We start from the raw sequence: 72,089 nt of genomic DNA, 5'->3' as shown, positions 1-72,089 counted from the left end.
CATTAACAATAACTTCCCACTCCTCCACTCCTCCCTCTAAACCTTATAACTAACCTCACTTACCTATTATAAATTAAACCAATTACCCTTAATTTCATTCACATTATTACTCACACTTTCTTTTTCTCCTACAAACTCTTCCTCCATCTCCCATTTGCTTAAAAATTCAAGTCAAGAAAACGCAAGATTTTGATATTAAAGACAGTGAATTCGTAGACAGAGATTATTAGAAGCGTACGTTGTCTAGGATCGCGTGACAAGGTAATTCTCAATGTCCATCTAATTAGGACTATCCCGTTAGTATTATGTGCTAAGTGATAATTAATGTGTTTAAATGGGTGCATGATTTGATATGACATTATTTTATATGATGTTATGTTTTATATATTCTCAAATTATATTTACTATTATTTTTTTTTGGTCAAACTTGAATTTATAATTTTTATTTCGATAAAATTTATATTATTATTTTGATAACGAAATTAGATACGATTTAAATTGGAAGAGAAATATTTGTGATATTAATTCTTATTGCCACCAATTGATGTTAAAATGGTGATTTGAAAAATGAGATTTCAGTTGATATTCTTGAGATATATTTTCGTTGGGAAAATTTATGATCCTAAAATAAAATAAATAATGTATGTTTGATTATATGTTTGTGTGCTCGCGACTAATAATAAAAATCTATTAAATCACGTAAAGTGTAACTCGAGGGAAATGAAGCTCTTATATTTGTTGTGATTCAAGTATAAGGGTGATGAACAGGTTGCCCTGTTTGGTTAGTATAGCTACCGACAGATATTATTATTATTATTTCTGATACTTGATACGATGTTTGGTCTTCCTTCTATTTGTTGTGATCCAAGTAGAAGGGGTGTGCACGCTAGGGTTCCCTGAGACTACTCTGCTGGCCTTGAATTATTTGGGGTGACGACCTCTTGATGAAGTAGGTATAGGGGTAAAGCCTCGGCCTACTGGCGTTCTCGTTCCCTCAAATTAAAAATTGATTATGTGTTTGTCATTATTAATTATGAATTTAATAAATTGGTTTACGTGATATTATATATATTGTTTTCTCAAATTGTTTTTCTTTTAACTCAGCTATATATATTATTTTGTAAAATTATTTTCAATTTGATTATATATTTTTTTTTAAAATCTTTTTCAAACTTAATCGTTTTACGGGATGGAGTTGGAATTACTCAATTTCCTGATTTTGGGAGTTTTTCCCTTGTTTTTCTTGCATTCTTATGTTGCAGGTTATTGATTGCGTGGGAATCGTGGAGTGAGGATCACCTAGAAACATAGCTTTTGTTAGAGTCGTATTTCAGTTTAAATTTTACCTTAAGTTGTTTAAATTTTATATGGACATAGATTGCGTTTCAGTTTTCACTTATGTGGTAAACCCTCTTTTGGATTTAAAGTTATTAAGTTATTTCTTAGTCGTTAAGCCTTACATCTATTTTAATAGAAATAGATGTGGCGGTAACACTCTCATGAGTAAGTTTTGGTTCATGTTTTTATTAAAGGTGTTTTCAAAAGTTCGACCTATTCTGAGGGTGTTACAACTACAAACATGTCCGAAGCGTTCAATGGCGTAATGAAGGGGGCCAGGTCACTCCCAATCACTTCATTGGTGAGGATGACATTCTTCCGGGTTAACGAATACTTTGCTACAAGGAGGGATTTAGGGAGAAACAAATTAGACAATGGACATGTGTATGCCAAGAAACCAACTGATACGATTGAATGCAATGCTAAAAAAGCACGCTTTCATGATGTTAGGATATATGACACAGTGCGTGGGATATTTGAGGTCACCACCTAGGTTGCACTAAAACGGACACGGACACGGACACGAACACAACACGGGTACGGGAAAACGCCAACTTAAAAATGGCGGACACGGGGACACGAAAATGGTAATATAATAAATATATCAAATTAAAGATAATTTTACAATCTTTCATTTGATATATGTAAATAAACACTTTAAAAACAAAAAACTCACATAAAATGCAAATAAGTACCAAATAAAACTCACATGATTGAACTCTTCAAATTCAAACAACCACAATTAAAGATTTAAAAATCAAAATTAACAAATAACACATTAACAATTTAACATTAACAAATAACAATTAACAAATATTCAAAGAGGATATACAAAAAATCAAGAACAACATTTCAACTTTTCAAAATTCAAATTACAAACACTAATATTAAGAATATAAGATTAACAAATAACACATTAACAATTTAAAATTAATAAATAACAATTAACAAATGAAGTTGCTGCCGATTAGGCTTATCTTGACTTTGGGCCCATTAGGCAAATGTCAGCAATGAACCATTTTTTGCGAGTTTCCAGTACGGATAGAAGTCCATTTTCCCAACGTCCACCCTCCAAACAAAAGTATAATTCTTTTCGAATTTTAGGGTTCTCGAGGGTTGCTGCCGATCATAATTGAGAAATCTCTCCCAATCTCCATTTCGTTTCTCCTCCGAAAACTCTCCTACAATGGTTTCCTCCAAGAAGACGGTAAACTTTCTTATTATCTTATCTTCATCATCTCTATTTTGTTTGTTGATTATCTGTTTGATTTTATGATCATCTCTATTTTAGGGTTAGAGTGAAAGAGAGTTGAGAGGAGTGAGAGCAAGAGAGGGAATTGATAGCAAGAGAGGGAACTGACTCCTTGGCTTCAGTTCTGCTTCTGTTTGAGTGTTTTCAATTTTTTTATTTAATTTTTTTTTAAAAAAACGTGTCCTTGACACTTTGCCGTGTCCCTCCTGTGACCTTGCCGTGTCCGCGTGTCCGAAAAAATATTTAAATATTGGACACTTCATTTGGCGTGTCGGACACGGATTTTCGCGTGTCCGTGTCCAACACGTGTCCGACACGCGACACGCAGGTTCAGTGGCGTGTTCGTGTATTTCAGGACTCACCACTGGTTGTGGCAACAGGATAGCAGGAAAAGGTGGAAAATGGTTGACCTCACAGCAACATCATGCTCCTGTCAGAAACCAACCATCTTCAAGTTACCTTGCTCACATGTTCTTGCAGTATGTCGAGCTCGTAACATATCGTATGATGCTTTTGTGGACACTTCGTTTCCCACTACAAAATACGTATCGACATATAAGAAGACTTTCATGCCTGTTCCAGACATGTTCACCTGTGATCCTTGGAACGGTCCTACAGTTGTTCCAGATCCCTCAACGAAGCGTGGAAAGGGTCGTCAGCGATCAACTCGTATACGGAACGAAATGGATGCACCATTGACGTGTCCTCGTAACACGTGTAGCTTTTGTGAATTTAGTGGTCATAATAAGAAAACATGCCCTCGAAAGTCAACAAAGTATGTTTATTTTTTAATATTTTGTAATATCATGTTGATTCACCTAATATTTATATGATTTTTATAACACTTATGTATGTAACAGCGATCATGGCGATGCTGGGCCCAGTTGATCCATCTGTGCTTACGCTTCAGACAACACACAGGAGCATAGCTGCGTGGGAGGGCTCCACTGCCCAATTGGTTACTCATCCACCGGTGCGCAAAACAAAAGGGGCCGAGGGTTGTAGTGTAACAAACTTTGTGTATTCTTATATGATTTGAACTTCTTGTATGACTTTCCATGATTGTAATATATCTTCGCATTATTTTTTCATAATTAATTTTTTCAAATCAAGCTGGTTCGTAATTGATTATTATTGAATAGATGGTATTGAACTAGTTTAATGCAGGTTGCGTTCAATATTTAAGGGAAATGAAACAAAAAAAAAAACAAGACCAAACCGCCACATGAGATGGCGGTTTGCCTTGACCAAACCGCCACTTCATGTGGCAGTTTACTGCTTAAGGAAAACCGCCATCTCAAGTGGCGGTTTGGTCTAAAAAAAAAAAAAATTCCACGTGGACGGTAATGTGGGAAATACTTTCCCACATAATGCAAAGTGGGAATTAATTTTTTTTAAGCAATATTATGGGAAAAGATTCGAATTGAAAACTAACAAGTGTTAGTTTTTAAAGTTTTATCAAATATATTTAATAGGATTAAATTTGATTACATATCACTTACTTTTTATATATTAATCTGAAGCAGAATAAGATTAATTATTTAAAGAAAAAATTACCTTGAATAATCAAACCTTTTCATGATTTTCCTACAATAATTTTATCTACTGATTAACCATGAATAATACCAACTTTGTGGGGTATTTGCCTAAAGTAAACTTGGATAACCCAATGACCTGCTATAGTAGGTAATTTTACCAAAAAAAGTAAACAGAAAATTATTTTAAAATTAAAGAAAATTTTTGAAAATTTACATAAAATTCTAGATAATAAAATCATAAATTTTTTAAAACATTTTTTCAACATTTTATTTTAATTTATCTTTTTAAAAAAAATTAAAACGTGATATAAAAAGTCATCCGATTACCGAGTTTACTCTAGGAAAATACCGCTCAAAGTTGAGATTATTCATGGTTAATCAATAGGTTGAATTATTGTAGGAAAATCATGAATAAGTTGGATTATTCTAAGTAATTTTTCCTTATTTAAAAGTGTTCTACTGACAAGTGTATACTAAAACACTTGTTTTTTTTATGTGGTCTTTTGTGATTTAAATATAAGCTTTCTTTCAAAAAAAAGAAAATTCCAAAATAAGTTTCAAAAAATTTTAATTTTCAAATAAGTGTCTATATGCCAAAGCTGAGATCAAATATTTGTTAACTGTTACTAACAACGAACAAAGAAACTGGTCAAAAAAGTTAAAACCCTTTGTTCATTGTTACTAACAGCGAACAAAAAGAAACAATGTCATAATGTTTAACGAATATGTTAGTTTAGCGAATATGTGATTTTTCTTGTTCTTTCAAAATGCAATGAAATTGTTTTCCTTTTGTTCGCTGTTAGTAATAGCGAACAAAATCGTGGTAAATTGTTTTCTCTTGTTCGTTGTTAATAATAGAGAACAAGTCCAGACTCTAGACTAGACATCCAGATGCTTATTTTGAGCATTACAATTTTCCTAATCTTATTTTGGAAATTTAAAAAAAAAACTCATTTTAGTCTATTTTTCCCTTTTTGTACCATACACTATCTCATACAATTGTAAAAATATAAACTTTTTATTTTGAAGATGTCTCATCATAATCGTGTCACGGTCTCTTATAATTTTGTTAGAGTAGCCGCAAACTAAGTATTTCATGCGAAAACATACCGGCCCAACAAAATATCCCAAAGACTAGGCCCAGAAAGTTGTCCTTGGACAGAATATAAAACCCAGTACTTCAGTATTTTAGCCCAACGGACAGTAGCAGAAGCGTTGCGGGTTTTGGATCACCTGTCCAAACAATGAGCTAATTGAGACACGAAAATTTGAAATAAATAAGTCAAATTTATTTTAAAAATTCTTAAATAAAGCTTGGAAAAATTACAAGAGTAGAATTTCTCTACGGCTACGATAACCCCTCCCTCCATATATAGTTATTTTTATAATTTTCTTTTATTCGTTTTGTTTTATTTTAATAATTATTTTCATTAAATTAACTTTATCTTTACAAAATTTTGTAATTAGTCTAAGTTGAACAAAATCTTAATTGATAATAACTTAAACATATGCTTAATTTGAGAATTAATTAAACTATAGGAATACTTATAGTTATTTGATTTTCATAATATTGCAGTTATTTTTATTTTTAAATATTACATGGCTGGTTACAAGTATATTATAAAATGTAAATTTTTTTAAGATAGAATCGAATTAGCAAATAAGTATGTTGTGACAAGTCTCAAATCTCATTTAGTTGGTGATGCTGCAACGAAGAACAAGAGTGTGGTGCAACTGGGATGCGTTGGGCAACACTGTAAGAAAAGGCGTTTTGGGCGACATTTGAGTATGTCGCCCAAAGTAAGGACAACAAATATAAAAAGTGACACGACAAGTGTCGCTCTATCGACGCCGCCCATGCTTGGGTTCCATACTTGAACTTTGGCTACACTTTCATCAACGCCGCCTATAGTTAGTATCTTTGGGCGACACTTTCATTACGCAGTCCATAATTCGTTGCTTTGGGCGACATAATAATATTTGTGGCACATAATTTGTTGTTTTGGGCGACACAATTATATGCGCAGCCCATAGTTGGTTGTTTTGGGCAACACCATTATCTTTGTAGCCCACAATTAAATATAGCACATAAATCACTTTATAATATGACCTATATTTGTGTGATTTAGGTACTTATTGTCATGAATCCCATAATTTTTGATTGGACAATAATAATAATAATAATAATAATAATAATAATAATAATAATAATAATAGTATATTGCTAATTATACAAAAGAACAATATGTATATACATTTAATTTGAGTTCTTTTCATAAAATTTCGACACACAAAAATATTACAAAAATTATAATAGTTATGTACTTGCTCAAGATAATCATCACATATAAAAAAGTGATTATCAAAATAAAAAATGTTATAATTTTCAGCATGACACCATTAACCTGAAAACATTCAAAATTATAAATTAGTATATCAATATCAATAAAATCTAGTGGTATAACTAAGTTATACAAAAATATAAATTAGCATATCAATAAAATTAATTTTAGAACAAAAATCATATAAAAAGTTCTTAGTTTCAATTTATTGACATATTACCATTTCATCCAAAATTTTTGGCTTAATTGTTGGGTGTTTCTCCCTCCACCGACGTGATGTTAAACCTCAACTTGAGCCACCTTTATAATGACCTAAAAAGCAATTTAGCATTTCATCAGTAGCAATTTAGTCCACATAACTGCAGCAAAAACGCACCAAAACAGCATTAAAAACAGCACCAAAGAGCAACAACACAGCAGCAAAGTAGCACAAAAAACAGCAGCAAAACAACACAAAAAACAGCAGCAAATTACACCAAAACAACACACAAAAAAGCACCAAAACAGCTCCAAAACAACGCACCAAAAGAGCAGCAACACAGCAAAAAAAACGGCAGAAAATTACACCAAAAACAGCTTTAAAACAACACAAAACAGCTCCAAAAACAGCATGACAATAAGAACAATTGCAGTCATGTTCTTGATGTTCAATATCCCAGCAAAACCAATAAATAGACAACATATATAACAGAATATATCCTACAATAGAAGCACAAGACCTGTTGTTGATTCTGCTCTTTTAGCTTGTTGCAATCTTCGATTTTGTCGATAGGACAAATGAGCTTCTTGAGTATTGGTTTCACTTGTGTCACATTGTGTCTACCGAGTATTGCTTCCACTTGTGTCACATTGTGTCAAGGACAACTGGGTTTCTTGAACTGCAGCTATACTTGATTCACTATCTGAAAACTCTTGCTCATCATAACTGCTTGATTCATCATAAATTCCCTCATCTACATCAGCATCAACATATATCATTGGGTTCTAGAGTATCAATATCAACAAAATTTTGCGCGCACATCATTGCTAACCAGATAATTATCATCATCGTCATCATCAATTTGATCATTCTCATTAAGAGCATTGATTTCTTGAACTTCTACTTGTTCCCATAAAGATTCATCATCATTATTGTCTAACTAAGTATGAAATACCTTAGATATTTCACAGAGTATGCAACCATCCTTCATAAAAATTCGAAAGACTACAAAGAAAGTTTATGTGCTTTGAACAATGACTTTATGATTTGGCTTTAATTACGCATATTTTCTTTTGTTTATATTGTGAATGTACAACTTTCAAACTTTTGAAAGAGTTTCTGATCTTATACTAATCTAGTCTCCTACTTGATTATTTAAATATCATAGCTTATTAAATCATAAGTATTATAGAAGTATTATTAAATTAAATGCTTAAGTAATTAAAACTTGTTTTGTTGTTCTAATGGACAATAATGTTATATTATTAGATTAATTCAGAAAATTTAGTCATTTAAAGATAAAAAAAAACAAAGAAACCAAAGAGTCCTAAGTTGCCTTAGGGTTATTCTAAATATAAGGGGCTATATATATGGGTCAAATCAGGTTTAGAACAACATGGGAGTGAGGCTAATTGAAAGAGAAACCTACAGTTAGATACCACAAGAATTTTCTTCTTTATTATGTTAGTTTATGGGTGATATCCATTGTTAAATGGAATTACTATCTTCAGAGTTTGTTCTCAAATATGGTTGGTCATGAGTGAATATCCAAAATCTCGTACGTGCGAGCCATCGAAGTACTCAACTCCTTGGGTGTGATATAGCTGGAGGCTCCAAATGAGCAACTTCCAAATCCTAAAGATTTGCGACATCATGAAAAGTTGAGAAAAGCATGCAAAAAGGTGGTAAAAGACTACATTATTAAATATGGAAAAGTTAAATATAAAAATTGATATAACCAAAAAAGAGGATAATTAAAGAAAGATAAGAATCTACTTACAACAACAGCCACTTTGTTGTTCAATATTTGGTAAATATCATATATTTGTCTCATTAGCCACGTCCTTTAACAATATATACCAGTCTTTTTCGCTGACTTATGTGGACTTATTTTAACTTGGAGCCTTTTTAATCTCCACTTAAATTAATACTTTAATATTATAGGATATCTTGTGAAAATCATTTAAAATGGTAAAAATTAAAATCCGAAAATATATTCAGCCTTTTGGTATTAAAAAACCAATTCAAATAAAATGGTAAAAATAAAAAATTTGAGAATATATATAAAAGCATTTTGATAGGGGTATAAATTTTATATTTGCAGTTTTCGTAAAAAAAATTTAAAAGTTTCAAACTCGTAAACCTCTTTACATACATTTTATACTCCTAGAGCGATTTATGTAATTTGAAAATTGGTTAAGTATTAAATAAAAATCTTTGTACATACAAAATTGTGTTTCCAATGTTTATAGAAGTTTCGAGTTAATCGAATATCATATGGTTTTATTACTTCTATAAGTTGAGGAAGAATTGCTATTGTCAGTACAAGTGTCAAATTATCTATTTGTGATGGTAGTGACTCATTAACTCAAAAGAAGTCACATCATATTGAGAGCAACATTAAGAGTGCAATAAAAGACAATTAAATATAATTATTAACTGCTAATTATGGGTGAGTTAATGTGTCACTTAATGGTGTATTTAAGGGGCAATTAAATTAGGAATAATGGTGAGCCTTAATATGGTTTTATTGTCATGCATTATTATAGGGTTTATTACGATGTTAAATGTTGGGTGTTAATGCGTTATTGATGGTGAGTTAAGTGATCGAGGATTCTAGAATGATGTATAAGCCTCTATATAAGGGTATATCATTCTTAGAATCAAATCACCATAACACACATAAAATCACCACAACACACATAAACATATTGTGAGATGGTTATACATTGTAAGAAACTTGAGAATGTTCTTCTATGTATTAGTATTGTGAGATCTTCATTGTGAGGGGGAGGTATACATGATATCTCATTAAACTTGTTGTGTTGTTGTCTCTTTTGATATATTCTGTTTTTCATCATTTTCTACATTTGTTCTTTTGCCAATGTTGGGGTCCAAACACCCCCTCTTTCAGCTATTAATTGCAAAATAGTGTTCATCATTATCAATCCCATATTCTGCTCGAAAATAAGGTTTAGATAAGGAAAGACGACAAACAATCTATATGCCCATACTTTCTATAATGAGAGGACTAGAAAATTGTAGTCAAATTTATCCTTAAAAATTAAAAGTCGTGTATAATATGAAATATAAGTGACATCATTACTTCTCACTCACAAAATAGTACTGTTATAACATAATGGCAAATTAATCTATGACATGATCTTATTAATGGAGATATTCTTATCGGAAGCAAAAAGTAATGAACCCTTTACATATGCATTTAGTAAAATTAATGCGCTCAATGTTTGGTCCGTGAATTAAATCGGATCAAATTATAACTAAACTGACTAAAAAACTGTATAAATTGTAATCCGAAAATATAAATTTACATTTTTATAAATTGTAATTTATAAAATGTTAAATTCTTCTTAAATCCTTTTCTTAAAAAAAAAAAACTCGACTTATTACTATGCTTGATATTGTGTACTTTAAATTGGTAGAATGGAACTCTAACAAAATGAATTGACGATTGCATATATAAAATCATGTATAATAGTTGTATAATAGTTAGAGTACAATATTTTCATTATAAGATAGGTCGAGAAACAAAAAATCGACTAAATTTGAGTAATTCAACAACCCTAATTTGAATGCTTATTGTAGTCTAAGCTAATTTCGACTCTAATTGAACTTGTTTGGAATGGCTTGTATAGTAGAATCACACAATATTACAACTCAGGTCACAATTCTAATAACATGAATCCTTTTATTATTGTTAGAGATTTATCTTTAAAATATTTTCACAATTCAAACTTGTTCTCGTGTGGATTATCCACCTTTGATAAGGTAGTGAAATATTTTAACCATTTAAATCCTTTTATTATTAAATGTTTATTTTAAAATTAATGCATCTAAAACCTAATCCAAAAGAAAAATTCTTTATTAAGACCGTCTCATCGTGAGACGGCTTAGTTTTAAATTTCTTAAAATTTAATACAAAAAAACTATTTTTATATAGTTAACTCCTATGTATGTTTAACTTTGGACTATTTGTGTGAGTCCGTCTCACGGTGAGACAGTCTCATACAAGACTTGCTGCAAAAGATCCCTTAGTTCGAACCGAAGAAACAAAGTCACTCGATCAAAAAACAGAGCCAAAGGGCTGATTTTTGAATAGGAAAAAGAGGGGTCTCAAATAACTTGGCTTATTTAAATTTTTTTTTTTTGAAAATTCTGCAACTTTCTCTTTTGGTATGGTATAGTGCCTAAAATGGTTAAAATATATTTTTCTTATACCATTTTGGAATATGTTTTTGCGGCATCTATTTTAAACAATTTAAGTTCCACTGGTTATTAGAGTATGATAGTGATCTTGACGGTTAAAAAAGTATTATTTGTAATTTTTTTTTTTTTTTTTGATGTTCTATAATATTTCACTCTTTCCATCTTTAATAAAAAAATAACTTAATAATATATATATATTTTTTTTTATCTTACTTTGTTCTAACTCATTATATTATTAGTTTAGCCTATCATTCAAAAGGTTTAAAATTGATAAAATGACATTAAAAATGACTTTTCTTAACCATCCAAAAATATAAGTAATTCAAAACAAAGAAACCAGTTAAATACAAATTTATTAAAATAGTCTTTAATAGAAGTATATATTTTATGATAAAAATTTAAAGTAATGTTTAATCAAGTGCATGGAGTATAAAATGTAGTAGCAAGTAGCATGATTGTGATATGTAGACAATAAGATATAAAACGTTTTTGCGTGTATAATTTGTTTAGTTACGATATTACATGGGCCCCATATTAAAGAAAGATCACCAATTATTTTGTTGTGTTGTGGTTATGATTTTCTTAATCATAACAAAATATATACAATCTGTGTATCATATTATTTGCATCAAATAAATTATTGTATGATTTAATATATTTGTCGGATTATTTATATTTAGAGTTATATATGACTAAAAATTATAAAAATTTGATATTACGAAAAATATACAAAGAGACAAACAAAAATATTCCCACATGACTATACTTATTTTCGTATAATAGCCGAAATATATAAATTACAATAAAATGATAAATAGTGTAAAAGTTAATTTGATACAGATAATATGAAAAAAGGAAGTAGAATTATAGATCAAGTAATAAGTTAGCTAGGTGAGTGTCAAATTGCAATGGGAAGTAAGTTTTGGAGGTTTGTGCGTGTTGCTAGCTGTTGTTATGCAACTTGTGTGCCCATACCTGGTTTTGGTAATATTCATATACCATTTGCATTACCAGCCTCTGTTTCTTGGAAGGAGTATTACTATTTATAACTATCTGAGTAAGTGCATTATTTGGATGGGTTTGCTATTTATATATTGCAACTCCCATCAAACCTTTTATTCTAATCATTTAACTTGGTCAACTTTTTTGACTTTGTTGAAAATTATGTTAAATTAAAGCCTCAAAGAGGTTTAACAATGAAAAATATAATGCAAAAATAAACACAAGTGTTTATGAGGTATCTTGAATACCTCTCCCTCAAATGTAGTTTATTATATTAAATTCAATTTTTACAAGTATAATAAACCTCTCTTTATCTTAAGAACAATCCTCTCAAGATCACAAAATGCTTAAACAATGATGAACACTCTCAAGTTTCAATCAAAGTAAAACTCTTTCTCAATATGTCTTTGTGGTGCCCTTTGCTATATGAATGATACTCCCTTTTATAGAACAGTGTGAGTATCATTCTTAGAATCACACTTCAATGCACTATAAAGCACAATTACACCCTAAAATTAACATATATTAATTTTAGCAATGAAACACCCTCTTAATGCATATTAAACATCAACATATAACAATAAACATAGAAATAATGCCCACCATTATTCCTAGATTAATTGCCCCACAATACACCTTTTCAAAGCCTTAAACCGGATATTAAAAAGTCCAAAAAAGCATCATAGGCAAAGTGCTCGTTCAAGGCATTAAAGTGCACGAACAAGCACTTTCATCAGAAAGCTTCTGTTGGCTGATTTCACATGTACTCGAACGAGCACATAATATGCTTGAACGAGTACCCTCTTCTGGTGCATTCTGACTTGCTTTTTCATGTTGCCTCGAGCGAGCAACCTTCATACCATGCCTTGCCTCGCTCAAGGCATGGTTCCCACCTTTTGTGAAGCCTTATTTGCTTCACGTTAAGCACCTCATCGACCGTTCCAAACCTTAATCCAACACAACTCGACACATCTTCACCATCCTCCTCCAATGTACATGATAAAACATGCTCGATAATATGATTAAAGTTAACGTCATTCATATGAATATTGACACTTGTTTTTAACATTATGAAATTAAGACAACTTAGAGGATATAGTACTAGGAGTCTCCATCCTTTTCTAGAGTACTAGTGTTACATTGGGCTGGATATGTTGTTAAGAAAATACAAGGAAGTCATTAAAAAAATGTGCCCTTCATCTTTAATTTATTGAATGGGATAAATTACCCTAACACCCTTTCACATGCAAACTTGATCCTTTCACATACGAACTCCCATCAAGTTTGCATGTGAAAGTGATCAATTAGGATATATCTCAGTTCATCTGAACCGTTGGCTTTGGTACCATATTATATTGGGCTAGACTTATTATAAATCCATTGGTATTTTCCAACAAAAATAGCTTTTAGGTAAATGTTTGTAGGTTTATGATAATTTTTTTGTAGTGGTATAATAGGAAAAATAGAAGGTGCACAAAAAGAAATATCATTTCAAAACCATATGACAATGAACTAAAGGAATCCAATAACATATATATATATATATATATATATATATATATATGTATGTATATATATATATATATATATATATATATATATATATATATATATATATATATATATGTATATATATGTATATATATATATATATATATGTATATATATATGTATATATATGTATATATATATATATATATATATGTATATATATATATATATATATATATATATATATATATATACATATATATATATGTATATATGTATATATATATGTATGTGTATATATATATATATATGTATGTGTATATATATATATATATATATATATATATATATATATATATATATATATATATATATATGTATATATATATATATATATATGTATATATATATATATATATATGTATATATATATATATATATATGTATATATATATATATATATATGTATATATATATATATATATATATATATATATATATATATATATATATATATATATATATATATATATATATATATATATAAAATAAAATTTCAAATAAAATTTCAGTATAGTTGACTATTGTTTGCTTCTTTGAAGTTTTAATAATCGCATAGGTCCAAGTTCAACTTTATTCGAAGACAATTTAACCAAATGATCTATTTATCAAGTGGATGTGAGATGAGTGAGTAAACTTTGAGAGCTTATAATATTTTGTTAATTCTTAATGCTTTCAAAATTGTAATCATGATGAGAAACATAGTTTGATCACTAGTGTTTCAATTCAAAAGTTTGAGAAAGATTGTGATCTATACTTTATGTTTAAATGTTAGAAATTTGGTTTGAGTTGCTATGATCATGTCACATATCATAGCAACTCAAGCCAAATTTCTAACATTTAAACATAAAGTATAGATTATACATGTGAATATATGCTGTTTGTGGAAACTTTTGAAGTTATTATTTAGCCCATATTCATGGGTAAATTCTATTTTGGGATTGGGCCTTTATCTTATTGAATATTAAAGATTATACAAAGGAAACATTTCATGAGAAATTTGTTTGCAACCAAATAAATTTCTAGAGGGAAAAAAATTTAATTGTGCAAAATTGATTTGTATGTTATCCCAAATAACATGAATATAGTGTATATTCAATCTAATAGATACACCAAGAATACTAGTGTTTAGTTGTGAAGATTAATTTGCTTATTTTATCTAATTAGTATTTTAAACATTATTATTGATCCATGCTTGCATTATTTAAGGTTTTCTGATATGATAAAGAGAGAGCTATGCATAGTGATACAAGTGAGTAAGTGATCATAAATATGGAATATTTTGTACTTAAAAAAAAATGATAAATGTGTTCATATAAGTCATTCTACTATGGAATAACAATAGTGAATCAAGTGGAATCATGCAAAAATAGTGAATATCCTTTTACAAATAAAAATCAAGAAAAATGGTTCTTGACATGTTTAGGGTGATGGGCAAGGGTGTTCATTAGCGGGTATCCGGTTAGTCGGGTAGCTTTTTTAACAGCCTGTGTCCCAGCCCAACTAATGTGGGTACTTGGATTTTGAGCACCCGGATAAGTCGAGTCAGGAGATCGGGTACCCGGTTTAATTTTTTTTGGCTGATTTTTTTGTTAATTTTGTGGCTGTTTTCATGACTAAAATTGGCAGATTTTTGACAGCCAAATTTGTTTATAGGATCTATCAAACCTAGCTTCTTCCCAAACGCATCAAATCAAACCTAGCTTCTTCCCAAACCCATCAAATCAAACCCGTGTCCAAGCTAGAAGTATGAGTATAAGGGTAATAAATGAAATCAAACCCAGCATCTTAATTCCCAAAGTCAGCTGCAATATACTAAAGGCTTCATTGAATGCCCTTTGTTTCAGAAACTTATTTATTAGCTTTTTCTTCAACACTAATTAGTGGAGTAATTACTTACATTGACATATCTTGCTTACTGTTACTAGTTATTACTATTCCTGATTAATAGTAAATTAATTGATGTTTCTCAATTTGACTGTTGTGTTCACTATTCCAACTGACTGTTCATTACTGTTGCAGGTTTGTGTATAGTTTCTTCTCTAGTGAGTAATGTGGAGTACTCAAGGAGGGTCTTATCCAGTATGTTCAAAGGGTAAAGTGATGGAGATAGATGAGTTGAAATGGTAATGAGAATGGGAAGGGAGAATGAACGCAGAAAGGGAAGAGGGACGTTAATAATGTTAAGACTTAAAGAGAGGTTAGATTAAAGTGGTAGCATTACACAGACTAAAAGGGCATTTGTTTTTTAAAGCGGGTCATCGGGTACCCACTTCAATTAAAATTTCGGCGCATGACCCAACTCGGTTAAGGCGGGTTGGATACTCGATCCATAATTTACAATTTTTTTAGAAATTGATCTGCCATTTATATTGCAAGTCGGGTTAAGCGGGTCAAATTTTTTTGAACACCCCTAGTGGGGAGTAATGCAAAGTCTTCCATCCCTATGGCATACGATTGCTCGATTTTTTTGGGCGGTTGACTTCATTATGAATTCTTTATGGATCGCATGGATGTGTTTACGTTATTTATTCACCCATGTAAATTAATGTAACGATATAACCACCTTTATACGGAAAACTATGGCCTTAGTTTTGCTAAAGCAATTAAGAAAATGAAGGTAAGTGTATTGACCAGATCATAGAAGTATCATTGTGTAGCACATACATGTCAAATCCCACAAATTAAAGAATTAGTTCATTTGTTAATTTGATCGAGAAAATTTGGAGATTAAGACTTGTTTAACTCTCAAACATTTGTGACATGTCGAATTACTATACAAATTTCATGACTTATTTCGCACGATGTTATGCATTTAATCCTCTTCTCACTTGGTTAAAACATATTAAAAAATGTGAAAACTTTAAATTATTATTTGTGATGGATCGTTAGATTAAAGTGAAAATTTAAATTATATTGAATCTTTTGAAAATATTTTAAAATGTCAATAATGATTTGAAGTTAGCTTGCTCAAACAAGCTAAATGAGTGCTTGTCTGAGCAAAATAATACAGTAAGAGACAAATTCTTTAGGAGGCAAAATGCTTGCTTTAGTATGAGGACGCTTGTTCGAGCAGTCCAAGCTTGTTCAAGCACGTGTAATTTGATTTAGATTATGTTTTTCCTGTTGGTATTTTAATGTTATGACTTCTTTATACCTTCTAATTAATCTATTATTTGGAGGATTTGAAGACCATTATTATTGTTTTAACGTAAATTTAAAGTGGATATCGTTACAACGTGAACAATCTTATAATGATCACATTAAATCTTTTACTTAACTAAGTGGTATTAATCAGATCCAATAGAATTGTTAGGAATGATCTATAAAAGAAACATTTTACCTTAAATTTTCTTACACCAAGTTCACATCAAAACAATCAAGCATAAATGCATAATACTTTCTTATTTCCAATCCAAGTTCACAAATGAAAAGTGTCGATGATGTTTTTTGAACTTTAGATATACCGAAAATCTATTTCTTAATATATACAACTAATTTATCTAATTTTGCGCTAATTAAAAAGACTATAAACAAGTGATGAAAAAAGATTATGGGGTATTTGGCAAACAACTGATAGCTGATTACAATGGTTGATTTGACCAGCTGAATTTTGTTAAGTAGTTTGACCAGCTTAGTTAAAATTCGTCGCTATGAGCAACTTGTTCAAAAATAACTTATTGATAACAACAAGCTATTTCAACCAGTTAGTTTACCGCATATTAGCATTTGTAGGTTTGACCTTCCAACTTTTTATTTCTATCAAAATAAGCTGAAAAACGTCCAATAAGCAATTTTACTAAACACTCCAATAAGCAATTTCCAAACTTTCTAAAACGATTTTGCGAGAGTTCTGTTTTCCATCACACATATGTCTTGGCGTTGTGCTAATCGTTAAGGTGATAACTGATTACTATTTACTAGACCAAGTTAGATCGAAAATATCTTTCAGGATAGGAAACTTTGTTAAAACAATTCCAATAATATTACTTATCTATTCCAAATAATATGTAGTATTATATTGATTAACTCAATATAATCCGGAGTAATGTTATTGATTTTTATAATAATTTGAAGTATATTTTGGGGAGGTTAAGGGAAGGAAAGCATTAGGTGAAATTTGATTTCAGGACCTTGCATAGAAAAGATGATATTTGTTTCAACTGAAACAAAAAATATATTTTTATATAAACAATTGAAAATCTTTTGAGAAGACAAATAATCAATAAATATTGAAATAACGTTGTATATATTTTTTCGAGTTAACGTTGTAATTTGAGTTATTTTTAATAAATTTTCTTTTAAGATATTGGTTCACTAATTACTACGTCACAACATTTCATCATACATAAAATAATTTAAGTTCATGTTATTATAGTATTTAGCCTTATTATATAATTGTCATTATTATTTAATAATAGCTATTAAACTTTACGTTATTATATTGTTAATGTGAAAGGGGTAGTGACAAGAATATACTTCACATTGTTAATAACATGATAGACTCGGTATTGCACCATAGTTGTCCTTTTTGGTGTTGTTCATGGCTAATTAATAATTAGATCTTGTCTTTTGGAGTTTCGCTAGTATAAATAAAACCTATTTATTTAAATTGAAATTTATATTATAAATTTATAATTATATAATCATTAATTATAATACATGATATATTATAGAACTTAAAACTTATCATCAAATCACATGTTAAAATATATTATAAAAGTATTATAATGTCATCGATCTTTTTACCTTAATAATTAAAAAATTATTTTAATATCATCGATCTAATTAAGGAAGCTAATTTGAACTTGAACACAACAATTATATTACACGTTGAGTCATGATGCCGTAAAATTTAAATAAGATATTATTAAAAAAATATTAATTATTAGTAAGACGTTATTTCTGACATTTCTTTTATTGCTTTCTCATGAAAGTTGGCTATTCCTGATTAGAATGGCGTGAATTATGGACTAAATTAGCAATCTAAAACTTATTATTTTAAACAATAATAACTGTATTTAAATAAATCAAGTCAAAATATTATTTTATTCAGAAGAAAAAAACATTAATACAGCTATTAGAAATTTGATAATGAAAAATGTCAACTTAGTTGTGGATATTTTTATGAAGCAATGAATTCATCGTACGTAAAGTCTAAAGAGAACAAAAAGTCAATGTATTTAAAGTCAAAGGTAGGGGTAACACGTGTAAGTATTCTAGGGAAATGAATGTAATTGCCAGCTTGCTAACCATCTTTAATAATTTTGTCAACGCTTGAGAGATTTATTCAAAGTCAGCCATTTTATATAAATATTTATGTTATGGCTTGCTGTTGCTTCAATAATGAAAATTTCCTCTACATTTAATGATTCAATCACTCATATTTTGGGTGTTAGATGTTAGGATTTTACATTAATTTTTTATTATTTTTGACTTTTGGCTTGCAGTAAAAAAAAATTTGGTAATTAATTTTTAAACTAGCTGAAAAATTAACTTTTAAGATAAAATAAAAAAGCTACTTTAGTTAGTATTTTGTTGCCTTTTGGATTGTTGATTCATTTTCTCTTTAATAAACAATCAATACCTAAATTCACCAAACATCTTTATAAATAGTTGGCTTTTTCAGTTAGCTTAAAAGCCATCAAACAACCAACATTTTTAGTTGGTCAAACAAGCTAACTAAAAAAAACAACAACCAATTTTCAAACACCTTCAATACATAAGTTAGAGGGGTTAAAATTATTTTTTAAATATAAAAATTAGAAGGTTAAGATTCAAACTCATAACCTCTTATTTAGAAATTAAGCACTTAACTACAAAATTACATATTTTTTTTGTACAACCAATATTTTGATTTCATGAAACAGAAATTTTCAAATGAGACAGTCTTAAGGTAAAACAATCTCTATTGATTGCCCAGTGTATAGTTCAAGTCTTGAAGCAATCACTTATAATCTAAAAATGATTACTTGTAATCTTACAGTGATTAGTTATAACCTTAAAATGATCACTTACAGTTTTAAAGTTTTACTTTTTATTGTCTTAGTGATCACCGCAAAACTTAAAGTGGTTGCTAGCAATTTTAAAATGATCAGTTACAATTTTAAAATAACAAATAGTGACTTTAAAGTGATCACTTACAATTTTAAAGTGATAATTTTGCATAATCTTAAAGTGATTAATTACTATTTTAAAGTAACCAATTTGAAAAAATAACTAATTATATAAGCTTGTTTGATACTAAGAAGGTCTGATTAAAAACATAATTATAAAATAACTCAAAAATTTTCTAGGTGGGAGGCCTTCAGGACCTAAGAGAGAACCACGTCTTTTAATACATTTAAAGAGGAATACAAATCACAATTATTATGTTGCTATGAGTTTGTACTATAAATTTATTTATAGAAAATGAACAAGAATTATGAGATATATTGACTATGTAGATAGTTTCCAATTCCATCCTACAAGTAAATCCCTCAATATAAATTTCTTGAATTTGTTGATAGACTTGCTGATTCTCAGCAAAGGGATCCAAATGAAATATTATGTCTACGGATTGTTTTGTTGTTGTTATTAAATAATAATAATGAGAATAATTTGTTGAGTAAGTTTTCATAAAATGTACTACATTATTTTCATAATAAATAAAAAATTGATCATATATAAAAAAAAGTTACTATTTATAATTTTTCATTATATACCACTTAATATCACATTCCTGCAAACACAATTAAATTTTTGTCTCTACAAATAGTGATTAGTATTGATTAAATTATAATTATAATTAATATAAAAACTATGTGTTTCAAGAAAAATACAATTTATGATTGAAAATCAAATAAGAAAATTATCTGATATAACAGTTTAGTCCAATTTAAAATTTTAAGAAACTACACTAAAATGCAAATAGTAATTTTGCCAAAAGAAAAAGCCAACTTAAGGTTTTTTGACCGTAAAATTATCTTATTAGTTATATGCAGTTTAGACAAATTTATGCATCCTTCTAATACAAAAATTCATAATTAATCACCGTGATTTGTAAATCACCACAAACAGACAAAAATAATAATAATAATAATAATAATAATAATAATAAACAAAACAAAAAAAAGAACTTAAAACAACAAAACTCTTATCCTATCAAATCCTATCACATAAGAGTGATATGTTAACCTCATAAGTAACCGTTATTTACAATACCGAAATATTACATTATTCACACCTCATTATTTCTCATCATCCTAATTTGTTGTTATATGGTGACCTATTGGGAATATTGAAGAGAGCGAATTCTTTTATAATAAGAGTATTACTGCATTTGGACCATGACTAAACACTATCAACCTATGATTAATCATGCTTCAAATATGGATCGTCTTATTTGGCTTTTATCGAGCTTTTAGCATAATAACAAGCCACCTTAATTATTAGTAGATGGCTTGCCGCTGGTGTGTGTTGGTGGTCTTTGACAATGGTATGCCATTAACATAAACCATGTTAAAACCTTAATTTTAACTTATAAATTCGAGGAAAGAAAATTTATTGTGCACGAGCATTTTGCGTTTGCACCGAACAAAATTTATTGTGCTCCCACTAACGAGTAAATCAACCTATTAGTCATTTATCTATTATATATGACGAATACTTTTTAGATTCATATTTACCTATTACCAATCAAATATATTTATATTTAAGAGTTAAAATGGATAAAATTTATATCTTTTAAAATTTAATTTCCTCTATCATTTTGAAAAGAAATCCAAGGAAAGAACCAAAATCAATAAATAAAGTGGGTAAAGGCTGAATATATAGTGTAGAGTTATGTAGAGTTAGTATGAGACAATAGACGTTACGTTAGGGTACGGAAGTTCTCGGAATGAAACTACTACTACCAGTCCCTATTTATCCAAACTACACCGTAGCCGACAACTTAAGCCCCCACCACTTTTTAAACCCAAACCATAATACACACCCTTTATACGCGTTTTTTTTTTTTTTTTTTTTTTTTTTTTGAAATTTATTTTCTCCTTTTCTTTAATATATGAGTCAAGTGAAGCAGTTAACATCATTCTACAGTCGGCAACTACAAACTACACATTTTATTTTATCTTAATTTTTGTCATGCAATATTTCCATTTAAGATGTCATTCATTCTCAAATTTTGTCGGTCAATACGCTTGTACTTGACTACTTGTACACATCCTCTTCTTTGTACAAGAGTCTCGATTGTGAAAGTCTTAGTAAAAAACGATAATTTATGAAGTTAATAAATCACTTTTATGTGGTAAGATTTGATAGGATGAGAGTTTAGTAATTTCAATTTTTTTTTTTGATTTTGTTTATTTTAGTAGTATTTTTTTGTCCTTTTATAGTTATTTACAAATCACGGTGATTAATTAAGAATTATTGCTCTCAATATGTATAGGTGATTGATAGCTTAATCGTTAATTAGAGTTGAGCAGCGAGTCAGGGTTTATTGAAACCCGAATCTAACCTTAAATATGCAGATTTCAAATGAGCTGGACTTAAAAAGATCAGAGTAAGATAAAAACAAACTTTATGCAATCCTTAAACAAACCTTTATTATTATTATTATTATTATTATTATTATTATTATTATTATTATTGTTATTTTGCTTGAGCTATGATACAAATTATAATTAACAAAAGCCAGTAATGAAATTTTTGTAATTTTACTCAAACTAACATGCACATTTCACTGAAAAATTCAAAGGAACAAATTATAAACGGGAACAGACTAGCTAGGTTGGAGCGAGCTGAGAGGGCTCGATGAAAAATTCAAAGGAAAGTATTAAAAATTAAAATTTTTTAATTACTTGATTATTTTATTTTATTTAACATTTATTCTTATTTATTATCAAACTGTTTAAAAACTAAGAAATTTAAACAATATTTCACTGTTTTTTTTAAACTTAATATGATGATGACGACTAAAGTTAAAGTTAAAAACCACAGTAATAAGCCTTCTTTCTCTTTTTTTTTCTTCTCTCTCTAAAAAGACACCCTAATATTTATAATTGGTTTGAGACTATTATCAACTTAATTTTGGTTGATGGTAAGCCTTCTAATTTCTTCGTTTTAAGCTTTTTAAATATAAGTAGAATAAATATTTGTTTTCTCCCTATAGAAGAGTTGTTTTACCCATTCATTGGGTTGATTCTATCCATATACTGAGTTTTGATCTCTCTCATCGTGAGAGTTTGGGGATATGAATTTTGGCGATAATATAACATACACCAACATTGCAATTACCATCAACAACATTAAATTCAATTCTATCTCAAGACTACAACAGATCAAAAAACCCCCTCGTAGAAGGTTGTATTAAATAGCGATGTGGAAAAGAATATTCACAATTGTCAGATCTCATACACAACGATTATAGTTTTGTTAATTTTGAATTATATTTGGTTAAAGTTATTATGTACTTTTATCTCTAATGTAAATGTTGTATGACTCTTTAGTATTGAATCAAGTATTATTAAAAAAAAAAGTTAAAGTTAAAGAAAGAAGCACATAAAAGAGCAAAGACTGTATTTTGGAATTTCAAAGGTGTTAGTTAATGAAAGAAAATAAAACTGGAGCGCCTAATATAAAATTATTATTTTTTTAAAAAAATTATAGCTTTTCTACATGCCAGAACTTTGTTCTGGGTCTCAACATCCTGACACGTGGAAATATCAAACCTAGGATGGTAATAATTCCCCCTGAGACCCCCTCAGGGGGAAGAACCTTGATTGCTCCCCTAAGCAGAAGAAAAGAAGAATATCTATGATAACCTCAGAGGTCCCAGCTTTTTTAGAAAGACACCATGACTCCTTGAAGATTAAGACAACAAAAGACCAAGGTCTCAGGGTGACAGGATTCACAGGAGTGATAGAGCAACCCTGAGAAGACCACACTTAAGAATAAAAACATCAGCACATGAGAAGTCCAAAACATCTATGATGATGTGTCCAATGACAGCTGTAATCACATGCTAAAAGCTGCCATACTTGTATAAGGCAAGGCACCACATCTACCTCGTATTATATTACTACAAACACATAAAAGGACAAAAGAGCAACTTTAAATTAGGAATCAATCAATCATCAAGCTCTACGTATGCTCTGACAACATTCCACACCTTTTTATTGGTGCCAAGAAAGATTTTATTAAGGTAAAAAGTCTGATTTGCCATTAGGTTTTGGCAACCTTTCTCTACGCCCATTACTAAAAATACACAGTGCCATGCACTACCAAAGGTATGTTAACCCTTAGCATTTGAGCAATTATAAGCATTCTTGCATTCTCAAGCAATTACTATGCTCATTCATTAAGGATCTCACATTCGCAAACAAGCCCTAAGTCTTTTTCTCTAGAGCAAAAAGCCGTTGTGCATTCTAAGAGAAAGGTTAGGCAATCCTTCTCAAATATTTACTGACTTTATCATCGGAGGAGTTCCCTTGGAGCACCCCCCTCTGACCCTTGTTTGTTTGACTGTGCAAAACCAAGCTAAAGATGTACTCGATAGCAACTCAGTCCTTCCCCAGCAGTTCATAATTATTGTGGATTCTAAAAATCGTTCTTAATATCTTTAGTAAGAGTGTTGACTGTTCAGATTCCGCCAAGAACAAATTTTAAGCTTTACACCCTTGATTTTTTTGATTTCAAATATAGTGCTTTAACCATAGAATTCTTGGTATTTTTGTGAGAATTACTCACTATTTATATTATATCATATAACTAATAATATGTGATAAAAGGGAGCACGTTAAAAATACAAAGGGGCACATTTGCAATGGGGAAGGTCTAGAGAGGTGGGCTTGGACTTCCCCAAATCCCGATCCCACACCTTTTCCCAAGGACCAAATCAATTAATTATATGAAGGAACCAATATAATTAAACTTTTAATCAAATAATTATAGTCTTAGAATATATTATATATTTTATCAATTCCCCTCATGCAAGAGCTCTGTAAGGTATAAGTGTATTAGATGTAACTAACACACCCTCTTTATACATAACGCTAAATTTTCCAATTAAAGTTACGAAAAATGAATAAAATTTAAATTTATAATTTCCCCACTTTAACTTCTGATAGCATATTAATAAAGCAAAGTCACTCAATCAATGTCAAAGATTCGGAAGAAAAAATTTGGACTCAGTAAAGCCCTGATCAGAAATTTGAGCAGACATTACTTTCCATCTATAGTTGTTGAGTTAAATATAAGTAATATATTTAGCAAATGATATGTTGGTCTAATTGATGCAGCTTAAAGGTTAGGAAAAACATGTCATAAAGAGACAGACGTCTAAGTGGCATTCGAGTTGGCCGGGCATTTTCTTTCTTGAAAAAAATTGATGTAAAAGTGAATCCACCACATTTTTTCACCATCATGCTACTTTGAATGCATACTTAATTTGACTATGAAACGTGGATAATTGATTGTGTCTTGGAGTATGTTTATATCCACATTATTCATAATTGTGCTCCTTAATCTTAATCCAATAAATTTTAAGCATTTTTTATTTTTTATTTTTGGGATTACGTAGTAATACTCACTCTGTAACCGTCGTAGTCATATATATTTTAAGCATTTGATAAAATATTAATGATGCAAATTCATGCATCATTTTGTGATAAAATAAAATAATTAAGAATAACTAGATGTCACCATAATATTAATAGTCAATACTCCATATAATGGTAAAAAAAACTTGCAAAGTTATCGTTATTGTTTATTAAATAATGACACAAGTCAAGTTATATAATTAAATAATTATTAATTGAAAATCAAAGCTTAATCCAAATGTTTGGAGTTCAATTCATTTACTTTTCCTAATAAACTAATCAAAAGCTCTAACATATTTATAGAAGTAGATGTTAATGTTGAATTTATTATTGAGTGCCATTGTGGTTATTTTATGCTTTGTTGTTTAAACTCGATAGACGATTAAAGTTCAATATTTTATTTCGGTTAAAAATGAGCTTAGATGATATAGGGTTGTATTAAAATTAGGGATGCAAACAGGGCGGGGCGAGTATTGGAATTACCATCCCCATCTCCATCTGTTAATGCAATCCCCATCCCTATCCCCATCCCCATTCCTATCCCCGCGGCGGGTATAATTTTTTTCCTCGTCTCCGCCTCGATGGGTTTGTATCTAAAACCATCCCCGCCCCACCACCCATCTGGGTATCCATCCCCGTGTAATACCCATTTTCCCCGCCCCACCACCCGTCAAATCCCCGCTTAATACCCATCTGTGCCACATATTTATATTCAATCATTTTATAAAACTAATAACATTATTACATAAATATCAATAACTAGTTAAAATACCAATCGACTCATCATTAACAACTTTGAACTCTTTTAACCATTTTTATGAAGACAAATGCGAGTCCGGACGAAGAAGATATCAAAGAAAACGGAAACCAGCAAAAGACTTAAAAATATTTTGAGGCGGGTATCTTGAGGCGGGGCGGGGCGGGGATGGGGCGGGTATCACCTAAAACCCATCCCCATCCCCGCGGTGGGTATGAATTTTATATCCGTACCTGCACCATGACCCATCAAACCGGGACCTATCCCCTCCCCGATGGGGCGGGTCTCCTATTAGACCCGTCCCGCCTGCATCCCTAATTAAAATTGTGTTGTTAGTCAAATTTACTTTATGTGGACCACTTTTAAATATTTGATTCAATCTAATTATAATTAGATCGTTAATTATTTTACAGTTTGTTTAACCTATGTAACAAGATATAGGTTAAATATCATGTCAGCTCCTATAATTTGGATTTAGCCTACTTTAATTAGCGTTCATGTCGATTTAAATTAAGCTCTTGTCGAATTTAGTTATCCAAACTAACTCATTTATTACATGATGTTATCCATAATAAATTAGTGCATAATAATTCTCGCCTTTTCATATTATTTGTTATACTTTTAATTAAAATTATGAGAGCTTTTTTTGTTAAATGTTATAACTGATATATATATATATATATATATATATATATATATATATATATATATATATATATATATATATATATATATATATATATATATATATGTATATATATATATATATGTATATATATATATATATATATATATATATATATATGTATATATATATATATATATATATATGTATATATATATATATATATATATATGTATATATATATATATATATATGTATATATATATATATATATGTATATATATATATATATATGTATATATATATATATATATATATATGTATATATATATATATATATATGTATATATATATATATATGTATATATATATATATATATGTATATATATATATATATATGTATATATATATATATATATATATGTATATATATATATATATATATGTATATATATATATATATATGTATATATGTATATATGTATATGTATATATATATATGTATATATATATATATATGTATATATATATATATGTATATGTATATATATACATATATATGTATATATATATATATACATATATATATATATATATGTATATATATATATATATACATATATATATATATATATACATATATATATATATACATATATATATATATATATATATATATATATGTATGTATATATATGTATATATATATATATATGTATATATATATATATATATATATATATATATATATATATATATATATATATATATGTATATATGTATATATATATATACATATATATATATATATATATATATATGTATATATGTATATATATACATATATATATATATATATATGTATATATATATATATATATATATATATATATATATATATATATATATATATATATATATGTATATATATATATATATATATATATATATATATATATATATATATATATATATATATATGTATATATATATATATATATATGTATATATATATATATATATATATATATATATATATATATGTATATATATACATATATATATATATATATATATATATATATATATATATATATATATATATATATATATATATATATATATGTATATATATATACATATATATATATATATATGTATATACATATATATATATATATATATATATATATATATATATATATATATATATATATATATATATATATATATATATATATAATCTCTTAGTTATTGTTTGCATGTAATTGCGTTACCAAATTTTTTTTTTCAATAACACCTTTGCCCGGTGTGATACTTGGAACACAATTAAAAGGCGAAAAATTAGAAAATAGTTTGACCAATGAGCCGAGTTATATGAATAAATAAGATCAGAGTTATTGTGGTAAACCCAAAGTTTGAGGTATAATAAGCTACAAGATTTGAGTTGTCCAAAGTGCTAGATTAGTTTGCAATCACAAGGGAAGATTTGTTTAGGGTCATCTCATAAAAAATCCGATTCAACATTTAAGTCAGTCTGAAAACCGAAAAGAATAATAAGGAAAGATGAAAATGATTTAATTTTTAATATAAAGATTAAGCTTTAAAATTCTGGTAAGACTTTCGGTGTGAGGTGTTTAATGAGATGAAGTAGAAAGAAAAGCTCTAAGTGTCGTAATCTAATATTAAACAGATCTAAATTTTGCATGTAAATTTCTCATACAGATCCTCTAAATGGATTCATATCTCAAACTGGTTGATATACATGATCTATTCCTTTCCTTAGCTAATTGGATTTTTCAATTGTATGTTTTTTTTTTATACTTTTTTGTTTTATTATACTTATAATCGATATTGACACTGTCCTCGTAATATTTTAATATTTCTTTAGTTTTAAAAATAATTGTAACAAAGATCATATTAAAAGGAACTCCGATGTTATTCTAATTATATTTGCGTGTAAATCCATTAAAACTCATACTAGTACAATTTTTTTTTTTTGCATAATGGAGTAATTCATGAAAATGGAAAGAGTAAATTCCTTACTTTTTTCAAAGTACATACATAGAGTTAAACAATACTAACAATAACATTTTGACACGTTATTTTTGGCCGTCATCTGGCTTTAAAATGTCCAAGAACAACCAACTATAGCTTTTGGTGGTTGAGTTTTATAAATGCTATTTTTGACGAACAATTAGTAAGACTTGGAATAATTCATCACCTAATTTGGACGACATATTCTATTATACTACTATCTCCTATGTATCATATAAGAAGTAATTCGTTATAGTTATTTGTACACGTATTATCCTTAAGAAAAGTAATTCTGTATGGTTATTAGTCAATTTTAAGATCATGAATGTCATATCGATTTAGTGTTATATTGTAAAAAAATCAATTTAATTATAATTTTTTAATTTAATGGATGAACTTTAAAATACATTATATACTTAATAATGTATTGTTTCAATTTCTAGCGCGCACTTTTTTTTGTTCTCATAACTCTCCATTTGGTTGGGAATTTGATGGATTGTTTAGACATTGAGGAAATTGCCTTCGTTGCATGTATCCATGGACGACCTATTATGACATTAACCTTGCTATTATTGACACTTATCCATGACGAAAACAATCATCTTCCCCTAAATAAGGCATTGAGCGATAATCACCAATGTTCCACTAAACTCTACAAATTACATTGTAGATTTTACGGATGTTCTTTCTGAAGTTTCAAAATATGTTATATATACTTTAACGTACACTTTAATATTTAGGAGCAACACGTTGATCGAACTTCCTCTGTTGATCGGTATCTTAATACCTTATCAACAAGCTACGCAATCACCGGTGATGATTGACGTTGTGGTGGTTGAGAATGTAATTATGTGGTGTTTGGCAATTGGTGATTATATGTTCTTGGCTTAATTGATGTGCTGCTAATACTAGTCTTTTTGTTAGCTGTTAAATGATCATGTGTTGTGCAAATGTTTGATAGAGTTATAGGGAAATTCCATGTGGTAACCATAATTTTTAAAAAATCTACGCGGTAACCCTAAGGTTTACCAAATTGTTCCACCGTGACCTTTTTGCATATAAAACGTTAGCAAACGTTAATTTCGAAACTTTAAGGCTGCTGTACGCTTATTTAGGCGACTCACCATTCCAAATGCCATTAGTTTTCAACCTTTATTTTGGGGTGTTTCTTTTGTTCTTCTCATAAAAAATCTTTCTATTTATATCACATATTTTGGGCAAAAAATAACATTATTCAACCTCATTTTAATATTTATATCACATTTTTGTATTTCTTATAATCTCCTCATGTTTTCCACTAACTTTATAGTAACATTTTTTTTGTTTGTGGTCCCTATATTTTTCTACTAACTTTCTTTTAATATTTTTTTAATTTTTATTGTACTCATTTTTTCTCCATTAAATTTATTATTCAATATTATAATATATTCATTATCTAAAAAATTTTATTTTTTGTAAATATTCCTTATGAGAACTTTAGTAAGGATGGGAGAGAGTAATCACTAAGGATCGTTATGGTGGAAAGTGAGGGCGAAATCCATGTAGGCATTTTCTTGGGTCAAGGTTTAAGAGCTACGTAGGTTAGACATCTTTTTGATTGTGGATTGTTTTTCTAGATGTTAGAAAGGGTTTTTAGCTTTGTGTAAACTACTTCTTGGTCCACGGTGGCGTGGAATCGTTAAAGCGAAAATTTCTTTCATCGACACTTTTAAATTGGAACATCTTCATAACTACTTATATGCAATGCAGTATATTATTATTTATTACATATAAAAGCAAACTAATATAAAAAAACAAACAAAAAACCAAAGTAGATACTGATTTGGGGACGCCCTAAACCAAAATGTTTTGTAATATTTAACCAAAAAGTTAGTGTAATATTAAATAGTTTTTGCAGATCTCAATGCAAATTTTAAAATCAAATAATTTAATTGTGAATTTTTAAAAATTCTAAAAAGTTGATTTTTGAATTGTGCATATTAAGACGAATCTAACAAAATCCCATATGAATATGTTTTTTCTTATAGATTGATGAGGAATTATAATCAAAGTCTGACATAAAATTCGTTGTCATGGTACTGTTTCTTAGTTAATTTATTTATTTAATAATTAGCATCATATTACCGAAATACCCTTTGACCTTTTCCGTTGACCTTAACTTTCGGTCAATGGGCTTTTTCTGGAAGTCCCATCTTCCTTGAATGGCCCATGGGCCAGTTACCTCTAAAAAACCCTAACTCCCCACTCTCCCACAATGCATGGCTCTCCTTGTTTCAAGATGAATAACTGCCCACTCTTCCCATGATCAGTCCACCTCCCCTTACTCCCACTACTCCCATGATAGTTCACTTCTTCTGCAACTTCCCTTCCTTACCATTATAAATAGGGGCTATCATCAAGGAGGGAGGATCATCTGAAATAGCTTTCCTAGTATCCTTGCTTACAGTACTTCCTTAGCCTTCCCAAACACTAGCACTAGCACTAGCAATCCCAATCCCGACCTTCCTTCTGGCATTCATTCTACAATCTGTCATTCATTAATTTCCGATCTACGTTCTAACTTGAGCGTCGGAGAGGTTTTCCGAGAGATCACCCCCCGGACAAGGCTAACGTGTTGTTTTGCAGGAATTCGAGTCGCTTCCTCCTACGAATCGCTGTTCCCGATAACACTCCCACCTGCGGTATCTTACGTGTCTTCCACTTCCTCGTTTCATAACCGAAACAGTTTGGCGCCGTCTGTGGGGAAAGCGAACAAAAAGTCATGGCTCCTAAGAGAAATCCGACTCAAACTGCCACCGTGCATAGCACAGATACAGATACTTCTGCAGGTCACGCTAATAATCAAGCCGTGACTCGCCGTGATCTGGACATGCTAGCACGGAACCTCACGGCTGCTTTCTTGGAACAACTCCGCGCCGTCATGAATAATGCTCCTACTCAACAACGAGTATTAGAAGATATGGCGGATCAAATAAAAAACTTGCGGGAACGAATCGAACCCCATCCGGAGATACCGAGGTCTCATGAATCTCAGGATGGGAACTCGAGGACGTCCCACTCCAGTAGACGCAATAAGAAGAAGCGGGAGAGATCTAGAACCTACCCGAGCCTCAGCAAAACAGATCTGCGAGATGGCGAATCTAAAACCGCCTCTCGAGATGTCCGCACCTTCCTAGAAAGTAAGAAACAAAAGACGTCAGAAAGCGTCCAATCATTGGTGGATAAAAGGAGGGAAGAAAGAAAGCAAGCCCAAGCCGCGGAGTCTAGCCGCCGCATCATCATGCCGCGGAATGAGGCCGGCAAGAGTAGCACTTCTGGAAAACTTGTACCCATAATTTCTCCATTGGCCCCGGTGATACTAAATACCCCTAGTAATGGGAAGATAAAGATTCCGAACATGGCTGCCTTCGATGGAACATCCTGCCCGGAGGAACATCTGATGGCCTACAAAAACTTGATGTTGCTGTATACCAATGATCCGTTGTTGTGGTGCAAGTTCTTCCCGACTACTCTTACGGGAGTAGCACTGACATGGTATACCTCCCTTCCAGGAGGAAGTATACACAACTTTGCCCAACTGGAAGAGAAGTTTCTGGGCCACTTTATAGCTTCCAGAAGGCAGGAGAAATCAAATTTCCATCTACTCAGCATCACGCAATCAGAAGGAGAGTCCATATCATCCTATCTAAAAAAGTTTCATGAGGCGGTGCTGGAGGTAACCGATTTGGAAGAATCGGTTGCATTAAACGCCCTGATCAACGGAATGAAGGCCCAACGGCTGAAATTCCAGTTGGTCGAAAGTCAAGTGAAGACATACGCGGAGGCCATGAAGCAATGCCAAAGCTATGTCACGGCCTCCGAAATATGTCAGGCCCATGATCCTAAAAAACGGAGGTCTGATAAGGACCCCATTGCCAATCATTCCTCGAGAAACAGAGAGGAACAAGCATTGAGGAGGGAAAGAAACTACCCTCCGCGTCGTCCGGAGCCCCCGTCAGATATGGGGCCTCCACGATCCAGACATGTGTACGTTACGGAAGGGGAAACAAGGACGCGGAGTATACTCGATGGAGGCAATGACCCGATGTTCAACCGCAACAGGAAAGACATATTCTATGCCATCCGCAATGAATTACCAACTCCGCCTCCTACTAACACCCCCTCCAACCGTCGCAACTTCAATCTGTGGTGTGACTACCACAAAGAACACGGCCACACTTTGGCCCAGTGCCGTGAACTTAAACGTATCCTGCACCAATTGGCTGATGAAGGGAAATTATCGAGGTTCATCAACAAGGGAGACTATGTAGCAAAAGAAGTCGAAAGAAAGCCGTGGCACCCAAGACGCAGATCCCCCGGAAGGGATGAGGCCAGGCGCGAAAGTTCCAACACTCAAGGGACTATCAACCTGATCTTCGGTGGATACACTGAGGAATATCCCACCATCCGCGCCGCAAAAGATAGCGTCCATACTTTGCTGAAGGGACCTCCAATGACCACATCAAGTGGGCCGCTCATGAAATTTGATTCCACTACCTCCCAAATGCTGCAACAACCACATACTGACCCTCTGGTGGTCACTTTGAAAATTGGGCAAATGAAAGTCAAAAGGGTACTTGTGGATACCGGAAGTACGGCTGATCTTCTAACCATGGATTGCTTAAGGAAAATGCAGTTTGAAGAAAGGCACTTGCAACCCCTCGATAAACCTTTGATCGGGTTCGGGGGAAACCAGGTCATTCCACTGGGTACCATCGTACTACCCGTACGAGTAGGAGAGAAGGACAAAAGTAGAACGATGCCCATACGATTCACGGTTATAGATCTCACCTTCCCCTACAACGCCATCATGGGGCTTCCGCTCATTAACAAAATCAAAGCTGCAATCTTCCCTCATCAACTCTTGCTTCAGTTCGAGCGGGATGATGGGCAAGTGGGTATACTCAAAGGGGACCAAGTGACATCTCGTCAATGTCTAGTGAGTTCCCTCAAGCGAGAAAACTCCTCCACTCCCTCCAAAAGAAAGAGAGGAGACTCTTCAGCCGTCATGAGCGTGTATACAGACAACCCCAACGCCCACGGAAGACCTCACCCAGTGGAACGATATGAGGAGGTGGATATGTTTGATGGGAAACAAATCAAAGTTGGAAAAAACCTCTCAGATGCAATCAAGACCGATCTCTTGGCCACCATCGCCGAGTTCCGCGATGTCTTCGCTTTCTCCACGGAAGAGATGCCTGGTATTCCTACCCATATCACGTGTCATAAGCTTGATATAAAGCCAGGTTATAAGCCCGTGAAACAAAAGCTGCGACATCAGGGAAGAGAGCGAATAGAGGCCGCCAAAGAGGAGATGGAGAAGTTATTGAAGGCCGGATTCATCAGAGAATGCAAATATTCAGATTGGCTCTCCAACATTGTTCTCGTCAAGAAATCCAACGGGGAGTGGAGAATGTGCGTCGATTTCACGGATCTGAACAAGGCATGCCCAAAAGACGACTACCCTCTCCCCAAGATAGATCGTTTGGTGGACTCCACAGCAGGACACGCCCTGTTGAGCTTCATGGATGCTAACGCAGGTTATCATCAAATCCCGTTGGCCCCTGAAGACCAACCGCACACAGCGTTCATCACGAATGCCGGCGTGTACTGCTACAAAGTCATGCCCTTTGGTCTAAAAAACGCCGGAGCCACGTATCAGAGAATGGTAAACAAAGTCTTCCAGTCTCAGATAGGCCGAAATCTGGAGGTATACGTGGACGACATGATAACAAAGAGCAAGCAAGCATCTGAACATGCTGCAGACCTCCGAGAAACATTCACAACCCTCCGGAAGCACCAAATGCGACTCAATCCAGATAAATGTGTCTTTGGAGTTACTGGAGGCAAGTGCCTTGGCTTCCTTGTCGACGAAAGAGGGATAGAGGGAAACCCCAACAAAATCAAAGCGATCCAAGATATGAAGTCCCCCAGATCCGTAAAAGAAGTGCAGAAACTAACAGGGTGCCTAGCGGCCTTAGGGAGATTTTTATCCAAATCCGCGGACAAATGCTCCCCCTTCTTCAAAACCCTAAAGCAAAGCAAGTTTGAGTGGACGAGAGAAGCAGAAGAAGCATTCCAGGAATTGAAGGAACACCTGTCCACCTTGCCGAAATTAGTATCACCCATCAAAGGGGAGAAGCTAGTCCTATATGTCTCTATCTCCGAATACTCGCTATCCGGAGTACTAGTGGCGGAAAGAGAAAAGAAACAGCTTCCAATATACTATGTGAGTCATGCATTCCGGGGCTCAGAGGGGAACTACTGCGAAGTGGAAAAAGTCATATTTGCAATAGTGATGGCAAGCAGAAAATTGAAGCCATACTTCCAATCCCACCAGATCATCATTCGGACTGATCAACCTTTGAAAAAGATTCTGGAAGCGAAAAATAAGTCAAGCCGCGTCATAGATTGGGCAAACCAGCTAGCAGATTTCGGAATCGAGTATGAGCCTCGCACAGCGATCAAAGCCCAGGCTCTGGCCGATTTCATTGCTGAAAGTACTCTTCCCCCTCATCCTGAACCCAATCAAGAATGGAAGTTGTATGTAGATGGGTCCTCGACACAATTAGCAAGTGGGGCTGGACTCCTCATTGAATCGTCCGCCGGGGTCCGTATGGAAAGGGCGGTAAGATTCGAGTTCGCGGCGTCCAACAATGAGGCCGAATATGAAGCTTTATTGATGGGGCTAAAAATCTGCTACGAAGCAGGGGGTAAGATATTGTCCGCATTTTCTGATTCCCAACTAATAGTTGGACAAGTAAATGGAGAATTCGAGGCCAAAGATGAAAGCATGAAAATGTACTTACAGCAAGTAAAGGAATTTGTTCAGAAATTCGACAAATTCACTTTGGTCCACATCCCAAGATCCCAAAATGCACAAGCTGACTCTTTGGCAAAGTTGGCTAGTTCAGCTGATACATCCGCGGCCCGCGACATCATCTGGGAAGTCCTTCCAAACCCCAGTATCAACCTCATGGTCAACACCATTGATAGGTCAGAGATGTGGATGGATCCTTACATCAAGTTCTTGCAGAATCAGACGCTCCCTCAAGATGAAAATCAAGCAAGAATGGTCCAGAAAAAGGCCAGATGGTTCGAACTCTACGAAGGAACGCTCTATAAAAAGTCATATACACACCCCCTTCTAAAATGTGTTTCTCCTGAAGAAGGAAACTATATCCTTCGCGAAATACACGAAGGCGGATGTGGTATTCATCAAGGAGTGCGAACTGTTGTGGGAAAGGTTCTCAGAAGCGGATATTATTGGCCCTCACTCAGGAATGACGCGGAAGCCTTAATCAAACGATGTCCTGAATGTCAATACCACTCGAAGATTGAAAGGAAGCCATCAAATTACTTGACCGCCATGCAAGCCGTTCTGCCTTTTGACAAATGGGGCACGGATCTCCTCGGCCCCTTCCCACCTGCAAAAGGCCAAAGAAAGTTCATCATTGTGGCTATCGATTACTTCACCAAGTATGTGGAAGCAGAGGCTCTTAGCTCCATCACAGACAAGCAAGTCTGTCAGTTTATATGGCGGAATATTATAACGAGATATGGCATCCCTCGTGTGATCATAACAGACAATGGAAGGCAATTTGTTAGCAAGAACACCATCGAGTATTGCGACAGGTTCAAAATCCAAATCAGGTTCAGTTCTGTATCTCGACCTCAAACGAACGGGCAAGTTGAGTCCGCAAACAAGGAAATTATCAACGGTATCAAAAAGAAAATAGAGGGGGTCAAAGGAAATTGGGATGAAGAATTACCAGGCATCTTATGGGCAAGTCAAACAACAATCAAAGAGGCCACGGGGCATACGCCGTTCTCTTTAGTGTATGGATCCGAAGCTGTACTTCCAGTTGAGATAGGCGTACCCTCCACACGGGTCACCTACTACTCGCACGCCGAGAATGAGGAAGGAAAAAGAACAAACTTAGATCTCCTACCCGAAACAAGAGGAAACGCACTGTTGAGATCGATAGCACAGAAGCAGAGAATGATTCGTAGCTTCAGTCGTCATGTCAAAACCAGACGTATTCAAATTAGGGAATTTGTACTCCGCAAAGTCGAGGCTACGGGAAAGATAGTGGAAAAAGAAAAGTTGGGAGCCAACTGGGACGGCCCTTTCAAAGTCACCCGCGTTATCAAACCGGGAACTTTCGAACTAGAAGACATGAAAGGAAAAAAACTGTCCCGCCCCTGGAATGGAGACCATTTGAAGAAGTTCTTCATTTAACAAGATTTGCAAGGGGCAATCAGTAACTCACTCTTATCAGATTAACTCCGCGATAGAGTTTCATCCCACGATGTAGTCGCGTTCTAATTTGTATTCCGCTTTATTAGCCATCTTCCCGCGGCATGCTCGCGTTGTCAATTGTAGCTTTATGATTATCAAAATTCATCATTTATAACTAGACCTGTCAAATATGAACCCGACCCGCTAAACCCAAAAAACCCGACCCGCAAAAAGCGGGTTTTGAACAAATATTTTTAAAAAGTGACCCGTTTAACCCGCTTTTTTAAACCCGCAAAAAATGGGTCAAAAACGGGTCGGGTCGGGTCTGACCCGTCGGGTTTAACCCTTAAAATTTAAAAATTAAAAGAGGAAAGAAAGGCGCTTCATTCATTTCATCCAGCCGGCCCTAATCTGCGTTGTTCTTCATCCTCACAAGTCACACCTCACTCCTCAGGCGATCGTTCCTTCTTCAGAGTTCTTCTTCATCCTCAGTCATCATCTCCGTTCCCAGTCATCATCAGCCCTAAATCTATGGGACGTCGAGCTTCAAGTAGTAGCCGCCGCCGCCCTCCGTTCCCACGAAAAGGGTGTTCAGACTGTTCACCATCACCTCTTGGACAATTCTTTTCTTCTTCATCATCTCCCACTCCTCAAGAAGGTAATTTGAAGTACCAATTTCATTTGTTTACTTGTTGATTTGTAGTTAATTTTAGTTTGCGTATTCGGATTCTGGCAATTTCAGTATGAATCGCTGTTTTCTTCGAATTCCTCGCGAATTTCTGGGCGTGTAGGTTCCAGTTTCTTCGAGGTTTTAACAATGTCGAAGAAATTGTTTAAATTTAATTATATTTTGGTGCTTGGTTTTTGTTGTTTGATAATAGTCTCTGTATTTTCTGGATTGTTGTTTGTTGTTTGCTTAAATTTAATTGTTGTTTGTTTAAATTTCATTGTCTGCTTTTTAAGTTGTTCTGGATTGTTCTGGAATCTGGATTGTTCTTGATTATTGCTCTGCTTTTCAAGTTTAAAGTTTGGAATTTGGATTGTTCTTGGATTGTCCATTGTCTCCCTAGAGTGCTTTTCCGAAATGGCCCTAGCAAGATCAAGCATTTTCCAAGCTAAGTCCAAGTCAGACTCCTCCTCTTCCTCTGCTTCAGCAAGTTCCTCTGTATCGCTTTCCTCGTTTCCATCTCCCTCATCCTTGTTGTTAGCTATCATTAAAGAGAAAATTCCATCAGGAAAATACTGCCAAAATAATAGTGAGAAAATTTGCAGTTAATGATATGTCTTCACATAACTTTTGTTCAAAAATGTTGTTAAAGCCTCCTAATAATAGAAACATGAACATGTGTTGATAAAATTAATGGGATATATTATAAGATCGATTATAGAAAAACAATAATGGAGTTTATATTATCAATGAGGACAAGTTGAAAGGAAGTTCAATAAATGTTGAAAACTTCTGCTAAACAATTAAAATTGATCAACATCTGCATAAATCAAACTTCAAAGGCAAATGATGACACTTTTAGACCCAAATGCTAATATAATGAACCTGTAATCTACATTGTTTTGTAGGAGTTGAGCCAAATGATGATAGTAACAATCCTGGAACAGATGGAAGTTATGGAACAGATGTTGAGACTCCTAACATTGGGCAAAAAGCTACTCCAACATTCGGAACTCGCAAGAGAAAATGGACATCAGATTGTTGGGACCATTACAATACTTTCGATGGTGATGAATTCGCTGATAAGAGGCCAAGAGCTTACTGTAAGTATTGTAATAAAGGACCTATCTTTGCCGACTCAATGTATGGTACTACTAATTTTAGACGTCACACTGAATCTTGTCAAGCTCGTGATAATTGTGATATTCGTCAAATGCTCTTAGATAAAAAAGCTAAGCCTGTTTTGAAATACAATCCTATTGAGTACAAACAAAAGGTTGCTTTGGCTATCATTAGGCATGGATATAGTTACACTTTTGCTGAGCATGAAGGGAATAGGGATATCCATACATATTTAAATGAAAATTGTAAACCAATATGTCGAAATACAGCTAGGAATTGGACTATTAAAATTCATCAAAGGGAGAGAAAACAATTAAAAAAGGCATTACATGTTATCCCTGGAAAGATTTGCTTGACATCGGATATGTGGTCCTCAATTGTTGGTCAAGGATACCTTTCTTTAACTGCTCATTACATAGATGAGAATTGGAAGTTGCACAACAAGATACTTAATTTCTGTCATGTTCCTCCTCCTCATAATGCTCAAGTGTTACATGATACTATTCTTGATAATCTGAAAAAATGGGGAATACATAAGAAAATATTTTCCATTACTTTAGATAATGCTAGATGCAATGATAATATGCAAGACTTGTTGGCAGATAGTCTTTCTGTTTTTGGTAGCTTGCCATGTGATGGTGAATATTTTCATGTTCGTTGTGGTGCTCATGTGTTGAACTTGATTGTTCAAGATGGATTGAAATGTGTTAGTGATTCTTTGAGTAAAATTAGGCAATTGGTTAGACATTGGACTTCTTCGGAAGCTAGGAAAATGAAATTTGCTGAATGTGTTTCTGGAGTTGGTTTGGATTGTTCTACAGGTCTTTTGTTGGATTGTCCAACGAGGTGGAATTCTACATTCATGATGATTCAAAGGGCTTTGGTATACAAAGTTGTTTTCTCTAGGTTAGGAAGATCGGATACATCAACTTCTACTTTAACTGAGGAAGAATGGTCTAGACTTGCAAAAATTTGTGATCTACTTAGGCCATTTGACCTTATTACCAAGCAATTTTCGGGAAGGAATTATCCAACAGCAAACTTGTATTTGATGAATGTCTGGTCAATTGAGTCTCTCATATTGAGTTATTGTAATATTGAGGATGAGTCGATAAGCAATATGGCGAAGGGCATGAAGGCTAAATTTGATAAGTATTGGGAAAACTATAGCATGATTCTTTCCATGGCTGCCATTTTAGATCCTCGCTTAAAACTTCAATATGTGAAGTTTTGTTTTGTGCAATTAGATGGTAGAAGTGCTGAATATAAGACTGAGAAAGTGAAAGAAAGTCTCTTCAAGCTATTTGAAGAGTATTCACAAGTTGATATTTCTCCCCTTGATTGTACTAGAGTTGGAAGCGGGAATGCAAGTCTTACTGTAAGTTTTCATTCTTAACCTTTTGATATTATGTTGTACTTAAATTTGTTATTCAATAATTATTAATAGAAGTTCTCTTGTTTTGTAGGCGTTTTCATCTTATGAGAATTCTTCTTCTCAAGGTAGAACACAACTAGATGACTACTTAGGTGAGCATAAATTGGATCCTTTGTCGGATTTGGATGTTCTTGGTTGGTGGAAGGATAATGCTAAAAGGTTTCCACAAGTTGCAAGTATGGCAAGAGATTTGTTAAGTATTCCAATTACTACTGTTGCTTCCGAGTCGAGTTTTAGCTTGGGAAGTAGGATACTAACAAAATGGAGAGCTTCCTTACTACCGGAGAGTGCCGAGACTTTGGTCACAACCCGAAGTTGGCTATATGGATATGATGTTGAAAATGGTAAATTGTCTTTCTTTTTTTGCATTTTGAGAAATAAAGAGATTCATAGCTAATTAAATAGTTCGTTTTTTATTTGTGTGAAGATAACAATTCTCTTGAAGACGGTGTTGAAATTCCGATTTTGCGGGATCCAAACAAAGAACCTCAAGTTATCGGCGTAGAAGAGAGCGGAATTGAAATTCTTGAAGATGATGATTTTTAGTAAATGTTGTCTTAGATTATCAAATAGTAGACTATGACCAAGTTTATTAAATTGTAATTGTCATACTTTGTTGAACTAATTTTATTTTCTGTTTCATGCAACTTTTGATATGTACTCTATATAAGTTACAATTTTATCGTAATAGGTACATACTAAAATATTATCGTAATAGGTACATATTAATATATTATCATTGACGTAAATTATTTTTTCAAAAAAGTGCAAAACCCGTTGGGTCAACCCGAACCCGACAACTTAGGGTCTTAAACGAGGTAGTCTAAACCCGAAACCGTAATTTTTTAAACCCGTTCAACCCGAACCCGAAAATATTTTTATACGACCCGACCCGTCCGACCTGTTTGACAGGTCTATTTATAACAAATCAGAAGTTTCATTTGAAGATTATCAAGCTCTTACGATCACATGTACTCGGCGAAGTTCTATTGCAAATCTTATAAAATTCAGTCATATCGATAAGTCTGACCCCCAGTTTGGGGTCCCTAAGTTCAAAAATATTTTAAGTTTTTCAAAAATGTGTTCTAACCGGGACATCGATAAGTCGGACGCCCAGTTTGGGGTCCCTAAGTTCAAAAAATTCTAAGTTTCAAAGATGTTTTCTAACCGAGACATCGATAAGTCGGACCCCCAGTTTGGGGTCCCTAAGTTCAATATATTCATAGTTTTTCAAAGATGATTCCCAACCGGGACGTCGATAAGTCGGACCCCCAGATTGGGGTCTCAAACTTCAAAATTATTTCAAGTTATTCGCTAAAAATTCCCGACTGGGACATCAACAAGTCAGACCCCTAGAATGGGGTCCAAGGGTTGAAATTATTCTAAGTTCTCCAGACGAAAAATATTTTCCGACCTTCTACCAGGATAAGTCACGGCTTAGTAATTTAAAAAAATAGAAATGTTGTCAAAAGATCAAAATAACAGACATATACATTGTTCTGGGAAACACAAAATATTCAAATGACATTGTTTGGAAAATATTCTAAGTAATTACAAATGTATGACTACAAAAATGGAGGTTATATGTCGTCCAGGAAGGTGTCCACGTCCCCTTCAAGACCTTGACCCGGCGCAGGAGGAGACCCGGCCATCCCCTCTTCAAGACTAGGGGTGAAGCTTACATAATCTTCAATATTAAACGGCTCCACCTTAATCTCGGACAGCTCCTTGGATAAGCCCTGGAGGTTTCTACCTTCGTCAATGATCAAGTTTGACAAATCAAGGCATAAACTCTCCAGGCTGGAGAGCGCCATGTTTTCGGGGACATCAGACGCCGGAGGAGAGGAAAGGGTCAAACGGTCCAAGTCGAGGCACAAGGCCTCTTTTTCAGCGTCATCATCTATTTTCTCCGACCAGACCCTCCTCTCCTCCGCATCCCAAGAAGGATCGACAAGCACCGCCGACTTCCCCTCCAAGATTGGAGCTAAGTTGGACAAGGCTTCTCTCCCCTTTTGATTGGCAGTTTTTTGAAGGGTTTCGAAATCCATGCCCAACTCCGCGGCAGCCAGGCGATACTTCTCGTCACTAATCTTGAACCGGCGCCCATCATCTCCGCCGTCAGATCTCCCAGAAAACTTGACGCCTCCGGCTCATCCGAAGTCAGCCAGTCTCGAGCTATCCGGGCTTTCCTTCCCAAGCAAAGTTTATACACTTTAGCCGCGGATAGTACCGTCTTGAATTTGGCAGAATCAGCCGCCACCTGCTGCATTAGGCACTGATTCTGATGAACCAGCTTGGCATGAATATCCATCAGGCGGCCGATCTCATGGCCAAGGGTCGCCGACTTGTTGGAAGCAGCATCCAAGTTCCCGACGGTCTCCTCCAACTGCTTTCTCGCCTTCTCCCGCCATTGCTCAGTCTGGACCAAGCGTTCTTTCAGCTCAGAACACTTGGCCACTTTCTCCTTTAAGCCCGGCAAAACCTCCCGCAACTTCAAAAGTTCTCTGTTCAGCTCCTCGCAGCGGGAGGTGAGGGAGGTCAAGGTCTCTTGATCCGCGGCATTTTGGCGACCAACATTGAGCTCATAAGCCAACCTTATAAAGGCCTGCAAAGAAGCAATTTATAAGAGGCCAACGGATTGAAATAAAAACCATTTACCGTGGAGGAAGGAACGTTACCTCTGCCGCGGAAGCCTGCGCCCGACGCACTCTATCGCGGGGGGGCATAGACTCTAGAAGGTCGACATCCACCTTGCTGACCAGGTTGGACGTCGCCCTATTGAAACGAACGATCAGGCCCTTATGCCCCAACTCCGGAAAGGGCGTCTCATGTTGGAAGGGTGGAACTTCCCAACGACGATACACCTCCGCAAACTGTGAATCCGGAGCCGAGGAAGACTCCCCTACTTTCTCCTTGCCCTTGTCAGAAATGGGCACAGAAGTAGCCGGGGGAGAGGACGCTGCCTCCACAGCTGGCCTCATCCGGAGGGGCACCGCCGTATGGACGGTATCTACGGAGGCCCTCTTGGCCGAGCTCTCCCCGTGGGAAGAAGAGTCTCTCTTCCTTTTCCTCTCCTTCCCACTCTTTTTTTTCGCATCCCTCGTCTGAGGGATCACCCTCTTGGACTCATCGGGAATGTGAATTTTTTTCCTCTCCTCGAGGAGACGGAGAGCCTCCTGCTGGCTGGGCACATCATCGAGACCCTTCTCTACAGTGGCCGAATCCTGTGAAAAGAGAAATTTAGAGAAAGCCAAGGTAAAAATTAGGAAGTTAAGAGAAAGGTCGTACCTTAGGCGGAAAAGGGAGAGGCTTTTCCGCGGCCCTCTGATCAGCTCCCTCGGCGAATCGCATGATGCTGAATTTCTTCATCAGATCTGGATTCTTTGCTCTTAAATTTTCCTTGGCTACCCCTGAAAAATCAAGAGTTAGAAATGAGTAAAAAACTATTAAGGGAGAAAGGAATCCGACGGCTCTTACTCCGATCGATAGCCAAGCTGACGCCGAATGCCGAGAGGAGGTTCTCATTCTCCAACTCGGGAGGACCTGGTATCCAATTGAGTTGGACGTTCATGGGTTTCCTCCCCAACTGAACGTCCATCTTCGCATACTCTATGATCGCCGCGTCGTCAAAGGAACATTGCGGGATCCCATTATTAAAACCCGAAAGGTTGGGTTTGATGTCGAAGGATGTCTTGATGTTCCATCCCCTTGAGTTGTACAAATAGGCAAACTTGGTCCTATATCCTTTCTGGTTGTCGGGAAGGCCGTGGACTATCTTCAGTCCACGACGATGGGTAAATGTTATCCAACCACAGCCATGTAATTGGGAATTACATAACCGGGCTCTAAATATATACCTAAACGCTGTGAGCGTCGGTGGTACGGCCAAAACTTTACAAAGAATTAAAAAAGCCACCATACAGCCCCAAGCGTTGGGGTATAGCTCGGGCACAAAAAGGTTCAAAAAATCCAGTACCTCTCTGAAAAAAGGGTGGAGAGGAAATCTAAGTCCTAGTTCGAATGAAGGAAAATATACAGCTATACAATGTGGAGGGGGAAATCTAACAGTATCATAGTTCCCCGGTGTAATAATGTTGATGTCTTCTTTTAAACCCCACTTCTGAGAGATGGCTTCCCGTCGACTTTCCAAATCCCTTTTGGTTTGTAAATCTATGAAGTAATTAAGGGGCCCGCCGTGTGGAATGTAAAATGGAGGAGGGACCGGTGCCGCACTTTCCCTTCCTGATGACTCGGTTGATACTTCAACGTTTTCCATATCTACATACAATAACCCTTTCAGGTCAGGATTTATTCGCGGCAAGTAATTCAGGAAGAAAGCAATGCCCACTTCCCAAGGAGCAGTTTTCATTTTCTCCGGCGTATACACAGGGGAAACTGACGATTCATCCCCGGCCTTTATTGATTCACAATGAGGGGTTATTCTCACCGAACTACTATCGTCCGAATCATTCATTTGCAACCCCTCTTTATTAAAGCGTCTACATACTACCAGGGGGATTTCCGTCGGGCTAGCAATGTTAATGTCCAAGTTAGCTAATGTGTCATGAGTAGCCGCGACATCCATATTAATAATATTCGAAAAGTAGTAGGCGAAACTTGTAAAGAATAAGGGATAAATTCATAAAACTAATCCAAAACCTTTAAACATTCAAGAATATGAAGAACAGTTTGAAGAATAACTTGAAGAAATTTGAAAAATCTGAGAAAAAGTTTGAATACCTTGAAGAGAGTTTGAAGATTTGTCAGAAACTTGATGAAGATCTGTCAGAAACCTTGAAGATCTTCGAGAATCTGTCAGAAGTTTGAAGGAGGGATGAAGATTGTCAGAGCGTCTCTCTCTACTTTCTCTTTCTAGTGATTTGAAGATTTGGGGGAATTAATGAAGATTGGATGAAAGGAATTGTTCCAACCACCCTATTTATTGCAGCAATAAAATGCCTTAGGATGTGAACCCTCATTAAACAAAAATGGAGTCCCAAAACGAAAGCTGGGAAGTCGATAAGTCGGTCTTCCAGTTAGAGGAAGTCACCAAAAGATCTTTTCCAAGTGTTTTAGTAAAACCCGTGAGGTCCACTAGACGGATCCTCAGTAAAAGGGACATGTTGCAAAACCCAAATGTCAGTCCTTAACTATAGATGGGAGGTCGAAAAGTCGGACCCCCAATGAAAGGTGAAACCTTATAAAATTTTCTAAGTAACCAGTTACCAAACTCTCATACAGTCGTCAAGTCCATAAGTCGGACCCCCAGGAAGAGGGAGAATATGAAAAATTATTCAAAGTCTTTTAACGCTTAAACGTGTCTAGGAAGTCAACAAGTTGGACCCTGAATTGCGCCTCTAGAAACGAGAATTGCCAAGTATGAAAAATTGCACATTCGATAAGGCGGATGATATACCGCGTCACCTTCGCTCTAAACCGCCGCCTGAATGAAGCATGAATAAAGCGAGTGCAAAGAAAGTCTGTGGGATCGATAAGTCGGACTCACTGGTACACTCAGTCGATGTAGAAATTGTAAGTGCAAGTGGATTCCCATACTCCCGTACGATCGAAGAAACAGGCTTTCGTACTGAATCCGTGTCGTAAAAGAGCAAGGTGTATATTCTTCCGTGAAGTCGACAAGTCGGACCTCTAGATAGCCCTAGCCCAGGTAAAGGATTCTAAGTATAGAATACCTCTTGTACGACCGTGCGATCGAAGACACGGGATACAGTGCTCATACCGTATCATGGAAGAACAAGGGGCTTGCCATGACTAGGTACTGGGAACATTTCTACTTTTCCGCAGTGGTGAGTTTGTTCGTATGGTCCATAAGTCGGACCCCCAGGTGGTCCTCACCGTTTCCAGAATATCCCAAGTGAAATATTACCGTATGATCGAAAATTCGGACCCTCTGGTACCCCTCACCATTTTTGAAAAATTCTAAGTATGAGAATTTTCATGGTGAACGTGTGGATTGAAGACACGGGTTCCTAGTTCGCGTCATAGTTAAGCCAAAGTCACGGATGTTCTCCGAGAAAAATCAAATCCTATTTATATTTTTTTGCTGCTAGCTGAGGGTACTCCGCGGCATGACTTAATCCGCGGCTTGTTTTATTCGATTCGCTCTCCTCTTGGATTTAAAATAAATAAATAAAAAATAATAGTAAATAATAATAATAATAAAAATTGGAATGATCCGCATGATAGATAAGTCGGACCCCCATTGGGGGCGATCTTGTCTCAAAAATTCTAAGTTCCAAGAATAGTCACGGCATCAAAGTATTAAAAGCTGGACTGGAAGCATAGATTATAAAGAATCCGCGCGATATGATACATAAGTGGATAGTTGTCTCAGTTGGTTGCAGGTGCAGTATGCCATATGAAAGGTCACGGGATCAAGCCCTTACACCTATATTTTTGCTGCTATATGATAATATGATTAGGATTGCTCCGTGGCATGCTTCAAAGCCGCGGCTCAGTTGGCGTTATTCGTTTCTCTTTAAACTCGGAGCGCTTCACACGATGACTTTGAAAAGTCATATCTTTTTCAGAACAACTCGGATTTCGACATATGAACAGTCGACTCGAAGCTTACGAGCTCAATTTTCATGATCCATTAGAAGATTCACCTAATTGGGTATGTGTTCGTCCTCATGGGGCTTTTGAATGTTCTTTATGATCGTATCCCTTCACCAGATCGACTACGATGGGCGCGTGTTTTTCCGCATAAAGGAAGATATTTCAGGTCGTTGGGGCTCTCTCCTCACATCACCCTTCATGCGTGGGGCTAAATGTCATGGTACTATTTCTTAGTTAATTTATTTATTTATTTAATAATTAGCATCATATTACCGAAATACCCTTTGACCTTTTCCGTTGACCTTAACTTTCGGTCAATGGGCTTTTTCTGGAAGTCCCATCTTCCTTGAATGGCCCATGGGCCAGTTACCTCTAAAAAACCCTAACCTAAAAAACCCTAACTCCCCACTCTCCCACAATGCATGGCTCTCCTTGTTTCAAGATGAATAATTGCCCACTCTTCCCATGATCAGTCCACCTCCCCTTACTCCCACTACTCCCATGATAGTTCACTTCTTCTGCAACTTCCCTTCCTTACCATTATAAATAGGGGCTATCATCAAGGAGGGAGGATCATCTGAAATAGCTTTCCTAGTATCCTTGCTTACAGTACTTCCTTAGCCTTCCCAAACACTAGCACTAGCACTAGCAATCCCAATCCCGACCTTCCTTCTGGCATTCATTCTACAATCTGTCATTCATTAATTTCCGATCTACGTTCTGACTTGAGCGTCGGAGGGGTTTTCCGGGAGATCACCCCCCGGACAAGGCTAACGTGTTGTTTTGCAGGAATTCGAGTCGCTTCCTCCTACGAATCGCTGTTCCCGATAACACTCCCACCTGCGGTATCTTACGTGTCTTCCACTTCCTCGTTTCATAACCGAAATATTCGTAAATTTTATTTGAAAAGAACAAATGAAAACAGAGGAAGTAATAAGTAATAAGTAATAGACTAATAGTTTACTTGGAGATGGTAACTGATGATGGCATAATTTATATGTTAATTGATAAGCAAAGAATCGAAAATAACTAGGTTGGCTTTTTTTTTTTTTTAAAAAAAAAAAAAAATCAAAGTTTGTCTAAAATAGAATGTTGAGTGTCACCCCAAGTTACACGTGGGAATAGTATAAAACAGATAATCAACATATAGCTAATTTAACTCTAAATTAGTATCAAATCTTTATAAATAGTTTATATTATAGAAATTTGTTATGGCTTGACTTGAAGAGAATTAGATGGTGCTGATCATTTACAGCTGATGTGCCCAATGCATAATATTGATAGTTGTTAGTTTAATTTCTTCATTAATTATGTTAGTGTTTCTAACATATTAAAATGGATCATCTTTTAATAAGTTTTAAATTTTCCCTTCCTCGTGAAGACTGAATCTAATGTTTTATGGATATAAACATTACTTTTTGACCTTCTATTTAATTTTTCTAACAATTAAATTAAATTTTATTCTCCCATAAGAAAACTAGTTTTTACTCTTTGCGTCAAACCCTATATTATAGCAAACTCAATACAATAAATGACCATTTTTCATGATTTCTACTCTTCTATATGTTAATTGTTAGTCTTCTTTATCAATCATTTGGCCTAATTTAAGAAGATAGAGTATTTATTAATGTACCTTTGATCCATCATAAACAAATTCTATGTCTAGGGATGGATATGTCCTCCACATAATTTTTTTATACTCCCTCCTAATTATTTAAAGTGTCTAATTTAACTTTTCACTATTTTTTTGGTGGTCAAAAGGAACTATATATGAAAGAAAAGAGTGTAATATTTTGAAATTTAATAGAAGTAAAGTGGGGTTAGTATCTGTAAAGGTGTAAAAATGTTAAGTTTAGTAAGGGTAAAATGGGAAATTTAACATACCCAAAATAAAAATGAAATATTTAGAATGACTTGACCTAATAAGAAAATTAGACAATTAGGATAAATAGAAAGGAATATTAAAATCTGTCCACCAAGGTATGAAGCAAAATTCATCCCACCATAAGTTTACCTATCTTATATCTGATTGTTATCATTCTATATACTAAAACAAAGACTAACTAATGACATGTGTGAGCCTCTGGTAAAAATTTTTTCCTCTCAAATTAGCTTCTCACATACATTTTCTTTTTCTTATAACTTTATTGTAGCTTTCAGGACAAGATTACTATACATTAATGCATGCTATTGCAATTATATATAACTATTAATTTTGCCTATTTAAGATTAAGGAGATTTATATCTTTATACCAATTGGAATAATATATGTGATTTTAGTAAGATTGAAAACAAATTTTCTATTTAAGATTTATCTTCTATATATTAATACAAATTACTGTGATATTTTCTACCTCTAAATTGAGCATGCCTATTTATTCATACTGTATATTATTGGTCATCATCTATATACTAAAATGAATACTAAATGAGGTTGATAAATAATTTGATCGAGTAAGTAGCTAATTGAAAAAATGTTTGTCTTCTATTGCGAAGCAAAGACAAAAAAAGAGGTCAAACAAAAATAAATAAACTTATTATTATTATTAAAAAGGAAAATTTGATATTAATAATCCAAATATGGATTATTTTTTAATAATCCAACCTTTCTCCTTTGTTTGTTGTCAGCATACTAAGAGGGTATGCTGATAACAAACTAAGGGCAAAGGTTGGATTATTTAAAAATAAAAAATGCTTCTAGCAAACTACAGACTATCGTTGGATTATTAAAAAATAATCTAAAGGTAGAATTATTCACAGCAAATAGATAAAAGGTTTGATTATTAATATCAGTTTTTCCTATTAAAAATGAAATGAGTAACTCAAAGGCTTAAAGGTAATCAAATGAGGTGAGTAGCAAAGTGAAGGTGTATAAAATGTCTTCGTTCGCAAGATTATAACTTTCATACACCATTCCTATTTATCAACATTAAATGTTGCGTTCAAAAGAAAAAATCTCCTAGAAAAGAGAAAGGCAAATGAGATAAAATTGTAATTTGATAATTTTTCTATGTTACAATTCTTCTTTACATTTATAAATATTATTATGTGGAAGTTCATTAAAATATATCAACAATTTAAGTTGATTATATTTCGTCAAGTACTCAGTCATTGAAAAGACGTCATTTAAAATTAAGGGGTCTTTCTTTAGATTATTGTATGATATGATACTTTAGATTATTGTATGATATGATATGATGACTTCGCTATTTATGTCTCACTTAGTTTGTGCACATTTTCAAATATATTAATCGATGTCCTAATGCATCTTATTGTGCATAATTATAAATTATAAAAAGTTGATATTAATAAATTGCATTATAACGAATCAAATAAGTTCTCAATTGACCATGATTTAATTTATATATTTGGAATAATTCAAATCAAGAGTGTTAGGAATAATGTTCAAATAAATTGGGTAACTGAAGGGAGTATGTTTTAAGTATAGTTGAATTTGAATAATTAGAAGTGTTAAAAACCAAATATGGTATAGAAGTTTAAGGTATCTCCAGGAGAGGTTTTCTTAAAAGATAATTTGAAAATCGGTAAGAAATTAATTTTTTGTTCAAACGTCAAAAGCAGAGAGAAGCTTTGTGTTTTGGGTTTTTCAAGAATATATTTTTCTTATCTTACAAGTACTCTTTATTTTCATTTTGTATAAGTTGTTTAATCCAAAAATCAAATAAGCATTTATCTATGCATTTTTCTTGTGTATTTACTCCATTATATAGATTGGAGTATTTATAGTCTATTCAATTTTTGATAAAATAACTTTTTGTATATCGTGTTTAACACGAGTATTCAACTAATATTACATACATATATTTAATATATAATGATTATTAAATAGCTCGTGCTTAAAACGAGTAATCAACAAATATGTTCTAATAATGTGTAAATTAAATATTGTTATTAATTATTCAATTTTATTTGTTGTGATTTTTTAAAAATTACTATTTATAGTTTTCTTTCTTAACTTTTATTTAATCTATTTGTAATAATTATATTATTTTTGCATAATAATTTTCAAATGTCTCGTGCAATTCTACGTATATATCCGCTACATAAAATTGCAATTCTGAACAAATTTAATTAATTATCTAATATTTATAGCAATATGAGTGTGTTAAGGAAAAATTGGATGGGAACAACACTGCTTGTTCTTTTTTTGCCTTGGCGAAAGCGCACTCCCACCTCGTTGTCACCAAATTAAACTGTTTTAAGCGATCAGCGAACAAAATAAGTTCATAGACATAAAATTAAAAACAAAAAATAAACACAATAAAATAAAAAGATGACTTAAATTTAAAAAATTAGTTTAATTATCCTTAAAAATATAAGGAAAAATTACCAGCAATAATACAATGTTTTGCTTATATCCTATAATAATACCAATGTTTGATTAACCATGAATAATACCAACTTTGGGGGTGTTTCCTAAATTATATCTAACATGTTAAAAATCAAACTATAGGAGATTATATTAAAAACAATTTTAGTAAATTAGTTAATAAACTAAAGTTTATATTATTTTAGAAAAAGAACCTCTAAATTGAAATTATTCATGTTTAATTAATACTTATTATAAGAAAATTAATAAAAAATTAATCTTGAAAATTGCATATCCCATGCAAGCTAAGCTACAAATGACGAAAAGACAAGATAAGCCTAATAGAGTCGCGCGACATTGCATGGAAGCGCCACTTGTCAAAAGTACTCATATTTATAAAACAAATTTGTCAAGCATAATGTCAATTAGGAGTAAATTAATAGGGCCAACAATTGAAGAATGTAAGATAAGATCAATCAGACGCGTGGATATTCCATATACAGTCTTTAAAATAAACCCGACAATTTGATATTTATTGGAGACTGTAACTGAATTCGATTTGACTCAATTTCAAAAATGAATTTATAATTATATAAAAACGATAAATATTTAAACCAATCCAAAATACTTAATTCAAAATGGTTATGATGATGAAAATGATTCAGCTCTGTTTGCACATATTTTTGGGTTGGTGTTGATGAATATGACATATGAATTATAATAATACCACAAGTTGTATTGTATAAATGGGTACCAATTCAATGTTGGTTCATAGAAATGTTGAAAAGTTCATCATTCAAATCAACTCTTTGAAATAATAAATGACAACTTGCTTATCCAAAAAGGTGTTCCTCATCCTTATTATTTCAATAATAATATAAAATATGGCCAATGGGTCTTGAATTGCCCCAGAAATTTCTACTAAACACTGCTAGTAGACTGGTTGGAGTACATCATTTTTAACTTATTTCATGTAGGGTCTTAACTTGCAAATTTACTGGATTAATTGAATATTATGCTAATTCTAAGTACGAATTACTAATCAGTCTTTTCCTCTCTTTAAAATTACCTGCGGATATTAAAATAATATAAGAAAAAATATTAATTTTAATAGCAATTTCAAAGGTAAAGAAATAGTAGTTTGAAGTAAAAGATTGACAAATATTACGTAAAAAACCTTCTAACAGATAAAATCACCCAAAACAGTTAGAAATTGCTCGGTATAGACCTATGTCAACTAATTTTGGACTATTCTGAATAGTTGGAAGAAATGCGATCGTTGTTTTTTTTAGTATGAAAATCAGTCAAAATTAACGACTAACATCAAACAATACAAAAATTTGTTGTAATTTTCAACTAACAAATTCGTGAGAAATTTGTAGGAGATTTTCAATTATTTTTCGACTAATTATTAGTCGAAAAACAGTCAAAAAGTCTTTTTTTTTCTGAATTTAATTTTTAAAATAAATATTAAATAAAAAACATTTGTTAATCAAGAAAACCCCATCAATGCGTATTCAAAATCTAAAATCTGTTTCATGATTCAAATCCAATTCTTCCCACGTACCAACTAATTAAGCTTCAAATATTTGGAAATCACACACTTCAACGGCAAACATACATGTTATTTAGTGAATCTTCTTATGTTACCTTTATACCTTATTGACTAATGAGTCAAATTTTAATGCTTTATAACTTATATTTTAATGTCAAAAGTGTTTATTTTGAATAATTTTATCTTAATTATTATTATTTTAATAATAATAATAATGTACGTATGTAGTATTAGTATGTTATTAGTCTTATAGTGTTGTGTTAGTAAAATATTAGTAGTATTAGTATAGTACTCCCTCCGTTCTTTTTTGATCTTCCACATTATTATAACGGGTAGTTTCAAAAGTTCTTCCACTTTAGAATACTTTCTATTTTTAGAAAGTTTTTATCCCACTTTTACCCCTTAAAACCCTCCCTTTTCTTTTAATGTACCCCTTTTCTTTTATTTATAATTATTTTCTCTCTCATACTTTCAAGACAATCATTACTTCACACTACTATTTAATTAAAATAATACCCACTACAACTTCATACTTCAATACAATCATTACTTCACACTACTATTTAATTAAAATAATACCCACTATAACCCAAAGATTCTATCTTTCTTAATATGTGTGAAAAACCCAAAGTGGAAGATCAAAAAAGATTGGAGGGAGTATTAGTTTATTATTAGTCATATTAGTGTATAATTAGTTTATTATTAGTCGTATAAGTACATTATTAGCATATTATTAGTCGTATAGTAAAATTATTAATTATATTAGTATATTATTAGTCGTATTAGTAAGGTATTATTAGTCGTATTTGTGTTCAATTTTAACAATCAACCTTGTGTATGTTGTAGTGAACTTGAATATCTTCGGAACTGTTTAGTGTTTATTATATTTGTTGTGCTTCACCTATATATTAGTATATATCATGATATCTGTTTAATTTTATACTTTGACTATTTATGTTGTCATATTATAGTATTAACAAAATTAATCAACCCAGGAGTGAGTTAATAGTAATTTTATACTGCACTATACATTTTACATAAGGTTACTTATTGTATTGGAAGAGTCAATATGTGTTTAAGCAGCTTCCCTTTAAATACAAAGGGAACATTAAAAAATAATCAAACCATAATAGTAATTAATACAAAAGACTATAATAATTCATGTATTTTTTCTCTACTTTATATCTTAGTATTTTATATTCTTCACATCCTTAGAGTACTTCCATACCATATAGTACGGTCGACTTAACAACGTTAAGTACATTTTTGTTTGAGTTACTTTGCTTAAACGGGAAAGGGGTCCCACAAAGCGAATGAGCATTGGTATAATTTTTAAATATTCTTTCAAAAATTGTAGTAGAATTAAGGATCAGTTATTAGGTTTTGTCTCAGTTAGACATATATTTCTGATCATAATAAGATGAAATTTAAATTCAATTTTCGTTGCTCCATCTCCTAGCCATTTACTCTCCTTGTTCATTATGCCCTACAACTCAAAAAGAAAATAGAACTATAATAATTAAAAGTTGAAGATCGAGTTCTGTTCTTGATCAGTTGAAATATATATCACTAACTAATTTCGAAAAGAATTTAAATTTAATCTTCTTTTTCTATATCCTAATCGAGCTCTCTGCTTCCCTCGACCTATCTATAAACCCAAAAATTAAATAATACTCATAATAATTATAGGTTACATTGGGTGAATTTGTATGAAGCATGGAAATATGATTTCTTAATTTCGGAAGTTGAAGAGAATATGGAGTTAATGTAACGTGCATGAAAGCTTAGCTTGTAAAATAAAATTAAAAATAAATAAGATGGTCAAATACATAATGAAATGATGTAGATCTATATATATATATATATATATATATATATATATATATATATATATATATATATATATATATATATATATATATATATATATATATATATATATATATATATATATATATATATATATATATATATATATATATATATATATTCTGTAATCTGTTATTGGCAATGAGAAATTAATCACGAATTTAAGACAACAGAAAATCCAGGATTAGCCCACAGAAACTTGGGAGATTTGGTTTGCATGCATGCTGTCATGCATGAGAACATTTTAATTACATTTAATTTTGTTATGATAACATGTTTAATCACGTGACTTTTCATATTGTACGGTACTACTTAGTCAACCAAACAACCCATAAATATGAGTTTTATTAGTTATTACTTCATTTGTCTCCTATTTTTTTAATGAGACTTTACTAATTTGTATTTTATAAATGGATGAAAATTGTAGAGAATAAAAGATGAGTTTATGAATGAGATTAGATTAGATAATTATTTATAGTCTGTACTTAAAGTAGAAATATAGCTGAATTTAAGGGTCAATTATCTTACTGAAAAGAATAATAAATTAAGTAATAATAATAATAATAATAATAATAAAAATAATAATTCAACCCAATATATCCCGCTCATAGAAAAAAACTATGTATGAACAGGGTATGGGGAGGGAAAAACGACGGCAACTCATACCTATATAGAGGAGAGCGCGGCCAAAGAATAATAATAATAATAATAATAATAATAATAATAATAATAATAATATATAAATTTCATGAATGAGATGAATATGGTTTTACTGACATTATTATACTAAGTAACACATAGTAGGCTTAGGGGAAAAGAAAACTAGAGAATGACGACAATGAGAATCTGTTAGAGCAAGCATCAAAATCACCCTTGTGTGGAGGGTCTTCGGGGTGTCGTGATGAAGGTGCAACGAAGAACAAGAGTGCGGTGCAAATGAGGTGCAATGGCCAAGGCATGAGAGGACTTGATCATTGCATAAGAGTGCACCAAAGAGGCCTTGATAGGTGCTCGATCAAGGCAAGGGAACAAGGAGAGCGTGGTTCGTTCGAGGCAGCACACGAGCAGCAGGCAAAAGATCCCTAAAGAGCCGCTCGACAGGTCGAGCAACCTTGCTCAGTCGAGCGGTGTTCAACACTCGATTTTGCGACATTCTATTTTGCGGGCTGTTTTCTTTGGGGCTTTATGGGTTTGGTCTTAGGGCTTCTAATATGTGCTAGGCCATATAAGGAAGTCTTAAAACGTTACTAGAAGTAAGGAGAATGAGGCTACACAAGAGAGAAAGCTAGGGTTAGAAACCATAAGAGTTTTCTTCTTCATTGTGTTAGTTTATGGGTGATATCCATTGTTGAATGGATTCACTATCTTGAGAGGTTGCTCTCAAATGTGTTTGGTTTGTTATTAGTGTATTATTGAATATATTAATGAAAGAAATTATTGTTTGAGGGGGAGGTATCCAAAGATACCTCATAAGCACATTGTTGTTGTGTGTCGTGTTCTCTTGCTCATTTTTTTTACTCATCTTCTACTCATTATTCTACTATTGTTGGGTCCGAGTCATTCTCTTTCGGAATCAAAATTTGATTCCTTATGTAATAGAACATGCTGAACACGCTCTCAATGAGATAACATACAAGTCTTGAGTTTATAAAACTAATACTTCAATTTTATACATCTTCAAACAAAAACACACACCTTAACAAAAAAAAGTCCATCCTCCAAGACTTAGCATACAATATTGACGAAGGTCGAAATTAAAAGAGAGATGATCAACCCAACTACTATCCTTTTGTGAAATGTACATTATTGTTTTTCACAATCTACTTTATAGAAGTACTTTTTTTCACAACGTACATTATAATATGTACTTGATATGGCCGTATTAGTGAATTTTTAAATTGAGTACACTAAGCTATTCACTGCAGCGTATTTTATCTTTTTTTTTATAAGTTACTCTCTCATCATAAACATGTTCTATTGTATTTGCAATAGAACTACAATAATATGAGTTATATCTTTATTTATTTGCTTTGTAGATATTTGATGGCGTGAGTTTTCATATATATTTGTTTGACTGTTTTTGTTACAATGTTTATGTTATGGGCTTAGTATTACTATTCAATACCAAGTTACCTTTGAGATTTTGGAAAAAGCAATGAGCAATGTGTGCTATTTGATTTATCGGTCACCTCAAACAAAATAGGTTAGTGCTGACAAACAATTAGAGCTTGAAATACATCAATATGTTAATGAAAACAAGATGTTGTACATGTTTGGCATGTCTACACCAAAACCCCTAAGTATCCCTACTTCAACTTGCAACACAATATATGAAGATGAGGTGTATATATATGGCTAAGGTTCCTTATGTCAGTGAGGTGAGTAGTTTGATGTATGCTATGGTTTGCATTAGACTTGAACCGGCACAAGCAAACAATGCATTTAATTAGTGTATTTAGAAGGTTCTATAGCAAGACTAAACACATTGATGTACAATATTATTTCCTTAAAACAAGAAGAGATTTAAGGTGAACATGATTAGCACTGATGATAATCATGCGAGTATGTTATCGAGTCTGTACCTTAAAGAAAGTTCTAACATTGGATGGACTTGCTAAATAGCTCATGGTTTAAGGGTCCTTAAAGGTATGTTGGGCTCTTAGTAGCAGTCATGATCTTTAAAGACAGTCGGGGTGGTAGAAGGAGATAAGTTTCACATTATATGCGCGCATCTAGTTTTGTACCTATTCATGTGGAAATGATTTAACTTAAGATAAATATTTGTAATGATATGAGTTATAAACCTATTTTTACAAAATAGATGAGTAAAACCATTATATTATGAACCTCTTATTCTATACCAAACTTCATGAATCCTATAAAGTTCATAATACTAACTTCATACAAAATGTTTTGCTAGTTGTCTTATTACTTGTGTTATCTTGTCTTCTCTTTTGATTTTTTATAAGTTCTCTCGAATATCTCTTAAGATGAAGAAAATAACAATAATGATTCCAATAAAAAGGCTCAAACATAAGTGTATAATAAAATATACTCATAGATTCCTACTAGTAAGTAAAACAAAATATATAGTGGTGTGAGATTATGGGAAGCGCAAGACAAGTCACAAACCCAAAAAAGTTGGATGTAGTTGGGTATTTGGGTAAGAACAAGTGTAAAAGGCAAAGTCAATAGTCCCTTAAGACTTAGAAAGCCAGTAAATCACCCCTTTAGCGTTGCTTTAAGAGTCGTTGGCTCTTACCTCTTTCATGATCATTTTTAAATCCTTTCTTTTCTTTACTAATAATATCTCTAACTTTCCTCTACTTTGCTTCCCAAATTCATTTTCTAAAGACTACACTATTTGCCTGACATGTTTACGTCTAACTACTAATAACTTGCCACAATACCCATTTTTGATGTTTTTTATCAAAAAAAATCTATAGTACTAGGAAGATTTTATTAAAGAATTAGTTATAATTGAATTGAATTAAATTAATTAAACTGAATTAATTACTAATTAGGAAGATTAACATGCCGTATGTATCTATCTATATTTTTATACATACTTAATTAATTGATAAGCTACTGTTAACGTTGTTCTTGATCATTTTGAGGTCCTGGACAAGATTGTAAGTAAGGACCATTGTAAAATAATAGTATTTCAAAAAACCTAAGTAAATTGCGAGTCTTTTCTCTTCGATTTGCAAGTCCCCATTGTTCAAATCTGACTCGGCACAAATAATCACTGACATTCTGAAAATTCGACCTAGCAATCACAACTACATACTTTTTTGGATTCCTTCCCAAAGGATTCAACTTCTCTTCTATTTTTTTTTATGCCATTTCAACTAAAAAAATACCTCATTAAATACCCTTTTCATCAAAATTACATAATTATAAGGTAATACCAAACTCAAAGACAATTAACTAGAAAATGCAAATGTTACAAACAAGAATCCAAATTTAATTATTATAGGTAGTGAGAAAATGATAATTTTCTTCCCAAAGAATTTACAGCATTTTTGCATTCTCATATCTCCTTTTTCAGCTTCTTTTATGCAATTTTAGGATTAATTTTTATGGTACTTTCTTGTAATTTTTAACATATTATATTTCTAATTTTTTGGACAAATATGAATTTTTAAAACATTTAATTAAAATCAAAAAATACTTATTTTCTTACATAAGATGAGATATATATTACAATCATATGTTTAGCATAGGATAAATGCAACAAATTTGTCCAAATTTACCATTCTCGCCCACCCCAGGATCGGCTCTGACTACTAATATATGAGAAAATATTGATCATCAATAATATCATTGATCATATGAATGATATCATTTATATTAGACGTGTACGTAGTTTTATCATTAACTCATAACATCAATGAATGTATATTTTCAATTGTTTATTGGAAGTTCTACGCATTTTTGATTACTTGGTACTTTGATCCGAATATAAATACTATGTTTCATATTAATTAAACAATTTGTCTTGTATTAAAAATAAAAACTAGACCTATTATATAATTTTTAATTATTTATATAAAAGTTCTTTGAAAACATATTTATCTATCCATTAAATTAAAACAATAGATTTAGTAAATGGCCCGAAAAACAGTCAAGTTCGTTAAAACTTGCAAACATTACCTTTAATGTATAGAAGTAGATTAAATTTATTAGGTAGGATATTATCATATCGTCATTAACATTATGCATATACTATCTTTTCAAAAAGATATAATATATATTATGTGTAAATTTTTAGGAAAATTTTTATCTCAAATGATTTGGTGTTATCCAAGATAGTTAATCTACATACATTTATTTAGTATGAAAATATACTTTAGTATAGAAGTTGGATACAATATCTTGGATCACATCGAATCCAAATCGATAACAAACTCTCTAAAGGTATACATAAATTTTTTTTTTAGTTTTCTCTTTAAAAGATTATATACTCCTAAAAAATAAAATACCACAAGTAGCCATGCTTCTGTTTTAAAATTTAAGGTCTTTTAATAATACCCTACTCCATCAGTTTTATAGAATAAACTTTATTTTCCTTTTTAGTTTGCTTAATAAGATTTGCTTTATTTCTAATTATAGTCATGACCTATACTTTTTGTTTAATTCTCATATAAATTTAATTTATATTTTGATTGCTTTTACACATTTCTCTCACTTTCCCATAAATTATACTTTCTTCATTTTTATTATACTTGCTACCCTCCTTTTCCATATATATATATATATATATATATATATATATATATATATATATATATATATATATATATATATATATATATATATATATATATATATATATATATATATATATATATATATATATATATATATATATATATATATATATATATATATATATATATATATATATATGCCTTATTTCTAATACATACATTATTAACCCTTATATTTCTATCATTATTTAATCACAATTATAGTAATTTTCTATCAATAAATCATGTTTTAATAATTGTGTCAAGCTGAAATGATCTAAATATTACTCCCTCCTATTTACCTTAAGAGTCTCATTTGACTTTTCATGGATTTTAAGGAGAGTCAAAAGTGGGACCCTAAGGATAGGAAAGAGAGTGGTATTATGAGTTTTTAATGTAAGGGAGGAAAATTAGTATGGGTAATGGAGGGTATAATTGAAAATAGGATAAAGCTACTAAGGGCATAAAAGTCAAAAACCCATACCAAAAATAGAAATGGGACAATTAATGTGACTTGACCATAAAAGAAAATGAAACACATAAGCTGAATAGGAGGGAGTATAAAATAATAATATTAGAGTATATAACATATCCTGAGGCATTAACCATAAGCTTAAGCTTGAGGTTAAGTTAGTTTCTTGACAAATAATAGGTACTTTTTATTACTTTTACTTCTTTTATTTTTTCATCTCATTTACACTTAAGCCTATTTCTTTGTAACAAATGTATACCTAACAAATTCACTTGACTTTTTTTTATAAAAAAAAATAATTTCCTAAACATAAAAATAATAGTAGTGGGACTAGGGATTCGAGTAGTAGCTGCATATACTAGTCCTATTACTTATCTAACCTATGTCATAATGACATAAATTAAGAGCATTAAATTTTTTAATGAGATTTTGTTATTCTCTTAAATATATTTTTAGGAATAATAATTTCATTTATACATTAATTAAAATAAGTAAAAAATAAACAAATAAAAAGATTCTTAAATAAAGTTGGTATATAAATAAAAAAATAAAAAGAAAATAAATTCTTAAATAAAGTTGATATATAAATATAATTAATACTTTCAAAACCTATGCTTTGTGGCATAGATGAGACAAGTTCGTTCCTTTAAAACTTAAACGTTGAGAACTTGAGATGATAGTCAACTAAGACTAATAAATGAAAACAGTACTGAAAACTGACACGTGCACATCTCTCCTAATTACTTTCTCTCTCTAGACATTAGCTGTAGGGAGAATCCGTGTATGGAATTCGAGCTGTAATTGAAAGACCCTTTCACCCTCTCCTCCCTATAAATACACCCTGCTCTTTCCCTTCTCTTTCACTCAATTTTTTTTCTCAAACCTTAACTACTTTACCTTACTTACTACTACTATTCATTATTATTCATTTTTAATTTTTTTTATACTTAATATAATTAAAAAAAAAAATTAAAATGGTGATCATTTTCATCTCTTTGATCACATTAGTAACAATATTCATTTTTCATTTATTTTTCAAATTTTCGGTTTCAGCCAAACTCCCCTTACCTCCGGGTTCATTAGGATGGCCATACATAGGCGAAACATTTCAACTCTATTCAGAAAACCCAAATGTTTTCTTTGCTTCAAAGGAGAAAAAGTAATTAAAATTTTTCTAACTATTTATTTTTTTAGGTATAAAATTATAGTCATTTATGGATAATTAGGTACAAAACTAACATGTGTTTGTTTAATTAATGTTGTTGTTAATAAATAGGTATGGTTCCGTATTCAAAAGTCACATATTGGGTTGTCCATGTGTGATGATGTCTAGTCCAGAAGCTGCTAAATTTGTATTGGTTACAAAATCAAATTTATTTAAACCAACATTTCCAGCAAGTAAAGAAAGGATGTTAGGCAAAGAAGCAATATTCTTTAATCAAGGTGATTATCATGCTAAGCTTAGAAGATTAGTTCTTCGTGCTTTCATGCCTGATGCTATTAGAAACTTTGTTTCTGATATTGACTCCATTGCTTCTATTACTCTCAACTCTCTTCAAGGTTCCTTATTCAATACTTTCCAAGAAATGAAAACTGTGAGTCTTTTTTTTTTATTATTAATCTTTTCTCCTTCAGTTTGACTTAATTTTTGTGATCACTATCCGCAACCTTCTTATTTTCTTTGAAAAGGGTATGATTTATTTTTTGGAATATATTAGGTGTGATGACGAGTGAATGTCGAGATGAATATTTGACATATCCTAAATTGTGGGCTCTTGTCTAGAGTCTCAAATTTATGAGCCCATCTCACGGTGATATAGTGTGGTAAAAAAATTATTGTTGACATTAGAATTTTTGTATAAAATAATTAATATCAACAATACAAATACTATATTATTTATTTCATTTTAAAGTTGTATAAGTTCTTTTTATCTTTTGTTTTGATATCAAAATTTAACTAGATGTCTTTGATTCATGATTGGACCCTAATTTTATATATTGAAGAGCTTGCATAACAGGGGAAACAGAGCATAACCCATAAATAGAAAACTAACAAAAATATAATTTATATTATGGAAAATATTTAAAGCAACAAGGTTGGTTGAGTCATGCCTTTTGTAATTCCAAAAAGATAGATTTTAATGGTGTGAAATAAGAAAAATACTATAATATTTATAATTGGTATGTATTAATATGCAGTATACATTCAATGTGGCTCTGTTGTCAATATTTGGAAAGGATGAAGTGAAGTACAGAGAAGATCTGAAGCGGTGTTATTACATATTAGAAAAAGGATATAACTCAATGCCTATCAATTTGCCAGGAACACTTTTCAATAAATCAATGAAAGCAAGAAAAGAGTTGGCCCAGATCCTGGCCCAAATTATTTCTACTAGAAGAGAAATGAAAAAGGACCACCAAGATTTACTAGCATCCTTCATGGGTGACAAAGAATCCCTCACAGACCAACAGATTGCTGACAACGTTATTGGTGTCATTTTTGCTGCTAGAGATACTACTGCTAGTGTCCTTACTTGGATTATTAAGTACCTTGCTGACAACCCTTCGGTTCTCCAAACAGTTAGGGTAAGTTCTAACGTCACCAAAATATTATATGATTTTTTTAAAAAAATAAAATTTATTTAATGTGTATGCAAGTCTAACGCTCATTATTAGTTAATATTAATAATTACACTTAAAATAAGAGATGAGTTAGATTCGAACATATAACTTGAGTGTTTGAGAGTAAGTCAACTAAAAACTATTATTGATGCTAATAATTTGACTTAAAATGAGATATGAATTATTTGACTTAAAATGAGATATGAATTAGATTCGAACATGTAACTTCAGTGTCTCAGGTCTAAGTCAATCAAAAACTAAATTAACATTATCCGTTTTAGTATACTTGGTGGTAATGATGACATGTTTAGAGGAAGAATATCACTCTCAGTATGTATAATAGAACAGAAAGTAATAATTTATTAGTGAATATTAAAAAAAAAAAAAAAGTGAATAATATGATTGATCTTATCTAGAAGAAAAGGATTGGCAATAGTAAAGGTTATGTGGGGTTAATGAAGATTACACTACATATGCAGGAAGAGCAAGAATCAATAATTAAAGGAAAACAAGAAAGTGGAGAAGAAATGGGATTGACTTGGGCAGATACAAAGAAAATGCCTTATACAGTAAGGGTAATTCAAGAGACACTTAGAGTTGCCTCCATTTTATCCTTCACTTTTAGAGAAGCTGTCGAAGATGTTGAGTTTGAAGGTCAGTTCAGTTAGTCAGTTAGTGTGTTCTTAGTACTATTTAGTCAATCCCCTTTTAATTCTTTTTTTTTCTTAGTCTCTAAAAAAAAAAGCTGCTTTTTGATTTCAGGGTACCTAATTCCCAAGGGATGGAAAGTGTTACCATTATTCAGGAATATTCACCACAATCCTGATATTTTTCCTGAGCCTGAAAAGTTTGACCCCTCTAGATTTGAGGTAATATACTCTATACTTTATCTTCTTTTTCCATTTTTTCTCTTTTTATTTGTTAAAAAAAATAAACAGTATTTTAGGTTAATAAAGGCTTTTTTCAACATACCCTTATAGTAGAGATGAGGTTTTTAACTTAACTTTGGGAGTATGTGATAAAATTATTTGTTTGGGTAATTTTAGCTTTTTTTAATACAAGGGTTGGGTGATCAAACTAGGTAATGCTAATGTTTGGTAAATTAGCGAAACAGCTTATTGTTATGAATAAGCTGTTTTTGAACAAATTGTTCATAGCATCGGGTTCAAATCAGCTGGTCAAACCAGTTAATCAAATCTATCACTTTAATCAACTCGTAGTTACCAACTATCAGCCGTTTGCCAAATCCCCTTCGATCTTTTTAAAAGTTAATAAAAAAGTATAAATAACGAGATTTAATGATACGGAATTAAAATGTATTAATAAATTTAGATATTTATGATGTAATGAGTCATTTGAATGGAAGTTTCAGAGAAATTAGTCATGATATTTGCACCGCATGTATTCAAATATTTGATGAATTAAATAGAAAGAAGTCAAGATATCTTAGATTATGAACTCAATGTTTATTTAATTTTCTGAATAGGTGGCACCAAAACCCAATACATTTTTGCCATTTGGAAATGGGATCCATGCATGTCCTGGCAATGAACTGGCAAAACTAGAGATTCTTGTTCTTTTACATCACCTTACCACAAATTACAGGTTGGTTACTATTACTATTCTCAATTCTATAGAAGTAATCTCCCATAATACCCAAAAGTATATATTCGAGTCATTAGATTAATTTTAAATTATGCATTTAATTTAAATTGCTATAAAATTAAATTTTATAAATTATATTTACATTGATTTTTACATGTTTATAAATTCTTTTTTAAATCGGATCGAGTTAATAAAACTTACTATAAATAGGTGGTGTTATTTTGATGATAGATTGAGTATGACAATTAGTGATGAATTGCAGGTGGTCTATCATTGGCCCACAAAACGAGATACAGTATGGCCCCTTTGCACTTCCCCAGAATGGACTTCCCATTAAACTATCTCTCAAAAGTCAAGACTAATTAAATAGTCCAAAATTGGGATTTTATTATTATAGAGGCAGCGATCAACTCACAAGTATAGCAAAATTAGATGATGCTGGATCTTTGAAGAGGACAACAAACCTTTTCTAAACATGAAAGGGATGGAGCTAGGAAGTTAGATAACAAATTTGAAAAAAAAAAAATATTATAATAAAGAATTATATAAGTTCTTTCGGTTCGAGTTTACAAGTACCTTTCCGTCTTATTTATTTTGTTTCTAGCTAGTAGGAATAGTCAGTCAGAAAATATAATAACAGATTCAAAATAAAAGAGACGAGAAATTACAAAAGAAACCCTTCTAAGAATAAACCCTTCTAAGAATAGAAGTAGTGTGGGAATAAGGAAAGAGGAGCAACAGCAATTGTACAAAAGGATCTCCTCACAACAACAAATTTTGCAAGGAACTAGCTAGTAGTGTATTTTGTAAGAATATGTTACAAATTTATTGTGATTTTTTATTTGTATTTTTATTTTGTCTTAAGGTAAGAAAAGAAAAAAAATCCGTAAGGATTATTTCTAATAAAACTGTAAATTTAGTTTAGAACATGTTCGTCAGACTGATGTAAAATTTTTAATAATATACTGCAAAGCGTCTATCATGCATAATTCTTTTTAATTTTAAAGTGCTTTATTTTACTGAATTTATTATTAGTAGTAAATTTGTCTTTTTTTTTGCCTAGGTAAATTTAGCATACTCTTATTAAACATATCTCAATTTAATTAAAATTATTGTACCTAAAATTAATTTAATAAATTGATTATAACACTCTCGCTCAATTGGTAAAGTTTTATGAAAATGTATTTAAGACTAGAAATGAAATCACATCAACATCATGCTCTTTATATATAGCTTCTTTCACTATGCATCAAAAAGATAATAATTCAAGTTCGTTTTTTATTTGCCAAAAAAATTGTTGTTTATGATAAGAGAAGATTTTTTTCATTATCATAAACTATTCTTCCCATCCTTAATTCACAACATAATGCTTGCTGATTTCTAGAGTTTTTTGCTTCTACCCTTCAATCCTAAATAATGATTTAACGCTTGTTAGGCAGATGTTCACATATTTTTCCGTCGAGCCTAAAGCCACATTGATTATCTTTACTAACTTCACAAATTCGTCTAAGAAATAGTTTCACCGTGAGACAAGCTTTATATATAAATTAAATAACTGAATAATTCAGTTTATTAGCATATAAACTTTTTATTTTAAGGTTGCCTCCGAAAATAGTCTCTCACAATAAATAATTTTCATTATAAAACCAAAAGAGGTAAGCGGCAATATTTACTCTATTTATAAGATTAAGGAAGGAAATCCATCCTTCTATACATAATAACATACCCCTTACTAGCTTCTATGTTCTCTTGCATTATTGTTTTATCTTTATTTTCTTGCACTAGTGGAAAAAAACGTATTTGCTGCGATTTTTGTATATACGCAGCAATAAATAGGAAAAAGAATAAGAAAAAAAAACATTAATTGCTGCGGTTCTAGGCCTTGACCGCAGCAAATACTCAGTAGAACACTCAAATGCTGCGGTTGGATGTGTGCCCGCAGAAAATAATAATCTCAAATGCTGCGGTTTGTGGTGTGCCCGCAGCAAATAGGCCATGAAGTTTATCAATTGGTGCGGTTGTGGTCTGCAACCGGAGCAATTAAGTTTACAAAAATGGCGCCATTTATATTTTAATGTTTATATTTTCATGAGAAACCCTTCGGTTTCCTTATACCACACGCACAAAACGAACACGCATACTGTTTTCCTTCATTCTCCTTAATTCGTTCCATTCCAGACTTCAAACTTCTCTTGTTCATTATCAAACTTCAAACTTCGAATTTTCATAAACTTCGATACAGTACAGAGGTTTTTTTCTTCTACTGTTCTTATTCATCATCATTCTTCAAAACCGTTCTTATTCATTATCAAATTAAACTTCAAACTTAGAATTTTCATAAACTTCGAACACATACAGTACATCGGTTTTCTTCTATTGTTCTTCAAGGTATTATTTTTTCAAGCTTAATTTAAGTTCTTCAACCTTCATTATGTTTTAGGGATTTAGTTTTTTTATACTAATTTTTTTCATTGTATAGGTTATACACTACTCACCAAAACCCACAAAATTCAAGGTATCTTTTTCATTTTGATTTTGTAAATTAGGTTTAAATTTGTCATACTTTATGAATGTGTATGTTGTTGTTGTTTTTAAGTTTTAAATTTATCATATATATCATGTTTTGTTATATTTTTAAGTAATTTCTTCATTTTATTTATCAATGTGTGTGGTTTTTATGTTTTAAATTTATCATAATTTATTTGTAGTTTGTAAATTAGGTTTAATTAGGGTTGTTTATGGTTAAATGAATGAGTTGTTGATATGAATGTTAATTAGTTGTCCAAGTTTATGAATGTGATTTTATTTTTATTGTTTTTATATGAATATTAATTATGGTTACTACAATAAACATCATTTGGACAGTTTAAAAAATATTGTGTTATTATTTGGGTTAATTAGTGTTAAATGAATGATTATTACTTAATTTTGTGGTTAGTTAGAGTTCGTTGAGTATATATGTTTTAAATTTGTGTATTAATTTTATTTTGAATCAATTAATCACACTTATTAGGATGACAAAAAGATCGTTTTTGGATGTATGGAAGCATTGAATCGTCGAAATTTATTGATGGCGTATTAGAATTTTGTAGTATTGCGGTTGGACATCAAGTTAGGACGGGGGGAGTTGGTTTTTATTGCCCATGTGTCAGTTGTGGCAATGTATCAAAGGTAGATAGTGTTGATATCCTTAGGGAGCACATACTTCGACGTGGGTTTAGGCCTCAATATCATGTTTGGGTTTGGCATGGTGAGGAGGGAGTTTACAAAGAGAAAAGTGTTGTTGAGGACGTCAATAATGTGGTCGATGTCAATGAGGATGTAGTAGATCATGTTTATGGGTATGAGATAGATGAAGAGACTGTCGATGAGGATGTGGATCGTGTTGATGATATGATGGAGGGAGCCGAGGATGAGTTAGGAAAACGTCCTCGTGTTTTTGACTTGTTGACAGAGGCTTCTCAAAAGCCTTTGTACCCTGGATGTACAAAGTTCACCAAACTAACAGCAGTGTTGACAATTTTCAACATTAAGTCAAAGTTCAATTGGAGTGACGCTAGTTTCACAATGTTATTAGAAGCGTTAGATGAGATGCTTCCTGAGGGAAATGAACTTCCAAAGTCGACATATTATGCCAAAAAGCTCATGTGTCCTTTCGGCTTAGAGTACCAAAAGATTCATGCGTGTCCGAATGATTGTGTGTTGTATCGGAATGAAAAAGAGAACTTAGAAGAGTGTCCTAGGTGTGGGTTATCGCGCTACAAGCGTAAAGGGGCTCGGGATGCTAAAGGGCCCCGCTAAGGTATTGTGGTATCTTCCAATAATACCTATATTCAAGCGCTTGTTTTCTATAAAGAAAGATGCGTTAAATTTGAGGTGGCATGCAGATAGGGTGAAGAAAGGTCACTTGCTCACACATCCATCTGATTCTCCGGAGTGGAAGAGTATTGATAGGTTGCATAAGACTTTTGGGGATGAGGTTCGTAATTTAAGGCTCGGACTGTGTATGGATGGAATGAACCCATTCGGTAATCTTAGTTCTCAACATAGTACTTGGCCGGTACTTTTAGTGATCTATAATTTCCCACCTTGGTTGTGTATGAAGCGTAAGTACATAATGCTTTCGCTTCTTATCTCGGGTCCTAAACAACCTGGCAATGACATAGATGTGTATCTTGCACCTCTCGTTGACGATTTGAGAAAGATGTGGGATGAAGGCGTTTCAGTGTTTGATGCATATGCTAATGAGGAGTTCACCTTGCGTGCAATGCTTTTATGCACCGTTAATGATTTTCCGGCATATGGCAACTTATCGGGGTATAAGAACAAAGGGAATAAAGCATGCCCAATATGTATCGATGACATGGAATCCACGTGGACTCCTAAGTGCAAACACGTATTCATGCACCATCGAAAGTTCCTCCCACGAGACCACCAATATCGTAAGAAGAAGAAGTTGTTCAACGGGGAGGTTGAGGACCGTGTAGCTCGTCGACCGTTGACCGGTTATGAGGTTTATGAACAGGTTAAGGGAGTTGAGACTGTATTTGGTAAAACGGGGCAAGTGCAAGGGGGTGAAGACCGATTATGGAAAAAAGAATCAATCTTTTGGAAGCTTCCATATTGGAGAGATCTACAGGTTAGGCATTGTCTTGACGTTATGCATATAGAGAAAAATGTATGCGATGCCATACTCGGGACTCTCATGAACATTCCGGGTAAGACAAAGGATATTAGGGCCGTGCGAGATTGGTTTGAATGTAAGGGTCTTCACCCGGAGTTGTGGGCACATGTTAAGGTGAGTAAGAAAAGAAATAGAGCTGATGAAGTTGGTGGCAGTAAGAAGAAGATGAGTAATGACAAAGTTTATTTGCCTCCACCTTGCTACACATTGTCCAAAGTAGAGAAGCGGACATTTTGTGAGTGTTTGTATGGCATTAAGGTTCCGTCTGGGTACTCATCCAACATGAAGAGATTTGTGAGCCTAAATGGTGAGCTGAAGTTGGGAAGCATGAAATCTCACGATTGCCATGTAATGATGCAAGTGTTCTTACCAATTGCAAGCCGTGGAATATTGCCAAAACATGTGAGATATGCTATTACCGAGCTATGTTCGTTCTTCAACACAATTTGTAGTAAAGATCTTGATCCCTTTAAACTTGATGCACTTTAACTCGACGTGATTGTAACTTTATGCAAGTTTGAGATGTATTTTCCACCTTCTTTCTTTAACATTATGGTTCATCTTATTGTCTATCTCGTTCGTGAGATCAAGCTTTTGGATCCAGTTTTTTTAAGGTGGTGTTATCCTTTTGAAAGACACATGGGTGTTTTACAAAACAAGGTGAGGAATCTAGCACAACCCGAGGGGCGTATGATTCAAGGCACTGTGAGCGATGAGATTAGTAACTTTATAGCCGAGTATTTGGCCATGGCAAAGCCTATTGGACTTCCCACCTCTAGACATGAAGGAAGGCTTGAGGAAAAAGGAACAATTGGCTCCAAATAGGTCACACCTCATCGAGAAAGCCTTCTACAAGCACACTTGTATGTGTTGCATCATATTGCGGAAGTTCATCCTTTTTTGAGTGAGAATTTTGATATATTGCGCGCAAAACATCCTTCTAAAGAGGATAGGGCATTGATGCAGTTGCATAACAAGACGTTTATTAATTGGTTTCATAATCGAGTAATATGCGAAGTACTCAAGGGTGTATCCGAAATTGTTAAGTGGTTAGCTTTTGGTCCTCATGATGATGTCAACAAATATGAGGGTTACGATGTCAATGGCTTCACATTTTGGACTGAGGGTCAAGACAAGAAGTCATCGTATCTACAGAATAGTGGGGTTTCTATTTTGGCGTCATCTACATTTTACACGAGTGCGAAAGATCAAGCGCCGGTTGATGCTAAATTGGTATACTACGGGCGGGTACATGAAATATGGGAGCATGACTGCTCTACTTTCAATATTGGTCTTTTCAAATGTAAGTGGGTAGATAATAATCGACGATGCATAAAAAATGACGACCCTTGTGGATTCACTTTTGTAGACTTAGCTCGTTTTCGTGATAGTGAGGAGCCATTCATACTAGCCACACAAGCCAAGCAAGTATTCTACATTGTAGACCCTTCTGATAAAAAATGGTCTATTGTTGTACCGGGAAAAAGAAGTATCCTTGGTATAGGTGATGTTGAGGATGAGGAAGAATATGATGCTTTTGAAGACTCCCCTCCCTTTATCAATCAAAAATCAGTGGATCAAGATGATGTAGATGTTGGTTATATGCGTGTAGATCACACGGAAGGAATACATTTGAATTAAGTGATTCACAAGATATGAATTTAAAGCTTTTAAAAGTTTTTTGGCACTTGGTTTGTTTTGCATGAAACTTTGCACATAACACTATTTGTTATATATTATTGTGTTGAACGTATTAGAATAGTAAATCATAGTCATATTCTTAATATTACTTAGCTTATGTTCTAATATATTTCTATTCATACTCTTTCAGGTACTGATATACAATGCATCTATTCAGAGACGAAATTGTCACCGAGATTGAGACCTCGGTTTATATCAGAAGAATGGACACCTTGATCTTGTGGCATATACAGACGCTGACTGGGCAGGAGACAGAGACGATAGGAAGTCAACATCGGGCTACTTTACATTATTAGGAGGAAATCTAGTTACGTGGAGGAGCAAGAAACAAAAAGTGGTGGCCATGTCCAGTGCGGAAGCTGAATTCAGAGGTGTAGCCAAGGGAATTGCAGAAGTTCTGTGGCTAAGAAAGTTACTATCTGAACTGGGATTCACCCCTACGAGGAGTTGTGAGCTATACTGTGATAATCAAGCGGCAATCAACATTTCAGAGAATCCGGTTCAACACGATCGCACAAAACATGTAGAAGTTGATCGACATTTTATAAAAGAAAAACTAGAAGCACAAGTGATCAAACTTCCACATGTCAAGTCAAAGGATCAACTAGCGGATATTCACACAAAGGCAGTTCGATCTCAGTTCTTTGAAGAAGTTTTGTGCAAGTTGGGTGTTGGTGACCCTACTACCCAACTTGAGAGGGAGTGTTAGAACATGAAATAAACTGTCCAGTACACTAGATTAGGGTTAATTACAGTTACATATCAGTTACATAGTAATTGGAGGTTACTTAACAGTTATTTGATAGTGGCCATATGGTTTTGGGATGGTATATATCTCTTTGGCTTATGAAGTGTGTGCACTTGTGTTCCCCCGTTAATATGCTGGCATTTACAATAAGTTCAGCCTAATTTAACATGGTATCAGAGCCGATGGTTTGATCAATAATTTAAAAATGGTAGGTTCGAAAAGAATGGCGTTCCTACCCTAATTGATTACTCCCACATGCGAACTTGACGGGGATTCGCATGTGAGGGGGGGTGTTGGGATGAGTTGTCCCACATCGATAAATTGAAAATGGTGTGCACACTTTATAAGCTATTAGAGACCTTCTTCCCATTGCCATATGGTTTTGGGATGGTATATATCTCCTTGGCTTATGAAGTGTGTGCACTTGTGTCCCCCCGTTAATATGCTGGCATTCACAATAAGTCCAGCCTAATTTAACATGGTATGACAGCAAAGAGGACCAAATTGTGAGATACGAGCGTATGGCTGAAGACGCTCCACCGATTGACAATGATTTTGAGATTGAAGACGCCCCACCAATGGATGCTCACTACCAGTAAGAAAAGAAAAGGGCGAGGTCTTACGAAAAACCTCAAAGTCACAGAATCCATGCATTTGGAATACAATGCATTGGGTCAACCCTGCGGAAAATGGCGTAGGCAATATGAAAAACAAGTGGG

General features: G+C 32.7%; 1 protein-coding gene across 1 annotated transcript; it reads left to right on the top strand.

Annotated features, from left to right (window-relative positions):
* Positions 1–60,865: 60,865 nt before the first annotated feature.
* On the top strand, positions 60,866–65,091 carry LOC130804710 (abscisic acid 8'-hydroxylase CYP707A2-like). Its single transcript, XM_057669256.1, has 7 exons — positions 60,866–61,169; positions 61,287–61,605; positions 62,210–62,596; positions 63,112–63,286; positions 63,395–63,501; positions 64,119–64,237; positions 64,500–65,091. The coding sequence occupies exons 1-7, from the start codon at positions 60,985–60,987 to the stop codon at positions 64,597–64,599; spliced, it is 1,392 nt and encodes a 463-aa protein (XP_057525239.1). The 5' UTR covers positions 60,866–60,984; the 3' UTR covers positions 64,600–65,091.
* Positions 65,092–72,089: the final 6,998 nt, after the last annotated feature.

The sequence above is a fragment of the Amaranthus tricolor genome, chromosome 17, assembly GCF_026212465.1.
Source record: "Amaranthus tricolor cultivar Red isolate AtriRed21 chromosome 17, ASM2621246v1, whole genome shotgun sequence".
NCBI classification, from domain to species: Eukaryota; Viridiplantae; Streptophyta; class Magnoliopsida; order Caryophyllales; family Amaranthaceae; genus Amaranthus; species Amaranthus tricolor.
This window is presented reverse-complemented; position numbering and strand designations above follow the sequence as displayed.

What these genes read in the sequence shown, in the direction of transcription:
- LOC130804710 (XM_057669256.1), top strand. Translation starts at nt 60,985, where the DNA reads ATGGTGATCATTTTCATCTCTTTGATCACATTAGTAACAATATTCATT. An exon ending in CTTTCCAAGAAATGAAAACT is followed by an intron (nt 61,606 to 62,209) that starts GTGAGTCTTTTT and finishes ATTAATATGCAG; the next exon opens with TATACATTCAATGTGGCTCT. An exon ending in CACCTTACCACAAATTACAG is followed by an intron (nt 64,238 to 64,499) that starts GTTGGTTACTAT and finishes GATGAATTGCAG; the next exon opens with GTGGTCTATCATTGGCCCAC.